Source organism: Protobothrops mucrosquamatus, unplaced genomic scaffold, assembly GCF_001527695.2.
Source record: "Protobothrops mucrosquamatus isolate PMUCROS unplaced genomic scaffold, P.Mucros_1.0 scaffold53, whole genome shotgun sequence".
Lineage (NCBI taxonomy): Eukaryota > Metazoa > Chordata > Lepidosauria > Squamata > Viperidae > Protobothrops > Protobothrops mucrosquamatus.
In genome coordinates, this window is record NW_015386434.1 from 1 (window position 1) to 72,089 (window position 72,089).

At 44.8% G+C, this 72,089-nt stretch overlaps 1 protein-coding gene across 1 annotated transcript; it reads right to left on the bottom strand.

The window, feature by feature from the left end:
- Nucleotides 1–8,406: 8,406 nt before the first annotated feature.
- RGMA (repulsive guidance molecule BMP co-receptor a) lies at nt 8,407–30,890 on the bottom strand (the record flags this gene model as incomplete). The annotated part of the gene is made up of 4 exons (XM_029283310.1): nt 8,407–9,120; nt 9,714–10,225; nt 15,802–15,839; nt 30,745–30,890. Coding segments are annotated over 4 exons (1,410 nt in total), but the record flags the coding sequence as incomplete, so codon positions are not given.
- Between the last annotated feature and the right edge of the window lie 41,199 nt (nt 30,891–72,089).

Consider the following 72,089-nt stretch of genomic DNA (forward strand, 5'->3'; position numbering starts at 1 on the left):
CACCTCAGCAGAAAATTACTTTCCTCCCAGCCAGTTCATCTCTAAAACAGGAGAATTGTAGATTTGCTGAGAGTGTGATCGAAAAGGGAGATTCTGCTTTGCAAGAAGGATGCCCCTCCAACTCAGAAATTGTCCTCCCTACAGCTTGGTGACCTGTGAATGAGGAAGACTCCTGTGGCTGCCATTTTGAGAGGGTGCTCACAGCAGACCCCTCCCCCATCAAAATGAGGCCCCTAGCCTCAAAGGTTTGCCTAAATCTGGGGCTCCCTCTCCTCTTCCTCTTTTCTGCTGCCAGACTAACGTGGACCTCTGTTTTTTTCTGTCTCCAAGTGCAAAAAACAGCTGAGGCCAGTCAAGAAGGCCCTGAAGCAGTTGGATAAGCCAGAAAATGGACTTACAGAACACGAGCAGCTGGAGCAAACTCGGAGTTGCCTGCTCAAGATAGGAGACCACATTGCTCAGTGTTTGAAACACCACACTGAACAGGAAGTTCTTAATGTATGGAGAAGGTAATCTGCCTGTCCACCAATCTCTCTCTCTCTCTTTCTGATGTTGCAGTCAGACTAGCACATCGGGTGTCTTTTTAAGTTTGGAGGTGTAGACGAAGGAGAGGCAGAACCTGGGGGATGGAGTTAAACGAGGAAGCAGCCTAGAAGCTCTACATAGCCACAAACAATCCAACTCCCCTTGAATTCCCGTGACCACTTGCAGTCTTTCGGTTGTCCCAAGCTCCTTGAGGGATTTGACACTTAAAGGTGTGACAATGCTGCCAATGAGATGCAGTCTCCAACTGTTGGATTGTGTTGAATTCCCCTATGTGGAAATACATTGAAGTGTTAAAAACAAAATACACATTTTAGTCCAAACTCCTAGAAAACTCATGATACAGGCATTTGCTGTAGTAAAGGGAGGTAGAGGACTGGATCATGTCATGCTTAGATCAAAATCTGCTGACTTTATCTCGGGATTCTTCACGACTCAAGTGTGCAGCAAGACATTTTTGGAAGCAGAGGGGATGTAAGAAGGGATTTGGGCCCCCCAGAATAAAACATCTCTCCATTACTGCTTCCAGGGCTTTTGGGGGGAATCTCTTTCCTCTGGCATGAAAAGTTCAGGCTTCTGGCCCAGCTTGTAAAAAGAGAAAATTAAAATATCCCTTTCACTTCTTTCCAGCAATCTCTGGATGTTTGCATCCAAGTTCACTGACTTTAACGCCAAGAAATTACATAAGGTATACAAGATGGCTAGTAAAAAACGCGCCCAGGAACTGGCGGTAAGGACAGGGTTGTGTGTGGTTGTGCGTATGTTTATGTTGTGTGATAAAATGGAAGAGGTACAAATATAAATAAAGAGAGGGAAGGAAAAAGAGCATCTTGTGCAAAAGAAAACCTCAGGAACTGGAGGAAGTTGTGATTGAGACTTGTAGGTGGGACTCTGCATTTTTTTTTCCCTATTCCTTTTTCTGTTTTTTGTTCCTGGCTTGGTCATTGCTCTCTTAAGAGCCAGAAGTTGGGTTGCAGAAGAGAGGAGAAGAAATTCTATTTTTAGGGTAGGTAGCCTTTCAATGTTCAGGATGATACGTAGGTTGGGGATCAAACTCCTGGTTAATAAAACCCATGTAATTGTTAATGTTTGCCTTTTGAGTTTCCCGTTGATGTTGTTGGTAGGAACAGAAGAAGAAGGAAGAGGCAGCGAGCAGCAAGCGGCCCCTTCGTCCAGAAGCTCCTGGGCCCAGTCGAGATGCTCAGATGACTCCTGTCCCCCATAGTCCTCATGCTCAGAGGCTGCAGCAGCCACCTCCTCACCCTCCCCAGATGCATGGACATCCACGGGAAAACTACAAGCAGTCAAGTAGGAGGCATTTCAGCAACACAGGTGAGAGGTTGTCAGGCCTGTCCCAGCTTGGGCATTTAGGAAAGAAAAACTCTTGACTCCATTTGTAGCAAAAGATACACTTTTACTAAAGGCAAGTGGTGACAGCGTAAGCAAAGCTAGATCTGAGGATTCCAGCATAAACCCAGTAATTTTCCCTTTCTCCCAAGCCCTTCCCCCTGGTCACCTTGCTAGTGTCCAATGTGGGTCAAATTAGGTGTTTTGGTAACAATTCCCAAAGTTTGGTGCTTCTTTTGGTGGGCATTCGTATTCCTTTCCCATGCTTGTGTCCTTGGATCATTCAACTGTTGTCTCTGGTTGGCATTTCTGGTTCCTGTCATCTTCCCTTCCTGCATCCTGCCATCTCCCCTCCCCATATTTTAGGGCAGGCTGCCATCAAAGCGATGCAGGGCTGAAGCAGTGTGATGGCGGATCTGACAGAGATCTTCTGGAACACCAGAGAGGCTCTTCCCTTCTCCCTGAGGTCCCATCTTGCTTCCTGAGATGGGGGAGGTGGCAATGCATGACCACTCTTGATCCCCTTGCTGGAACTACATGGGCCACCTGGTTCAAGGGCCTCCCAGTTTAACTCGTGATGGGCTGTTCCTTCTATTGATGCTATTATTATTATTGTGTTCCCTATTGTTCCTCCTCCTCCTCCTTTTTCTGATTCTCTTAAAAAGAGATAATAAAAATCAAATGAACGGTAGACAAAGGTGGAGTATAGATGATGAAGTCCAAGTGGATAAAATCCTTGGGCGTCTTGTGAAAAGAGTGCTACCTTCTTCCCCCTCCTTGTCATGCAGAACGGAGCGAATGGCAGAGGGACCACAGATTTAATTACAGCGGCAATGCCGTTCAAAGTTGGGGCAGACACTATTACCACCCATATGAGCAGCCCTGGTACAAGGAGCGCGAATATACGGATCGCCAGGTACGCCCAGAACAATATCGGAGCTCAGCAAACTACTGGCCAAGCTACATCTCTCATAAACGCCCGTATGAGCAGTACAACAGGGAACAAGATTACCGGGAACAGCGTGAATACAGGTGAGGTGATATGCAGGCCACTCGGCTGCACCGTTGGGCTTCTGCAGGAGTCATCATGCCAAAAGCGGTGGTGATTGTCAGCCAGATCACAGAGCAGAGATGGCAAAGACTAGTGCAGCGGTTCTCAACCTATGGGCCGCGACCCCATTTGGGGTCGATCGACCATTTCACGGGGGTCGCCAAGCAAGGCTGTCCGCCATTTTTTCCCCCCCTTTTCCGGCGGGTGCCTTACCTCCCTTGAGCTGGGCCAGCTGGTGGTCGGCCTGCTCCGTCTCTGCCGCTTGCCAGCTACGCCTCGGCCGGCGCAGGGGGCGGAACCACGCATGCGCGGCGCTCCCGGGCAGGGAAAGTCCTCGACTTATGACCGGTTGGGTAGTCCTCGACTTACGACTGGTTGGGGGTCGCGGCATTAAAAAGGTTGAGAACCACTGGACTAGTGGAACTGTACTGTTGTAGGATATAACAACAGAATCGCGAAAGCCTGATCTCCCTGCCCATCTTAAACCAACAAAAGCCAGATAGGCTTATTTTGAGTCCCTTATTACAAATGGGTTGAGGGGAATAGGTATGTTTAGCCTGTGGAAGAGAAAGTAACGAGTAGAAGTTCATTAAAAAGAGATCTAACCGAAAAATTTCCTGACAGCGAGAACACTTAATCAACTACCTTGTCTACTGGGGTTCTGGGTGCTCCATCAGTGGAGGTTTGCGCCTTTTCCAAGCCGATGTGGTATCACGACCCACAGTTATCCCAAAGCTGCTTTTTCATGAGGCCACCGGACTTTCCAGTTGGCCTTGTGAAAAAGCATCCTTGGGATAACTATGACCTGGATGACTGAGAATCTCCATAGACACATGATACGGTCATTTTGCCTCTTTCTTTGAGTTCAATGTTTGATTACTTCTTTCCCCTCCAGATACTACCATGATGCCAGGAGACGAAGAATCAATAAATTCCAGTCATGGACTTAAAGGACTAAATGCAGTAATTAATTTATATTTGAGAAAGGAATTTGCCACTGTTTAATGACATCCGATGTAAATTTGTTGTTTTTAAAGAATTATTCAGGTTTTTCTATTGTTAAGCTCCTGTTCTTTAAATTCTTGTACATTAAAAGATCAGTGAGTTTCCCATAAATTGGAATTTCTACCTCTCTGGTTTTGTTTTGTTTTTTCTATAGTTGCTCCCTGCGATTATTTAACTGATGGTTTTCTCAAATTGCGCCTTGTTTGAAGTTGTGTTGAGAGTATTGAGGGCTTTGTTACGTCAGCTTAAAATCGGTTCCAGATGGTGATGATAAAATCTTCCTCAGTCCTTTCTTCTTCCTCTTCTTCACCTCCTTTTTTCATATTGCTTGACATTTTCTGAATTTTTTTTTCCTTTTTGCTTCTGATGTCAAAAATTGATCTGTTCTCTGAAAAAAAGAGTCCAGTAGTTTAGAAAAGGTCTCAATGGAGGGATTTGAAATTAGGCCAAAACTTGTATGTGACCTAAGGTATCTTCCCCAACACAATCTATTCTAACCAAAAGCTAATGACACATTTTTTTATTTTTTATGGATCTTTGGTTGTCTGAAGTTGGTAATTATTTTGGCAGCAAGGTGAGCTGGCTTTGACAGTGAACTAGCTCACTCAACAAACACACACGTGATCCAGTTCGTGCCTTTTTTTTCATCCTAAAGATTGCATCAACAGAAATTCATGGCTGCGTTATTGGGAAGAAAAAGAAATTTATTTGTGTTTTTTTTAAATCAATAAATAATTTACAGTATTTACATCACAACACCCCATACAATTTCCACACACACATGCAATAAACTGGAAAGGGAGGCAGTGTGTTTGTTACGCGCTTTCCCCGTCGCTATTCAGATTTTCGTTTTGAGCCTGTTGGGTCACATTGGCAGACTTCACTCAGAAGCCAAAATGTGGCTGAACGTAATAAAAAAAATAAAGTGCTTTGTTAATAATTAGAGACTTAAGAAACAAGATTGCAATACCTGGGAAATGGTTTTAGAGCTCACCATAGAGAAACAAATGGAAGGGAATGAGGAAAAATTGGTTAAGAGAAACTTCCCAATTTGTACAATTTTACTGTTTTCAAGACTTTTGATTTAGGAAATGCTAAAAGAAAAAACCCTATCATTTTGATAGTGGCCAGTTAATTTGGATTAAAATCCCCCTCCTCTTGTAGTGACATCATTGGTTGGGGATTATAGGAGTTGTAGTTAGCATGGTTAGAAGCATCTGGGTTGGGGGAAGGCGATGAGGTAAACCACTTTTGAGAAAAAATTCACGTGAGGGGCAAGTTCTCACCTTCATTGCAAACATTAAGTCTCATAAATCTTGGGTTTCCATTGCTGAAGTGTATAAAGTCGTCCAAAGATTTCCATATATGGTTTATCCAGTTCCCTAAATGCTACTTGGGCAAAACATTAAAAAAAAATTGCCCTGCATTTCTTCTGTCACAGCTCGGAAGAAGCTGCGAGAGATAATGATGGAAATTTGGAGAAAAGTCTTGGAAAAACTGGACATCTAGTGTGCTAATGGATTGTGTTTCAGAACTGAATGGAAATGTGTGCCATGGGTTTATCCAAGCATGCATGAATTATGAAGGCAAGCTGATCTTCAGTCCCCACGGTCATTCATCCCTGTGATCTACCATCTATGACTTGCCTAAAATTCTATCTAAAAAGGGTCAGTGGTGATAAAGCTTGGCAACCAGGTGCTATGTGGACAGCATGCCCCCCCCTCCAATACCACCAAGCCCTGAAATTAAATGAAAATTATGGCAGCCAACCTGGGACATCCGTTGAACTAGTACCGTGTCAGATTTCCTATCTTTCTTCTCCAAATCTATCGGGATGTCCAATCTACGGTCAAAAAGGCCACGGTGGAAAACACCTCTTTGCACAGGCATTTGTTAGAAGTCCCAAATAATGCCAGAATGTCACCTGTGTTTTGATTTCATTACAGATGCAATTATATAGTGATGGATGTGTGTCATTCTAGCTTCTTTTGAACACCTACAGCAAGTTGGAGAAGGTCCGTCTAGATTACAAGTTTGCAATTACTCTCAAGAGCAATTACAGTTACAACTTTAGAAGGTGGAGGATGTAAGCATCTTGGAAGAGACAATACTGTGGGATGAACAATTAACACGACTTGATAGACATTCTGACCTACCATTTTAGCAAAACCCCAGCACTGCTTGCTCAAGGTACTTTTTAGCTAAATGTAATCACACAGAAACATCCATCTTGACTTGACTTTCTAGACATCTGACAATGTGGGAAGACAGCACCCTGTCTCTCTTACGACCCTCTCTGAGTGAACCCAATTTGGTTTTATCCAACTGATATAAACCAAAGGGAGAAGACAACCATGTCCACTAATGAACCAATCATGAAGAGAAGTAATAAAATTGTTCCTTTAAATATTTTAGGAAGGAAGCCGGAGAATCCCATCTCTTTGCTCACTCACGCTAGGCCAACACAACACTCTATGTATCACAACAAGCAAATATCTGCATCCAGTGGCTACACCGTTGTGTCTCTTTGTTGAATGAGTATTACCCACGGTGAAACTGGAATGAAAAGGACACAGCTCAACAATGAAAATTGGGCAAATGGACTTGGATTGTTCTTGGTACAAATAAGTGTTTGATTCCTCCAAGAAGTTCAAAAACAGAAGGGCCTAGGATGGCAAAATGACCATATGTGAGATTTAGTATGCATTCAACTTACTGTATGTACAAAAAAAGATAAAATATGAGTGGGCAGATGATCAGACAGATGTTCACGCTTGAAGTATAGAAAAACAAGGCTTTGTGTATATCTGGATATCCTGGTGTGGTGGTGGTCAGATAGGGCTCACAATTTAGGAGCAGGTTGAGCTCACTTTCAAAAGTTTCCCTAAAACTGGCATGTTGTCAATGTATACAGCAAACCAACCCACACAATACATCCCCTTCCCAAGGATGGGGGAACACCCACCGTGGTATATATTCAAAATAGAAAGGGGGTCAGGATAAGTTTTAGAATGGGAGACTTCTCATCTGGCACCTTGACCTCAACCCAACAGAACATTTCAGAGATTCCTTAGGTTTTGTACAATGAAAAATACGGGGAGTCAAACGTAAAGAGGGCCCATCTTGTAAACTGGTGTTTCCAAAATACTAAGACAGACCTTCCACCTCCGCCTTCATCCCTCAAATAAAAGAGTGGCGTTGTTTATGAGGCCTATCCGTCTTCTGGGAAACGCACAGCCCAATTTTTTTGGGCTTAAATTGGCTGGTCAATTTGGAGTGAGCTTTCTGAAGATAACACAAGACCCGAATGGTACAGTAATACCACCAACTCAGCTGGCAGCCTTCGCAGCAGGGGACTGACCGGAACAGCTCATGATGCCCACTGCAGAAGCAGGAATGAAGAAGTCACTGGGGAAGACGGTGCAACTGTGATCCGAAAACCCACACAGCTGAAAACAACGTCCCAGCTCTCCTATGGATTGACCTGGTTTGTTTTCCAAAATGAAAGACTTGAGCATTATGTAAACCAGAAGCTTTGCGCCTAGAGGTGGCACGGACTGGCGTAATACTGGCCCAGTTCCCTAGCTTATTTTCCTAAGTACCAGAACAGGAGTGGACAACGGGTCTGAAAACAGGGCAAGCACTGTGGTTCTCGAACCACACCCAAGAGTTGGAACACAATCTGCTCACGTTGCCCATGAAACTAAGTCAACCCCACCCACTCCTCCCCGTTTCATTCTCTGCTAAAGCAAAAGGAAGCCGTTTTCTATAAAGGAGACCAAAATGGAGCAGGCAGGAAGGAAATGAGTGTGTAGGGGTGGTGTCTGCCCAGAGGATGGACAAGGGCACAATCACAACCTTGCAGAGCGGTTCCCAGACACCATCTCTCTGGAAGCAGAGGGAAATACCACCGATACACCCCCACCCGCCCAACAGCAGCTGCCAGCAGCTGCCCAAGTCAGACTGGAGAGAGGTGTGCACCAGCGGGCTTCCATGCACGAGGATGCAACCACACAAACCCATGTTGCATGAGCAGGATGCCGTGGGACTCTGCCCATGCCTGCCCACTTAAGGACTCTTTGAACAATCTTCTGTTGTCTCCAAGCCACAATTTGCACAGTCCAGAAGCAACAGTTCTGGTTGCCTCTCCAAACACTATTATACAAATGTTGTTGTCAGGGAAAGGGGTGTTCAAGGAAAAGTGAGAAGCAAGAGCTCTCCATCATCTGTAGCAACTGGAGGAAGAAGAAAAGGGGCTGATGTGACCTCTAGTCCCCTGGCAACCCTTCCACATGGGGGAAGCCTTTGTTGACAGCAAGATGCAGTCACTCAATGCCTTGTTTTCCAGACATAGCTGGGTCAACACAACACAATCACTGGTTGCTTCAGTTTCACACTTGCCCCAGACCGTAATAGTGTTCCTCAGTTTCCCAACTCAACCAGGTGTGTCTACGGCCAGTCTACAAGAAAAGGGATGGACTTTGATTCAAGTACAGGAATGCCAAGAGCGAAAGAAACAGAGCCATGGAAAACTCGGAGGTGGCCGTATCTCCCGACTCCAAGTCTCGTGTCCTTTCAAACAGATGAAGCTTGTCCTTGTTCGAGTGGAGCATCTTGACATCTTCAAAAGCATAATAAGCAGCCAGGGTAAAGTTGACGTCACCTGTGGTCAAGAGGTCAAAGACACAGGACTGGAAATATAAGTCCTCAACTGGAAGTTTCTCTTTGCATTTGGCCGTGGCTGATTCGTACGTGAAGACCTCTGGTGAAGAAGGTGGGTTTGAACCTTTCCAGCGAGGGCGGTTTTCAGTAGCCTTTGGGGTGGAAGGGAAGGCATGGAAGTCCAGCTGTTGGTTGAGTGGACAACCCCGGAGGCAGAGATAGAGGCCCTGGTTGTCTCCGTCCTCCACAGCTTTCACGACCTCCTCTGGCATCCGGGCGGCAAAGGTGAGGTAACGACCGACTTGCCTCACTACGATGGTGGTGCCAATGTATTTGGCCTGGATCTCAATGTGTTGGCCGGAGACTTTCTCGGTGATCTTCAGGCTGTTGGCACCATGTTTGTCACCGCCATTCTTGGAGCCATCAGCAAAGGCTGCTGGGAGTTCATCCATCTCTGCCTGGTACACCTTTTGATCCACACACTCCTGGAAGCTCTTGAAAATGATAGTGAGCTGGAGGGATTGGAAGGCAAAAGGTTATTGACTTTGGCAAGATCGTTTAGATCTGTTCACAACTCATCCATATTTGTGGCATCAGACCTGGACGCTCAATTTCTCTCTTCTGCTAGTTGTCCTAAGATATTTTTAATGCTTAACTTAGGGATATGATCAATAATTTGATGATGCCATTGAACTGGGGGAGGCCAACTTTTCAGTTGACTGGAAATTTTGGGTACCCTTTAAAGGGCAATATATTTGACTCTTCGTTCTACTTTATTCTTACTTATGTTTTCAGTTATAAAAATATCCCTACCTAAGAAAGGCAGACCAAACGCAAGGTGAGTTCCAGCTAAGAATCGCCCCCCAAAATTCCTCTTTTACAAGCAGCACTTAGAACCCTCTTAATTCACAAAATCTGAACAAATATATTGCTAACTTCCGTAGCTACTGGAACAATTCTAAGGCTGCGCTAGTCCCCAAATAAATCTAGACAATAGTTATCTTTCAAACTGACTTCGGTGAGAAGTGAAGCAAAGCAGTTTTCCCAAAATGCCTACCAGGGGGCAGATTCCCCAAGCCAGGCTACGCTCCAGGGACATTCCTACCTTGGTGGTGGCCGTTGCCAGGGAGCCAGGCAAGACAGGAGTGTTGGTGACCTGCACATTCAGGTAGTTGTTGTCGATGAGCGGCCAGGCCCCTTGGATTTTGCACGTCTGGAAGCTGTCCGAAAACGTCCGCAGGTGGGGGTCTCCAAACAGCCCACAGTGGGTGTAGTTGGGGCGCAAGGAGTGTTTGTGGAAGCTACGCTCGTAATGGCAACTCTCGGGACTGTCCGAGCGCTCCTGGCTGTCGCCCCGGGGCAGCGGAGGGAGGCGAGGCTGGGAGGTGGGCCCATCTTTGGAGCAGTTGTGTTGGGTCATGAGATCGTCGATGCCATGGACTGCAGAATGGTAGAAGAGGTCTCCCCGGCAGGTGCGCGCCGTGTGGTGGGTGCAGAGGGCATAGGCGCGCAGGGCAGAGCAGAACTCAGGAGCGTCCTCCGGGGCCGGGGGCTGCGTCCCGGAGGTTGCGGCCAAAAATTCCGAGTTGCACTTCATGATCTTGCAGGGAGACATTGCTAAGAGAGAGAGAGAGAGAAAGAACACACCTTTTGGAAGTGTCGAGTGAGGCTTCCTATTCTAGTGTCCACCGGCCTTTTGGACACCAGGGACCGTGGAGAGAGGTTTGTCTGCGGACCGGAGGGGACATGGTTTCATGTACTGCCTGCATCCTGCGGATGGGGCTTTGCTTCTTTGCGCAGACAGGTTTCTGACCTGCCACAGCCTGGTGGCGGTCCATGGACCGGAGGTTGGGGACCCTAATCTACATATACATACACAGGTCTTTATCAATTTACAACAGTTCATTTAGTGACCATTCAAAGTTACAACAGCAGAGAAAAAAGGGGCTTATGACTGTTTTTCACACTTATGACCGTTGCAGCATCCCCAGGGTCCCATGAGCAAAATTCAGACGCTTGGCAACTGATTCAAATTTATGATGATTGCCATGTCCTGGGGTCACGTGAACCAATTTTGCGACCTTCAGACGAGCAAAGTCAACAGGGAAGCAACTTAATGACTGTTATTAATGACTGCAACGATTGGCTTAACAAATGTGGCAAAAAAGGTGGTAAAATGGAGCAAGATTCACTTCACAAATGTCTCTCGTTTAGCAAAATAAATTTTGGGCTCAGTTGTGGTCTTGAGGACTATCTGTGTTTCCCAAATTTTGATCCACCCAGAATCTAGATCCCATTCAACCATGTGAGCTGGTCTCCACTTCTGCCCCTTTGAAAGCTACTTTATTTTGGGAAAGGATGAAATGCAGCAGCGAATCACATGCATTTTGCAACCTGGGTGTCCTTCCAGATATGCAACTAAGAATTCCCAGAATTCTTCAACCAGCGGCCACTCCTGAGAACTCAGGAACAACAACAACAACAGCAACAACAACAATAATAATAATAGTTGGAAGGGACTTTGGAGGTCATCTAATCCAACTTCCTGCTCAGGCAGGAAACCCTATACCATTTCAGACAAATGGCTGTCCAGTCTCTTCTTAAAAACTTCCAGTGTTGGAGCATTCACAACTTCTGGAGGCAGGTTGTTCCACTGACTAATTGTTTAACTGTCAGGAAATTTCTCCTTAGTTCCAGGTTGCTTCTCCCCTTGATTAGTTTCCATCTGTTGCTTCCCTCTGGTGCTTTGAGGAATAGCTTCACTCCCTCCTCTTTGTGGCAACCCCTGTCACAAGTTGAAGTTGAAGACCAATGCATCATGAATGGAAAGACTGTTCTTCTCTCTGTAAGAAGGTACCCATAGACTGGGTTCATACAGTACATTTAACCGGTTACCTGGAATAACCAAGTTATTGAGTTCATGCAAAGCCCTCAGCATTAAACAAACCAATTTTCTTGGTCAAACACGTACCATTGCAGCCCAAAATGCTAGCTAGACCAAGCTCCAAGAAGAAAAATGGAAAGTCACTAAAATTGTTGGGTTTCCAAATGAACGCTGTGAAAAACTTTATCACAGAATTCCTGACTCGGCTGTTCTTTCTTTAATGAGCTTGCAGGTTTGATGGGAAAAAAAAATAAATGTCTGCTCAAACTAGGTAGGGGAGATGGTGGGAACGAGTAGGGAAGAGTCAGAGAGTGCACAAGGCCCATAGGGGGAGATATTGCTCTATGGATTGTACAGATTTCAGCTGAAGGAATGAATATATAATACGCTTTGCCATTTCACTCATCTCTCCATATAAGGCCAAATTTCCAAAGGCAGGTGTCATGCATAAACTCCGCAAACATACAAGGGAGTGTACCTCGGTTCTACATGAGCGGGAAAGAGATCAAAACAGAACGAAAACCAAGTCCTTTTCTCAAGGTTGCAGACAATGAAACCCTCATTCAGCCCAGGTTGCATCAGACTCTAGGCATGCAATTGTGTTGGGTCCACAATTCTTAGAATCCCCAGCTTAGGAAATCTGCTGTGGTCCTGCCAGACCATACCTAGAAGCCTTTTCATGTTGCCACAAGAGATGATTCTTGGAAGCCAAGAAGTTTTCGCTATTGTTTTCCTGCAACAAGTAATCATTTAGTCATCTAGTCATGAGGACCCAGATTGTTGAGAGCAATATGCTGACTCTGTAAACTGCTTAGAGAGGGCTGTAAAGCACTGTGAAGCGGTACGTTGTCTAAGTGCTATTGCTATCTGGAGCTGTGTTGTTCTTGAACGAGCTTAATAATTCCTGATAAACTTTCTCTCTGCACCGGCTGGTCCTCTGCTGAAGCGACCCAACTTGGGGGCAGCATAATTTAACAGAATAACAGAGCTGGAAGGGACCTTGGAGGTCTTCTAATCCAACCCCCTGTCCAAGTAAGAGACCCCCTACCATTTCAGACAAATGCTTGTCCAGTCTCTTCTTAAAAAACCTCCAGTGATGGAGCACCCACAACTTCTGGAGGCAAGCTGTTCCACTGATGAATTGTTCTCACTGTCTGGAAATTTCTCTTTACTTCTAGATTGGTTTTCTCCTTGATTACTTTCCATTCATTGCTTCTTTTTTTGCCTTCTGATGCTTTGGAAAATAGGTTGACCCCCTCTTCCTTTGGTCATCCCCTTATATATTGGTACACTGCTATCATGACACCCCTAGTCCTTCTCATCAGATTAGACAAAACAAGTTCCTACAAACCTTCTTCATAAACTTTAGCCTTTGGTCCCCTAATCTTCTTTTTTTATTTTCTCTGCACTCTTTCTAGAGTATCAACATTTTTTTTTTAATATTATGGCGACCAAAACTGGATGCAATATTCACTAACTTTTTGGATTCCGGGGATAACCATCTACTCATCAACCACAAATAATCTTATGGTGCTGCAGGTTTATCCTCTTGGAAACCCCACAGAAAGTTTTCAGCTAGGCTAGCTCAAAACAGTTCAAGGAATTAAAGCAAATATGTCAAATAATTCACAGTCATGGAACCAAATGCAGCTTATTTCACACAACACGTTTAACCAGGTCGGTTACAAAACCAAGCAGTTCCGTTTGTATCCACCACCTGCTAAGCTGCGTTTCCAGCTTTTGGGGTTGTTTTTTTTTTTGGGGGGGTGGTGTGAATCCAGCCCACTCAGTTTTGTGACTCGATGGGCTGGATGAACTCAGGGAATGCGCTGATGAGATAAGCATGTTGAGCACGTTGTGGGATTCTATCCTTAGAAACCATAATTGGACAAGGGCTCACGTTGAGAGCCAGGATCATCTCCCTTCCTTTCCTAACTTCCTGCCCCCACCCCCACCCCCGTTCAGTAGAGATTTGGACACAGAGCAAGGCTGAGCTTTTTCTGGCTGACGGCCTGCCTGTGCAGCTGTCGGATCACATTCTGTATCTTTTTTCCTAGCACAAACTGCTCTTCTGACTCAGGCATTTTGGCCGGAGAGCAGGAAGCAAAGATCACATTGCTTGCAGGAAAAATTGGGACAAGGATTCGGGAGGAAAGGAGCATGAAAGCCAAAGAGCCATGCAAGGGAATCTCTGATGACAGCTGGCTTGTCCCAAATTCGACAAGACGAATCTTAGGCTACAGAACCAAAAACCAGAAGTTAAGGCAAGCTGGGGAGCAGTTTAGAATTACGGCTGCAAGGAAGAGCATCTAGCTGTCCTTGGCCAAGCTTGAAAAAAACACCAAGCAGAATCAGATCAGACCTGGTTACGTCAAGTTAAATGGCTAATATTGCAATGTACAGGTAGCCCTTGATTTATAAGCATTCGTACAGTGACGAATATGTATGTATGTATGTGTGTGTGTGTGTGTGTGTGTGTGTGTGTGTGTATATATATATATATATATATATATATATATATATATATATATATATATATATATATATATATATATATATATGCAGGTCTTGGCGTATTCGGGTCTTTTCCCATGTAAGATTGAGATTATCTTGGTTATTGTTAGTGTTAACTCCAACACAGCCAACCAACCCACCTACAGCAACCAAGCCAGCACTCCACACCCACCCACCAATATTTATAGAGAGACAGCAGCTCCGATCACACTTTGTTCGCACAAGCACGAAGCCGAAGACCCCAGCCTGAAGATGACGAGTGGGACCTCGTCGAAACGTCGCCAAGATACTCTCAAATACAAAACAGGGGGAAAAACCAGAAAAAAACCATACATCTGACAGTAACAGCAATAGCAAAAGAAAAAGTGTGTATAAAAAAAGGGAAAAAAGAAAAAAAAAGACTCAAACTTCCAACATTAAATACATAAAAAAAAAAAATCCACCATGGCTGGATGCTGAAAAAATAAAATTAAAAAAAAAACCTCCCTTTACCTAATGGGTCTGCAAATAGTTATAAACTTTCTCATTCTTATTTAACAAGAAAAATATACTATGTAAACAGATGGGGAGGTCTCTATCTAATAAATGGACGCAACTTATAATATATATAAAAAGTAAAAGAAAAGGGAAGGTCAGGTTGGGTCTAATGGCATTGGGCAAAGAGATAAGCTGGATTTGAACCCAGTCCTATCCACACAAAAAAAAAAAACTGGGGGATGGGAAGAAGTGGAAGAGTGCAGCCTCCAATTTATTTGTTAAATTTATTTTCTCCACTGCAGCTTCCGACTGGAATCTTATCCCCAAAACATCCAATCGTCTGTCCCTCAACCGAGTGTGACTCTCTAAGGTTTCTCCCAAAAGGAAAGTTCTCTACTCAAGATAAATTTATGCAGGCAGTCCTTGACTTACCACCACAACTGAGCCCCAAAATTCTGTTGCTAACGGAGACGTCTGTGAAGTGAATTTTGCCCCATTTTGCGACCATTCTCACCACATTTGTTAAATAGGTAACATGGTTGTGAAGTGTATCCAGCTTCCCCCATTGACTTTGCTTGTCAGAAGGTCACAAAAGTGACCCCGGGACACTGCGACCGTCATAAGTATGAGCCAGTTGCCAAGCATCCGAATTCTGATCCCACGACCCTGGGGATGCTGCAACGGTCGTAAGTGTGACAAATGGTCATCGGTCCCTTTTTTTCAGTGCCGCTGTAAGTTCGGACAGTCACAAAAGCGATCTGTTGTAAAGTCAAGGATTGTCTGTAGTCCTGTCAAATTGTTAAGCGCCTCTACCTGCAACCTCACCAAATTGGGGAGTCTGCTAGCTTTGTGAGGGTTCAAGGGGTGCAAACGAGAGACATGGTGCCTCCTTGGAAGGACAGATCTCTTGTACAATCAGCTATAGCGATTTTCCACTTTTGAAATATCCCCCTTTTTAATGGAGAGGCCAAAAAAAAAAAATAGCTTTGGCATTTGTTCAACCCTTTGGGGGGTTTTTAATAAATCCAAAAGCTTTATCTGGAGCATCCCGTCCTGAGATCTTGCTGGAAAAAGCACCCTGCACTTCCCTCCCTAGCAACTGAGCCCCCCCTGCACCCCCCCCCCAAAAAAAACATAATCCTAGCCAAAAATATTTCTGACAACAGGCAGCCCTGGCAGAGCTCTGGAGGAACTCATTTGAACAGTAGCCAAGAAAACTCTGTTCAATTCTGCATAATCCATTTTCCATCGACTCAGAAATGCATTTGGGTCCCAGCCACGGATGACTTAGCATAGGAGCAGGCTGCTTTGTGTCTGCTGGTTGGAAAATTAACACAAAAAGGGGAAAAAAAGAAACTTCAGGAGGGTGGGGGGGGGGAGGCAAATCCTGCCCTGGGCCCAGACTTTCCCCAAATAACTGCCTCTTATTTGCAAGCAAAGCAGAAGTGTTTATATACAGGATGCAGTTTTGCACACACGCGCCAATTAAAAACAACACTGATACAGAACGCGATGTAGGGAAGGGGGAAGAAAAAAAAAACTTGAGCGTTGCAGTTCTTGTTCATTTCATTCTTTTAAAAGCAGCCAGATTCTAGTCCCTTTGGTTGATCCCACAATCTGCTCACATTGGCACCCAAATGCTGTATTTCAAAGCAGCTAATTCACAGGCAAAGGAGTCCGTTTAGTAAGCCCCTAAGTTCACAAGACACCTACACTCACAGCGGGGGAAAAAAAAACATATTGCACCTTTGTGGGTTTGGGGGTTTTTTTGCATCAATCACAGTCAGCCTACATTGGATGGACGATCTTTGCTGAGATCTGCAAGCTGGCTAAGCACATTTGTCTGGGGTGGCCAGGGGATAACCCGTCAGCAAAACCAGACGAAATGCTGCCGCCAAAAATGAGAAGAAGCCAAGAAACATTACACAAACATCCTCCGTGCACAATGCACAGGCAAGTCACAGAATTTATGTTTTCTTAGTGCAGAATATTCCTTGGGCCACAGAGTATCCATAACCTGCCTTTTACAAAGCTAAGAAATCCTGGACATATGCCACCACAGGTAGATGGGTGTCGTTGTGCAATCAATATTTATAGAGGGCGGGGCCTCAACCACACAATTGCTGCTGCCATCTTGGTGGTTTTTTTGACGCACCCATATCCAGACATTTCTGCATTCCACTAGCCCAGGGGTAGGCCACCTTGGCTCTTTTATGACTCGTGGACTTCAACTCCCAGAATTCCTGAGCCAGCATGGCTCAGCTTGGAAACTCTCCCTTTTCCCTCTCAGCATGGCTGGCTGAGGAATTCTGGGAGTTGAAGTCCACGAGTCATAAAAGAGCCAAGGTTGCCTACCCCTGCACTAGCCCCATTTCTGTTCTATTTTCAGGCGAGAAATTGTTGACACGCGGCATGCATACCCCCAAGTCTTTGACTATACACCCCAGTCTACACAGCAATGGAGGGCAAGAGTGAAGGAGGCTGGAAACAATTAGGTGCACCACTGAAGTTTGTGTGTTAAGTGTTCAATGCCCAAACAGCACAATTGCACCTAAGCTGTGGTTTTCCTATGCCCCCAAGCATCATGGCCACCACCAGCCTTCAGAGGTGGCTGAGTTCACCCCACAGGTTAAGTCCAGACAGAGAGGTGATTCTTTCTCTTATAACCAGCCCATCTCTTCAAGGCAGAAGATAATTTGTTTTTGCAGTAGGTTATGGCAACAGCGCAAATTAGTTTTGCAACACGTTGTACCAACCTTGACTGTGGCTTATGTCTGATAAACGTCATCAGCCAAACCACTAGGGAGTTTAAAAAAGCTCAAATCCACCCTTGGGTGTGTGTGTGTGTGTGTGTGTGTCATCACACCTGCATTTGAAATGTATTTATTTATTCAGTCAAAGACCAACAACATAAAATAGTAAAAAGAGAGATAAAAGGTAGCAATTACAATCAGGATCAACAGGGAGAAGAGGGTGCAATTATATATTAGCAACTGCAAAATAAATCGGATGTGGTATACTCTAAACACCCTTATTGCAATAATACCGTGTTTATTTACCTAACAATAATGCAACACGTATAATAAAACTAAACATTAAAATGTATGTCCTCTAAAAATTATCAGAAAATAACGAAGCAAAATATTGATTAAAAACAAGGGTGTTTAGTAGTTGTTTAGCCGGTTTTTCCTGATTATCATCGCAGCAGCACAAAATTCTACTATAGTATGAAGGGTGGCTGGATTTCAGTTCTGGAGAAGATGGTTCATGTAGAAATTGTGTGATCTGCCTAGATATCACCTGCCTTTTGAATAGGGGGTCAGAGAGCTGAAAAAAGGAAGGCCACCTCTCACCCGTTCTGGCCATTCTGAAGAGTCTCTGCTTTTTAGGAGCCATTCAGACTTTGACCTGGGAACAGCAGAAGAGGAATTGAACATCCCATCCCTCTGGCAGCACAAAAGAGTGGGGGGTGGGTGGGTGGGAGGGCAGAGGTCCTGTAAATCCAGAAAACTAAGGGAGAATTGCAAATGGAGGCAAAGACCCCTGAAACAGCAGCTCTGAAAAACTGGAGACAATGGAAACTGACCAGCTGGGGTCTCTAGCAAAGAGAAAAAGGAAGAAGAGGAAAGAAACAAATAGATCCATAAATTTTCCCACCCTGCACAAAGGAATTGGATCAAGTTTCAGTGGCGAGGCTAGGAGAAGAGATGTGAATGGAGGACAATAGACCCAGCATTCCTAAAATGAGGTTTTATGCATATGACAACTTGGGCCACCAAATGAGAAGAGACCCTGATGTTGGGAAAGATGGAAAGCAAAAGGAGAAGGGGATGGCAGAAGATGAGATGGTGAGATGGTGTCATCAATGCCCTGAATATAAGTTTGGGCAGATTCTGGCAGATAGTAAAAGATGGAGAGAGAGGACTGGTGTGTTGTGTTCCATGGGGTTATGGAGGGTTGGGCATGACTTGGCAACTGAACCACAACAAATAACAGCAACAAAAATCATGGAGGTGGTAAGATGCCAGGTTGAGTTGGGATTCTGGGCTGGAAGAGACGGAGTGACTGAACCAAGCAATCTCTCACAACTTCTTCTGGTATGGACAGGACATCTAGTGGACTCCCACAACCAGATCCAAAATGCAGAGAGAATGCAAAGACGCCCTCCACATGTGTCAGAGGCAATGCATTAACAGTGTGACCCATCCAAGTCTCAACACCGGTGTTCAGAAACAAAGGGTCAAGTTCACACACTATACAAAACACGGGTCAGTAAAGCACAACTTTTATATTTACGTATACGGAGACACCCAAATTTGCTGTTTTATAGCTTAACACCATGCCTGGCTCACCCAACGAACTAAGACAAGGCTGGGCACAATATGTTGAACCACAAATGATCCAAACTGATGGCAGCCTAGCCTAGGACGTTGTGTGAATCCAGTCAAGCTCTATGAATATATCTAGGAGTGTTTGTTTGTTCATTTGGGATTGGTTTAATTTAAAAGTGAAATGGAAAGAGTTCAACGTTCCAGGAAATCAGCCACGTCTTCCCAGTGAATTGCAGCATTTTGATATTCAAAGGCACTTGGCCATTTGTGCCTCACAACTAATCCCCAGGGAGGTGTCTTTCCTTCTGGGGGGTGAATCTCTTAAATCCAATTAAAGCCACTTAAATTTATGGCAGCCCCCCCCCCAATCCCTTGACAGGGAATCTGTATGTTGTTTTAAGGTTGGATGAAGAAAACAATCAACTGTGTTGATTTGAGCAAGACACCCTGCTCCTGGTGTGACAAACAAAGCGCAGACCCCTTTGGAAATGCGGCAGGAGGGGAACCATGAAGAAATGTGAATTACACCAGTTAAGTATTGCAGGCGTGGAATACAAACAGGATTCTGTATTAATAAACCGATGACAGAAGGCAAGGGGGGGGGTGTGAAACTGCATACATGGGTCCAAGCACCAGAGGGACACCTCAATTCTCCATCCAATTTTCAGGCCCAGAAATTGGATTGGACCACTTTCTCAAATTTCTCCAGGAGAAAGAAAAAAAAATCCTTCAACCCACTTCTCGGTGACCTTCAGTGTTAGGAGTTTCCTCCTGAGGACACCCCCCCCCCACCTGCCATCCAGGACACAATTTGACAATCCACACAGCAGAACTGGGCAGAAAGGAATTGCTCGGAGAAATGGGAGGAGCGGGCATTTGCAAGAAGGCAAGCCGCCCGGGTCTTTGGAGAAGGGCTGCAAAACAAGCAACAGGATAAATGCGGCCTCTCTACCGTAGACCCAGACAAGGCTCTCCCTCAGGGACCCACACGTAAGTCATTTCTCTCCCCCCCACAAGGCTCTACTCACCCCACACCAATGCCCGAGGGCTAGAAGAAGAATGGAAAGCAGATGAAATCGAAAGACAGACATTCCGGGAAGTTTAAGAAAGGTTCTAAATGCCTGGCGAATCATTCTTTTTCTGATGGGGGAAAAAGAAAACCAAACCCAGATGGATTTGGACTGTTCCGACTTCGTGGTTTTTTCTGAGCAGCTTTTGACCCCCCCACTCCCCCCATAAGGAAGCGTCGTGCAGACCCAGACATTCAGCAGGACAGAATTCATAAACCTGGCTCAGCTTTTGCCATAGACTTCGGCCATTTCCATCATTTCGTTCATTTTAATCATGTCGTTCCTGGGTGGCCGCAAAAACAAGGGAGGGCCTGAGGATCCACCAGCTGCTGCGCACGCCCCTGCAGGTAGTCCTCGACTTACGACAGTTCATTTAGTGACCGCTCAAACTTACAACGGCACTGAAAAAAGGGATTTTTTTTCCTTTCGCACTTACAACCGTTGCAACATTCCCCCCCCCATGGTCACGTGATCAAAATTCAGTCGTTGGCGACTGGATCATATTTATGATAGTTGCAGTGTCCCGGGTGGGTCACGTGATCCCCCTTTTGAGACCGTCTGGCAAGCAAATTCAAAGGGGAAGCCAGATTCACTTAACAACTGTGCTACTAATTTAACAACTGTGATGATTCCCTTAACGACCGTGACAAAAAGGTCATTAAGTGCAAAGCTCACTTAACAAACGCATAACAACAGAAACTTTGAACTCAATTCAGGTCGTAAATCGAGGACTACCTGTCTATAGAAAATCACGTCCTCCTAACATGCCTAACATGCAGACAGCCCAGGTTCGAATCTCAGAAGGGTATGTCTGGTTGAAAAGAACTAAAAAGTTCGAAATGGCTATTCCAGTTCTCCCTTAATTCTTTGTTAGCAATCCAAATTTTGAAAAATATATATATATATTTTCATCGTGAACACGGTGATTTTCCTTTGAAAGGCTCCCAGCAAGCCGTTTATTGGCACAGGCAAACTCAAAACAGGTAAATCTTTTTTTTAATCTGGGGGGGCTGCATACGATTTATTAAAATGAATTTTCAAAAACTTTGGGCTCTTTTTTAGGGGAGGGGCATTAAAATCCCTCTCCAAGGTGACCGTTTTGCAGCACGATCTGAGGGGAGGCACAGGGAAGGGGGGGGGCTGGAAAACAGAGACTGCCTATGCCCCCCCCTACTCCCCCAAGCTGCATGCTATTCCCTTCGGGGCTAAACAAAACCTTATTTCTCACACAGGTGTGCACAGGCTCCACCAAGCACTTGCATATCAATCAGGACGCCCAGGTGAGCCAGCCCTGTTCCAGGTATTCTCACAGGACTCTGCATGCTGCAATTTTTATTTTTATTTTTTTTTAAATTACTGGCACGGAAAGTTTCCTGGTTGGAACTCAAGCGTTGCTCGGATCGTGCAACACTACAACTTCTTCCTTGCTGGGCCTCTCGCATACGCAAGCCCAAAGGCCTACAGCGAAGAGCCCTGGGCGCATATCTCTAAATACAACTTGAACACACAACGGGGTTGCCTGCCAAAATCTCCTTGCATCTCAGGCGCTGGTGTCAATTCCAGAAAAGGGTGTGGAAATCAACAGCCGAAAAACAGGCCACTTTCAATCCGTGGGTTTCATAAACAGTGGAACGCACGTTTTGAGAAACGGGAGAGAGAAAGGATGGATGGTGATATTTATTTATTTATGGACGGCTGGATCCATTTTGGATTTCTCCAGCTACTTCCAAGGAGCTGTGAACATGAAGATTCCCCTCTCCCCTTGGCTGTGGTCCCATAGCCGTCTTTGTTTCATGTCAGTGCAAGGACAGCTATTCTTCTTAATCAGCTGTGCCAACTACCTTCATCGCATGACTCCAATCTCTGAAAACATCCTTCACACAATGACTAACCTTCTTGCTCGGTCTTTCAGAGCATCCACAGTCTGGTTCCTGCATCAGCTTGTCTTGGGGCATTTGCACAATTGAATAAACCACAAAGTTAAGTTGCCAAGTTCCCCACCATCACCACTTTTGGGGGGGGGAGGGGGAAAGCTAATCCAGGTTAAAAAAAAAAAACACCTACAAATTACGGTACACCTTCAAATGCAACCATTAGCTCTTTAACAGGCTAATTAAGCCTGCCCACAGAAGTCTTACAAAAGTGACTGTTTCTTCTAAATTATTTCTCTGCTCCTAGCTTCACACATTTTGTAGGGAGCACTTAGTTTAGTGCACGCTGGCTGAGGAATTCTGGGAGTTGAAATCCACAAGTCATAGAAGGGCCAGGTTTGAAGACCCCTAACTTAGTTGCTCAGCCACCCCTTTGGCCGGTAAAGGCATCTATATTAAAGCCTTCTGACAGAGGGGTGTCCAACTTCTCTTTGAAAACATCCATTAAAGAGAGTCCAGTGACTCCCCAAATTGTGGGCTGCTCCTCCTCAATCAGGAAGGGTTTTTTTTCTTCTTCTAATCTTCAGTTGGAATTGATCTGCCTGCAAATTAAATCCATTATTCCATGTCCCTTATTGTAAAATGGAACTGATGGATCTTAACTGAATTGCTACCATGATGCTAGCTCCAAATTTTATATTTCTGAGGCCTAAATATGCCCAGTCTTTTCCATCTCCCCTGACAAACCAGGTTTAAAATTAAGACCTTTCCCCTGTCCTTCTCTGAATCCATTCCTATTGATCAGAATAATTCTTCAAAAATCAAAGAAACTACAGGAGAGTCCTTGACTTAAAAACCATTCATTGAACAATCATTTGAGGTTACAAAGGCACTGAAAAAAGTGACCTGAGAATGGTCCTCACACTTACAACCATGGACACGTCATCAAAATTGGGATGTTTTTGCAACAGGCATTTATTTACAACAGGTGGTAACGTCCTGGGGTTGCTATATGATTTTCCCAGCCAGCTTCTGATAAGTAGAGTCAATGGGAGAAGACAGATTCATTTAATGACCATGAGATCCAATTAACTACAGTGATTCGTTCATGGCAAAAAATGTTGTAAAATTGGGCACAACTGAAATAACAACTGACTTACTTAGAAATGGAAATTTCTATGTCATTTCACATGAGTGGCTGTCCAGTCTCATCTTTAAACAGAGCGTCCACAAGTTCTGAAAGCCAGCCATTCCACTGATTGTTTTAACTGTCAGGAAATTTCTCCTTAGTTCTAGATTGGTTCTCTCCTTGATTAGTTTCCATCCACTGCTTCTTATCCTCCCCCCTGGTGCTTTGGAGAATAGGCTGACCCCCCTCTTCTTTGTGGCAGCCCCTCAAATATTGGAACACTGATATTATGTCACCCCTAGTCCTTTTCTCTAGACCAGATGGCTTTCCTGTTCACTGCCAGCCCAGCAAACTTGGATGTCATTCTGAATTTGCCATCTCCTTGAAACTGGTCTGGAACTTACCTACTTCTGTGGTAAAACACACATACACAAACACACACACACACACACACACACCACCCTTGTAATATGTGTGAGTGACTAAGAATCACTCAAGTATCCAGGATGATTACGCCAGGTGATTAAAAGAGAAACAAAGGCAGGAGAGCTGTGTTGTGGGATTGCCCTCCTAATTACAAAATTTGACAATTGCAGGTTGCAGAGCCCTTGAAAAACATTTTACAAGCAATTTCCAACCATCCTAAAAGGAAACGGGACCGCTGCATTTATTATAGAAATGGGCACAATAAGTTTGGTTGCTGGGCAACTAACCCCAACGGAGTGGTCAATTTCCCTTCCCAGCCCTAATTTTGCAACCCTTCCAATTACTCTGGTTTCTAAAGCTTCTCCTCCCAAAAACCTGCCCACGCACATCAGATCTGCCGGGCAGATTCTCTTCCAGGTCTCGAAAGCCACTTGGTCTTTCTAGCCAGTAATACCAGTCTGGATCACTCCAGTCCGCCCCAGCAACTCACTTGCGTTCCTCAAACTCTGGAGCATCCACGTTCTTCCCAGCTCAACCAACTCGAATCTGCAGCTGTCCCAAAACCTTGACTCTGCATGTTTGCTATGGAAAATAGAGCACTCCTGATATTTATCTCAACTCTGAAGGGAGTTGTTTTGCTTTCTTTGGAGAAAAAGATCTCCGATAAACAACAACTGTACTTCAAAAGCAGGAGGGCAGAAGATTAGGGGTGTCGACCTACAGAGAAAAGGGGCGGGGCTCTGAGGATATACCCATGCTGCCACCTTGACTATAGGTAGCGCTTCGCTTGACTTACGGACAGGAACATCGGCCTTCGCCCAACACTAAGCGATGATGAGGCTATTAAGCGACTTGTGTCCAATTTTGCAATCTGTTTTGCTGTGCTCGTGAAAAGAATCCATTTGGGGTGCTTGGCAGATTAGCTGGATTCATTCAACAACCGTGTCGCCAACTTAACGTGTCACCAACTTAACAATTGCAGCGATTGACTCAAAAACTGGGGCAAGCAAGGTTGTCAAATGGGCAAAACTCATTTAAGCACTGCCTTGCTGAGCAGACGGGGGGCTCAGCTGTGGCCGCTAACTCGAGGACTAGGTGTATTTTGAGCTTCTTTTCCACAGTTTTTATTTATTTTCTCAGAAAGAGCATAGAATGTTTTTGAAATGTTTCCTCTTAACGTGTCCCTCGTTCCTCCCCATTCCCAAAGGCCAGGCCTACCGTCTTTCAGAGCATCAGACTAGGAAGGGCTTAAGTTAACACTTCTCTGCTACCAGCTGTTGACATCTCCCCTTCCGCAGCATTTACTCAGAAGATAACTGGAGTTAAAACAGCTCCCCCCATCCTTTGTCTGCCAAGTCATTGGTACAGCGGGGACCATCGTAAAAAAAGCCACTTCAGAAAGCATAGGGCTAAAAGCCTGTTATCTCCTTCTCCAGGGGTGGTTTGGTTCTTGAAGCTGTCTCAAAGCTGCTTTTTCAGAAGGAACCTGGACTGCTTTTCCCTCCAGGCAGAAGATGTTTCGCTTCTCATCCAAGAAGCTTCATCGGTTCTGGCAGGATGGTGAGGGCGATGTGATGAGGGACGGTGGGATCACCTCCACCATTCGGCTGGAACCGATGAAGCTTCTTGGGTGACAAGCAAAATGTCTTTTTCTTCTCCTTCTTCTTCCTCAAGGACAACACGATCCAGTTGCCTTTGGAGAAAAACCTTTGAAAAAGCTCTGACCTGGATGACTGAGAATCTCCACAGATTCTTAAAGCTGTATCTTTTTATCAATTTATCCGATAATCTTCTTCGTTGCCCACCAGCAGACAGGGATTAACCTCACATCTTGGGCATATTAGTACAGATGGCTAAACTGGAGTTGGAGGCAGAGACTCTCCAAGTAACTTTCTGATACATCATCATCATCATCATCATCATCATCATTATTATTATTGGAGAACAATCCATGGAAAAACCTGACAGACAGACAGAAAGCTCTGAACTTTCCTGACATAAAAATTCAGACTTTCAAGGCCATATTTTGAAGTTTCTCCACAGCCCCTTTATGGGGATCCCACCTTATAGATCTCCTTACCTCGGAACAATTGCAATAGCAATTCTACACAATATGTATGTCTGAGCCCAGGAGAAAATGTGACAATTTGTAGTTGGGAACCCAATATAGGCTGTTCTTTCCAAAAGGCATGATAAATATTTAAGCCTAACGGGGGCATAATATTGACAGTCAAACAAAATATGAGAAATATTTTCAACACCTGGGGTACCCCATAGGCAGGTTCTCTCAAAATATGGCAAGTGATGGAAGCGCCCATATTTGACCAATAATAAATCCCATATTTGACCAATAATTCATACCCTGTCTAGCCTTGAAACCACACCTGGAAAACATGAGAAACTTGCTAACCCCATTAAAAGTAGCGTTCTGCTCCTGGCCCCCAGATCTTTTTTTTTTTTTTTTTTTCAGATTTCCTGTGGACTCTGTAGGCTAAAACCTGCATAACCTGAAAACCCCAGTTACCCAAATGTTTGAGGGCAGTCCTCAAAGCCTTCATACCCCCAAGATCACTCTAGTTTCCACCCAGTGTGACTGAAGGGGGAAGCATGATTAAAATACATGGGGAATAAACCGCATTTACAGGATTGTCTATGGAGATTCTCAGCCATCCAGGTCATGGTTATCCCAAAGGTGCTTTTCCCAAAGGCAACTGGACCTTCTTGGTTTTTTTTTTCCCCTCGAAAATCTTTTGCTTCTCATCCAAGAAGCTTCTTTCCTGTAAGAAATCATTCTTACAGGAATTATTTCAACTGAATGTCAACTAGAAGTCGTGTCTTGACTTTTAATTTGTCTGTCCTGGCTCAAAACACTCTTGAACCTTTGTAGATTACTCAAAGAAAAGTTTGGATAGACAAAAAAACTCTCCCTCCCTCTTTCTCTCTCCCTCCCTCCCTCCCTCTCTCTCTCTCCATACCAATCAAGAATTTGCATAAAATCAAAGAACAAATGGTGCAATGCAATCTAGAGCCTATTTCTTTGTAAATCACTACCATTATATTCCTACAAAGGAAACACAATGTGGCGGGAGGGGGGGGGTTAAAGAAAAAAGAAAAAAAAGCAATGCTTACAGCAGTGTTGCTAAGAGACAAGGGGGGGTCAATTAGTATAGGGTGACTTCAGCCCTGCAGCTCCTTAGAGACCCACTGATTTATCAGACCATAATAAGCCTTTGCAAATTCTCATATCTTTCTCGCACAAGGCAGAGTATTAGTTGCCACAAGATGTGTTGAAGGCTGCAAAACTTCCCGAGACTTTAAAAAGAGATTAAATAACTTTATAAAAAGCAAAGAAGAGTTCTAGGAACACAAGAGTAGTTGAAAAGAATCTTCAGAGGTCCTAGTTATCTGAAACTAATAAGGAGGGTCATGAACCCCAGGGAAAATACTATACCAGGAAGGGTAGACTGGCCGGTCATAAGAAGGAAACAAAGGCACAAATTTATCCATTGCCAGAAAGATCCTTTTAGTTAACTCTCTCCAAAAGAGATTACAACCAAGATGAATTCAGGAGAATTCGAGCCCAACAAAGGAAGGTTTACATAATGTCAGCTTCAGTAGGCCTTAGTCCATCCCCTCCCTCCGTTCCCCATTTAAAAAAAAACCTATCAAGCCAAAAGAATACTTTGTAAGTTCCCCACCCTCACCCTACCTCTTTCATTATTCATATTTGGGCTGCTGAGGCTGAGAATAAGGAAATGGGTGCACAAACACACTCCAGATCAAAAATCAAGTTCCTTCTTGCAAGGTGATTTGGAGCATGACGTGTTTCACCAGAAAAGAATTTTGTACCAATAAAGGAGAATATTTGTAGCTCAGAGTAGAAATGAAGGGTCCTTGCTGCTCTCCGAGCTTGGTGGGTTTCTTACAGATGTACCCAAACTAGGTAACATCATTTGCTCTTTAGAAGGCCAGATCCTGAAGTTGAAACTCAAGTACTTTGGCCACCTAATGAGAAAGAAGGACTCACTGGAGAAGAGCCTGATGCTGGGAAAGATGGAGGGCAATAGAAGAAGGGGACGACAGAGAATGAGTTGGCTGGATGGAGTCACTGAAGCATGAGCTTAAATGGACTCCAGAAGATGTTAGGGGACAGGAAGGCCTGGAGGAACGTTGTCCATGGGGTCACGATGGGTCGGACACGACTTCGCAACTAACAACAACAAATCACCACTAGCACTGAAGATTTTAAACTTCTGCCAAAAAAACCAAAAAAAAAACAAAAACCAACCAAGCTCAGAGAGCACCAAGGGCCCCTCAAAATGTTTTGGATTTGCTTGGACCCTATAGCGACTTCCCATTGATAGAGATGGGAAGTTTAAGGACCTCCCCCCAGACTATGGCTATTTTACAAAGGATTATTGGCCCTGTGACCCATTTCATGAGAATTACTGCAAAGTGTGAAAGTTAAGAAAACATGGCGATGGTTATAGTTCCTGGCACAGTCAGACAGATGCTCAGACTGGATTTGGCATTTTAATCCACCTATCAGAGTCCTTCCCAAAGACTTGGGATAAGAGGGGAGAATGTCGTTGTCATGGTTATTATTATTTAAGATTTCATCTTCAATTCAACTCACAGTCTGGGACTGGTAAAAACTTAACAGTTCAAGTCCTAACCAAGGGCCTAAGAGGTGTTAAGGTAGCGTCTGAGTATATAGGCAGTTCCAAGTAAGGTATTTTTGTTTTTTGTTTTTTTGCAAAGTCAGGATATTCAGGTCTAATATGTTCAAAATTTCCATGTATTTAGGCAGCCCTTTGGGTATTGCTCCAACGGGTCCTATTATCATTGGCACAATTATTTCTTCCTCCACAGTGGCTCAACTTCAATTTGCAAATCACAATATGTCCTTATTTTTTTTTTTCCTAGGCAATTTGTGCATCACCTGGTGTTGTAATATCGATGAACCAGACTTTTTTTTTTTCATTTCTGCAATAGTGATGCCAGGTGTGTCGTGGACCAGATACCTGTCTGTTTGGCTCCGAAAGTCCCACAGGATCTTGACCTGTTCCTTTTCAAGAGCTTTTGTCAACTTGGTGTTCCCAGGGATGATGATTACCATTATGATTTTGTCTGCACACTCGGGCGAGGCGTACACAGGTGTTAATAAGGTGGATGGTCTTTGTTTCTAATAATAATAAAAAAAATGCTCCCCTGCCAGCCATCAATTCACACCTCCGCAAAGGGGAGGTGTTTTTTTTTTTAAAGTCACCCCGCAGCCTGTATCAACAGACAAATTGCACCTCGTGCATTACCCCTTTTTTCTCCTGCTCGTCCCCCTCCTCTCCACCGCCTGGGGTAAACGGCAGGGAGGGTGGGGGGGGGGGAAAGCCAGCCCAGCGGCCACGAAATTGGAGATTTTTGGAAGGAACAACTCCGCCAGTGTGAAGTTACGCCTCCCCTCCCCCAACGAAAACAAGCATGCAGGAATTTGCAGAGCAGGATCTGCCAGAAACGCTGTGAAAAAGCAGTGGGGGAATTCATTGGAAACAGATGGCGTTTCTCAGCTGCGATGCTGGAAAATTCACTCCTTTCCCGACTTCGTAAAAACAAACCGAGGGCCGGGGGGGGGGGGTTGGGGAAGAGGAGGAGGAGGAGAAAGTGAAGAAGAAAGAAGAGAAGAAGAAGAGAAGAAAAAGAAAAAGGAAGAAGAGGGAGGGATGGAGGGAGGTTTTTTTCCCTGAAAACCAAGGATCCGTCTGCAACTCAGCAAAGGAAAACTCGCAAACCAACAAGAACGAGGCAACTGGGGAGGGGGAGAGAGAATGGGAGGAAGGGGGAATCAAGAAAGGAGATCCAAACCTTCTCAGCGCCTGTATTTCCCCCTCCCCGCAACAGCTGCCCTCCTTCTTTGGGCTTGGAAATATGAAATAGATCAACATCTGGCGACGCAACCAAGCACGGAACAAGCGCTATAAGAGCAGGTTACAGCCGGGAAAATCCATCGGCCGGGCATAGTCCTCCCCAACTTTTTTTTCCCACCCCTCTCCCCCCACCTCCCAAAAAGGGGGTGCTCAAATATTCATTCCTTTGTTTCCCTCCCGTCCTCGCTCGCCTTCCCCCCCCCAAAAAAAAACAAAACTGCGAAGAACAATAAGGCAGCCTAAAACGAAGGAGGGAGCAAGTGAATTCTGCTGTCAGTAACTGGGCGCCATCTTCCTCCTCCACGCCCCCCCCCAAATAAAACCGTAACTTCTTTCCAAGATGCAAAGCCTGGATAAATGAAAACGAGAGCGACGGGGGAGGCGCGTGCAGTGATTTCCAGAGCCTTCTGCTTCCTTTGCAAACTCTTAAAACCCATCTGGGAACGCTAAGCCGGGACCTCGAGACGAAGAGGGCAGCCTAGAAAGAAACGGGCAGGCTGCAACTTCTGAAAAAGGGTCAAAAGGGGCTGGTGGTAAACCAGTCCCACTGCCACATTTTCAACGGTGAGGGGGGGGGGGCGATGGACCTTTTTCGGGGGACGGGACCTCAGGGCCTTAAGGAAGAGATCTGAACGCAGGAGCAGATTCCCAGACGATCTTTTCAGATAGAGATCCAGCTCATGTAGGGATTCAGAGGTCCAAAACTAGCGTTCCGAATTACACCCCCCCCTCCCGGGCAGAGAAACCCTAAACTCCGCATTCAAATGCTAAATAAACTGCAGTGAACGGTGCAAAGGCGATTTGAGCAGCCCCCCACCCCACCCCACTCCGAAACGGGTCCACCTCGGAGTAAGCTGGCGTTAGGACTTTCCCGCAGCCGAGGGAGAAGAGAGACCGCCACAAAACCAACCCCGTTGCTTTGCTTGCCCCCAAATTTGTGAAAGGCGGGACGTGGGGGCTGGAAACAGAAACACACACACACACACACGCCGCGCTCCGTTCGCTCCCAGCCTAGACTTCCAACTATCCAGAGCAATTTTGGCAACTCTGCTCTTCAAAAAAAAAAAAAAGTTGACTTCTGCGGGTACCTCTCTTTCTTTCTCTTGCAAGGGACTCCGTCTTAGGCGAGAGACAAAGGCCGAGCGAAGAAATACTACACGGGACGCATTTGTTGTTGTTGTTGTTGTTGTTGTTGTTGTTATTGTTTTAAGCAACCGGCCCGGGAAGGGAGAATCCGGCTGGGTTGAAGCGCCCCGGCTCCCTCTCCGATGCTTTCCAAGGGCTGTGGAGGACCAGGCTTCGGGGCCAGCAGCCCCTCGGAGCAGGCTTTGGGTTTTCTTTTGGTTTTGGTTTGTTTTGCAAAGAGCCCTTTCCCCAGGAAACGTTTTCAAGACAGCCCCCCACCCCCCAAAAAAACCCCAGACCAACAAAGGGGACGGAGGGGAGGGGTGTCCGTCGGGAGAGGCGCGCGTCTTGCTTACCTGCGGGGAAGATGGAGAGCCAGCAGAGGAACTGGATCGGTCCAAGGGCTTTGGCGCTTGCCCCTTTCCCCATAACCATCCATCCAGCTTCGGCTCTAACCACTAGCCTCTCCCTGCAAGAAGAGCGGTTGCCAAGGAGAAGGAGAGACGGGGCGGAGAGGAGGGAGACGGGAGCAGGGAGCAGGGGCGGCGGGAGGAAGAGGAGGAGGAGGAGGAGAAGAAGGAGAAAGAAGAGGCACGGAAGGAGAGGAGGAGAAGAAGAAGAAGAAAGGGAATCAGCAGAAGCGCAACAGAGAGAAAACGGAGCAGCAGTCAAGACGACAAAGGGGGGAAAGAAAAGGCGAACTGGAGCGCAGCGAACTTCGACGGCAGCCGCAGCAACTCAGCCTTGCAGGAATGACTCCCCCCCCCCGCCCCGTCTCTCTTCCCTGCAAACAGCCCCAGCCGTCAATCACCCCGCCGGCCTTCCAATCAGCTGCCGTGCAAGCGGAAAGGGGTCCCGCCTCGCCTGGGCAGGGCGGAGACCGGGTGGCAGCCAATCGCGCCAAAGGCAGGGAAGCCAGGCTGCAGCTGGATGCCAGGCGGCGCGCCAGCCCGGAGAGCCGCTCCGGAGGAGGGCGAGCGAAGGAGGGAGGCTGCCTGCGCCGCCGGAGCCAGACCTTGGCCGCTCCTCCGCCTCTCCTGAGCGGCTTTCCAGCGGCCCTGGCCGGCCAAAGTGAATGCAAGGGGAGGGGGACCTGGTGGGGCCGGGGTCCTGTCTCCCCCTCTGCCCTTGCAGGGGTTTCCCAGGGGTTTCTGCCACCTTCTGCCCTTTATTATTCAGAAGGCCGTTCCTGATCCTGGAGGTTCCATTCGTCCTTCCAACACAAGGAGCAGGAGAAGCTGGAGAGGGACTTTGAGGTTCCGTAAATGGGGACAAGGATCAAAAATATATATATGGTTGCAAATAACATAAAAGACAGACGAATGACTCCTGGGAATATCCATAATACAAAATAAAAATGCGAACACCAGGAGTGTATAAGACAATTCAAAGTTTAGTAAAAAACCTTTAAAAACTTTTAAAAGCATACAATCATAGGGGCCAAGCTTTCGTCGGATCCTTCCGACATCCTCAGGGCACATCCTCAGGGCACAAAGTCGGTTTATTTATAACTGCTTTTCCCATTGATTGACTTTGTGCCCTGAGGATGTCGGAAGGATCCGACGAAAGCTTGGCCCCTATGAAGTATATATATATACTTCTAATAACATTAAAACTAAAACCGTGACTCCTGGGTGTGATCATCTTCAAAAAGCAAACTGTGAGCACCAGGAGTATATCAAACTAAAAAAGTTTAATAACACAAAACATAAAACATAAATACACCAAGCTTTCGTCGGACTCCTTCCGACATCGTCAGGGTTACGTGCCAGTCCAGGGGAGAGCCCTTTTTATAAGCCACCCATCATCTGCGCCCGGCTCCTGGACCTCGCCTGGGACCCGTGACGAGGTCCTGCCCACCCACCCACCCACTCACCCATCTCCTCTTCTTGGGCAACTTCTGAAGTTCCAATTTTGTGCTCGCACAAAGCATTTACCCAAGGCAGCTAGTCCTCAATTTACAACAGTTCATTTAGTGACCCTTCAAAGTTAAAACAGCACTGGGGGGGAAAAAGGACTGCTGACTGTTTTTTCATCCTTTTTTTCACATTGTTGCAAGCATTCCCCCACCCCCAGGGTCACGTGATCGAAATTCAGAGGCTTGGCAACCGACTCGTAGTTATGACGTTTGCCGTGTCCCCTTTTCAGACCTTCTGACAAACAAAAGTCACTTAAGAACCATCTTACTAACTCAACAGATGAGGGCAATGATTCCCTTAAGCGCTGTGGCGAGAAAAAATGGTAAAATGGAGCAAAACTGACTGAACAAATGTCTCATTTAGCAACAGAAATGTTGGGCTCAACAGTAGTCGTAAATCAAACTTGTAGCTGCACCAAGTATGAAGTTAGCTGAGTTTTAACTTTGCTTAGGGTTTTGTCCTGCCTGGTGAGGATGGTACTGTGTGTGCTATAGAGGTGTGACTTAGGATGCTGTGGAAATTCATCCCCTGTGGTTAGTTTTATTATTTTATTTTTATTATTTAAATTTATATACCGCCCTATCTCCCTTACGGGACTCAGGGCGGTGAACAGGCGATAATAAAAATCACAATAAATATTAAATAAAAAGCCTGCTCTAAAATACCCATATAAAAGCCCCCCCCCCCACCAGTTTATTGTGCAGCGCCAGAAAAGACATGTGAACTCAGTAAGGGGGTTTAAGGGTGAAAACTTCTATCTTGCGATAGAAATCCAGATAAAATGGGGAGAAATTCTCATGGGCGAACCGTTGTACTGTTACACTATTTCCTAGTGAGGTGTGTGCGTGAATGGCCTGTCTGGCGTTGGGCCATTCCCTCTCCTGACACCCTCCACCCTCCTGCAGAACCTGCAGGAAAGTTTCAGGAGTGGAACTGATGTCTCTTTCATCGGTTAAGGGGGGGGAAAAACTGCCCTTGAAAAATCTTTGTAGCTTTTCTCCTTCCCTTGAAGAAGTTTAGGAAAAGTTGCTGTCCTGCAGTTTTGGGTTTCCCTGTTTTTTCTTTCATTTATATTTGAGTGTTTTCTGGTACTTCTTGTTAGGTTTTGCAGGCTGCCCAAAGTCATGGTAGGTGGAGGGGGTGGGAGTGGGGGGAGGGCTAGATAAAGCCGCTAAACAGACAAATAAAGGAATAAAACCGAACTGCAAAAGAAGCTTCTTGGACGAGAAACGAAATGTTTTCAAACGAAACAGGACGAGAAAGTTGAGTTGCCTTTTGGAAAAGCACCTTTGGGACAGGCGGTGACCTGGATGGTGGAGAATCTCCATGGACCTTTAAATAAATAAAAGGGTCTAGGCAATTCCTGGCCTGGCTATCCCACCCCCCCTCTCCCCAAATCCAGTTCAGAGCAAACATTGGCATGCCTGCTCTGCTCTAGTTTCTCAAAGGGGTCCAGCCACAGGCAAAAAGAATTTTTTTCCCCTCGCATCTCATTCTGCGAGATGTTCTCTTGAACCTGCCAGCAGTTTTGGTGGGGGTGGGGTGGGGAATTGGAGAAGGAGAGATGAGTGGGATTGACCTCCCCCAGCCAGGCAGTGGCCCATGCCAGAAGGCCCCCACATGTGCCGGGAAGAAGCAATGGCCCCGCGTCTCTACGGGGCTGAGCGAGACTTTGCAGCCGAACAAAGACCGCCTTGTATGCACAACCCTTGTGTGCACAACTTGGCAGATGGTGCCTTTCGCTCTCGCCTCCCGCAGGAGACTCTTCGTCACAAGGCTGAGATGTAAACTTCACACTTGTGGGTTTCTTCCAAAAGCGGTCACAGGGAAGGGGAGGTGGGGGGGGGATGGGGAACCATCCACTGTTGATTTGGATCTCAGTGGGGAGCACCCCCACCTTTTACTCGGTCAGAGATTGATTTCCAATCAGGGTCCCCCCCTCCCTCTTTGCCCCCCCCATTGCATACATTTTCCGCTGCATCCTCGATCTGCATTGGGGGATCAAGAGGGTAGCCTCCGAAACTCTTTTGCGTGAACACGTCAAGTCTGGGGGTCACCCTTACCCGTGGGGAAAAAAATCATAATCAGAATAGAGCTAGAAGGGACCTTGGAGGTCTTATAGTCCAACCCCCTGCTCAAGCAGAAGATCCTAAGCCATTTCAGACAAATGACTGTCCAGTATCTTCTTAACAACCTCCAGTGATGGAGCATCCATAAGTTCCGAAGGCAAGCCGTTCCACTGGTGGAACAGAAGTTGCCTCCAGAAGTTGTGGCTAAGACAAGTAAGTTTGCTAATTCAGTCCCTTTACAAAAGAACTACAAACTACAAAGTAGCAATAGCACTTAGACTTCACAGTGCTTTACATCCCTCTCTAAGCGGTTTACACAGTCAGCCTATTGCCCCCCAACAATCTGGGTCCTCCTTTTACCGACCTCGGAAGGAAGGAAGGCTGAGTCAATCTTGAGTCGGTGGGAATCGAACTGCCAAACTGCTGGCAGCCGGCAGGCAGCAGAAGTAGCCTGCAGTACTGCATTCTAACCACTGTGCTACCAGGGCTCACAGCTCACAGATGCTGATTTAAGGGTGTGTCTCAAATACAGCTGAACATTTGCACTGCTATTAACGCCTGCCTAAAGAACTGTCATGAATGCTGGTTTCATTTATTAATTATCTGGACATTTTAGGCCCCTGACATAAACATAACCAAACTCCAACTCTGGTTAACAAAACACGCTTTCTACGTTCTCTTAGTATGCAAGGCCTACATCATCAAACATCCGATGGTTTAGGGCAGGGGTCCACAACCCCCCAGTCCGTGAACCGGCACCGGGCCACAGCATGCCAGAAACTGGGCCGTGCAAAAAGGTAAGTGTCAGGTCCAACGCCATTCTTTTGATTCAACTCAATGGATTCAAGAGTCTTATTTTCCTGAGGGGCTGACTGGGGGGCAGGTCTGACACCAAGCCCCATCCGTGGGATGCAGGTAGCACGAGAAACCACATGCCCTCCAGCCTGTGGGAAAACCTCTCTCCACATAACTGGTCCCTGGTGCCCAAAAGGTTGGGAGCCACTGGTTTTAGAGGGAGAGACTTGAGTCACTCGGCATGCAAAAACGAGGAATGGATTCCTACAAGCCACTTAACCGCCCAGCTCCATTTAATCCTGGCCTAGCATGTTATAAGCTACAGTCTAGCAGGCCACTCAGCTAAAAAAGAGAGATTGATTGCCCCGTTGTCATCACGATCTTGCAGACACCCCTGTCAATCAAGAGGCTGTGTCCTTGCAAGGGAAGTTTAATTAGATGGAAAGACGATTGATCCGACGTGATTCGGTATGCGGTGCATGAGATCCAAATTTTATCTGAATGTTCACTTGACTGCATTGTTTTTCTGGGGAAAAGTAGAAGAAGGAAGGTGTGGCGGATATATCCGCCACCTTGAATTTATTTGTAAAAAAAATAAATAAAGGTGGGGAATAAATAGATAAATAAATAAATATGAACAATGCGCCGCAGATGGCCAGATAGGAGATTTAAGTCCAGATCACTTAATAAGGGCCTTCCAGATATTTGGGGGGGATGGTGGCCCCCCAAATCCCAGCTAACGCAGCCTTTGTGATCTCTCCCAGTTATGGCAGGACCTTACATAAAATCCCAGTGAGAATGCTATTTTGAAATGCTGGGGCTTTTAGTTTCAAGTCATCCACAGGGCGTGGTCTGGAGAACGTCTGCCGCATGCAACCTTCTTATTCCCGATCTTATTTTGTAATTTAAGAAGAAGAAGAAAGAAAAAAAAAAGCAAAATAGGTATTTTTAAAAAAATTCCAAATAAGTTTTTTTAAATAAAATAAGTTATTTTTTAAAAGTGGTGTCCCTAAACCCTCTTCGAAGCACGATGCAGGATTTTCTTCTCCCTGGCCTCAAAACCGCAAGCAAAGTATATAACGTGGGGTCTCTGCCTTCAATTTAAGTCCATAATGAACCGCATGGACCACAGTAGATGGCGCTGTTCTCCCTGGAGCGGGGGGGGGGGGGGAGATGGAAGGGTTTTTTTTGGCTGAATGGGGAAAATTGACTATTTAGAATAAATATCTCCTTAAACCCATAAGGAACAGTTGCTGGGATTGGGTATGTCTAGTTTAACGAAGAGAAGGACGAGGGGGGGACATGATAGCAGCCTTCCAATATCTCAGGGGCTGCCCCAAAGAAGAGGGAGTCAAGCTATTCTCCAAGGCGCCTGAAGGCAGGACGAGAAGCAACAGATGGAAGCTAACCAAAGAGAGAAGCAACCTAGAACTAAGGAGAAACTTCCTGACAGTTAGAACAATTAACCAGTGGAACAACCTGCCTCCAGAAGTGGTGAATGCTCCAACACTGGAAGTTTTTAAGAAGAGACTGGACGGCTATTTGTCTGAAATGGTGTAGGGTTTCCTGCCTGAGCAGGGGGTTGGACTAGATGACCTCCAAGGTCCCTTCCAACTTTATTATTATTATTATTATTATTATTATTATTATTATTATTATTATTATTATTATTATTATTATTATTATTATCGTTAAGTGCAAGGACCAGTTATAAATCACTTTTTTCCCCCAGTGCCCTTATAACTTCAAACAGTTGCTAAGCGAGTGGTCATAATTCAAGGACTACCTATATCAGATACAAAGGAAGCTTCAGAGGGCTGTCATCACAATCCTGGTCAGCTCCGAGAATGCATTATTATAGACATTGGATACAGGTTCTGGATTCCACATTTTTGGTTTACTCAGCTCTCTTTTTATTTCTTTTATAAAACGATTCTGTCTTCTTCCTAACCTTTCTTTTTCCAGAGGACATCCTGAATTCCTGCCCTGGGCAGCAGATTGGACTAGAAGAACTTCAAGGTCCTAATAGTGAGAATAATTAACCAGTGGAACGGCTTGCTTCCAGAAGTTGTGGGTGCTCCATCACTGGAGGTTTTTAAGAAGAGACTGGACAGCTATTTGTCTGAGATGGTGTAGGGTCTCCTGCTTGAGCAGGGGGTTGGACTAAAACAGCGGCCCCAAACATTTTGGGCACCAGGGACCGGTTCGGTGGAGAGACGGTTTTCCACAGACCGGAAAGGGGGTGGGTTTGCATGCTGCCTGCAGCCCACAGATGGGGCTTTGCTGGTTTGTGCAGCCTGGTTACTGACAGGCCACAGATCGGTGCCGGTCCACCAACCAGGGGTTGGGGACCCCTGGACCAGAAGACCTCCAAGGTCCCTTCCAACTCTGTTATTCTGTTATTATTCTGTCCCTTCCAGCCCTATGAGTCTATGATTCCATCTTGCAAACCAATCTCCCCCCATTTGCCAAGAATTCTGGGAGTCCTAGTTCTAGCACATCTGGAAGGCACTTTTGCATTGCCTCTTGGGGTGCAAGATGGAGGAACAGGCGAAGCTGCATTTTTTCTTCTCCTTTCTGACCCGTTGCCATCTTACTCCGGGATTACTCGCTGGGTTTGTCAGCTAACAATTCTCTGGAAAACTCTGCTCTCCCCATCTGTTTTCCATCCTTGTACGGTTTGAGCAGCTGGTTCGCTGCCCATCCTGTGATTTGAACTTTGCACTGCATTTTCTTTTTTTTAACTCTTCCAATTTGTAAAAACACAGCAGGAAAAGGGTTTTGGGCGATGCTTTTATTTCCCCTCTGCATGTGATTTGTTCTATACAATAGATATTACATAAAACAAATGAAATGCAGAGAGGGAAAAAGCAAAGGAATTTCATTTTAATCTGTTCTTAATCTTGTATTTATTGGGGATGTGTTTTATTTAAAGCCACTCCTCGGTGCTGCGTTCCTGAAGGACAACATTTAGCTGGGTTGATGAACTTAGTGGGTGAATTCACACAACAGCTAAATGTGGCTGGTGCTGATTGTGATAACAGCTTTTGTGTGTGTTTACCTGTGCTTTTGTGTACAAAAGCAGGTTAATTCATGAGCGAGGTTAAGAATGTCACATGAATAAACGATTAGAAAATAGTGGATAATAGAAAATAAATGAAAATTATGTGGTAAATGTAGAGTAAGAGCCAATGTAAATCTATACTTGTATCTGTTGTAAAAGAAAGTTGGAAGTCCTTTCTTTATATTTTTCTTTTTGCACTTTTGGCTTGGCTATATATATATATATATATGGTCTCTGTCTGTCTGTCTGTCTGTCTGTCTGTCTGTCTGTCTGTCTGTCTCTCTCTCTCTCTCTCTCTCTGTGTGTGTGTGTGTGTGTGTGTGTGTATCTAATCTCCCTCCATGCCTCTTTCTCAATGGTAGGAATAATGGACTGCTATGTGGGTCTCCTCAGGGTGCCGTCAGCCAGACAGTGCCGGCTGGTGACCCCCAGGGGGAGGGCCTTCTCGGTGGGAGCCCCCACCCTCTGGAACGATCTACCCCCAGAGATCCGGGTGATCCCGGATCTCCCCTCCTTCCGCCGCGCCCTAAAGACATGGCTTTTTCAACAAGCGGGTCTGGCCTAGGGAATTTTAGTGGNATGATTGGCCTTCTAAAATATTTTCTTTTAATTCGGTTTTTAATATAGATATTATTGTATGATTGTATTGTGGTTTTTATGAGGCTGTTAGCCGCCCTGAGTCCTATGAGGAGAAGGGCGGGGTACAAATTAAATTATTATTATTATTATTATTATTATTATTATTATTATTATTATTATTATTATTATTATTATTATTGGCTGGCTTGAGAACACTAGGGTTGGTACAATACACTAAACCAAGGTTGGATTCACATGACAAACTATATCCGAACAGAGGTTTTGGCCCAATATCATGGGCTAATTTACATGCTTCAAACAGCACATGGCAGTCAGCCCATTTTAGTCTAGTCTAAGGTGTTGTGAGAAATCAGCCCTGGTGTCTGAAACTGTCATTTCCAAGGAGAGTGTGTCAGAGAGAGATTCCACACTAGATCCTCGGTAACAAGAATCCCAGACTGGCCATTGAGCGATTTATTTTCTCAGAGGAATCAAAGGAAGACCAAGATTTGATCCAGGAAGGAGAGGACACCTTAATTTGGACCCGCACTGAAGCTAATTGCAACCTGTCACCTTTAGCTGCCTTCACACTTTCCTAGTGTGGTTTATATACAGCTTTGACTTAATCCGAGTTATGGCCAATCTCCTCGCCCATCACGGCTAGTGGCTTACAACCCTTGCAGATCTACTCAGAAGTAAACCAGGATTGACGGGGGGCGGGGGCGAGTGTCTTCCTTAAAGGCACTCGGAGTGGTAGCCTTACTGCTTGCTGTGTGCAAACTGTGTAACAGTTTGTGTAACAGCATCCTGAATCCAGGAAAGAGGTTGGCCCCAGCATGCCTCAGACACAAACCTCACTCACAAATAAGCTTCTGCAAACTTAGCTGGTGCAGTCAGGAATCCGGCTGCGCCCCCCCCCCCAATTACTCCATGGTAAATCTGCACAGGCTGGGGTTACAGCCGGTAGAATTAAACACCCCCACACCCCCCACACACAGACACACACGCAGAGCCCTTTGCACAGTTGGATAGCATCCCCTCTGGAAGAACCACACAGAGAGTTGGCTGCCACTTACTCTCGGGTAAAGATGCGGATCCAGATGTGCAGTTTTTTTTTTTAAAGCGGGGGTAGGGAGTGGGGGGGGGGAGAGATCAAGCGCCGGAAAGGAGAAAAAAAAATGGCTTTATTTTAAGGGGGTTAAAAAAAAAAAAAAAGTTACCCGAATTTTAGTGGCACGCAAACCAGGGATGGGTGGCTGAGTGGGTGACAAATCCCCCACGGGTCCCTCGTCTAAATTGGGTTAGCAAAGAGATGCGGGGAGGGGGCGGCGGTGTCAATGGCAGGATGGTTAACCCCCCCTCCCTGGGGGGGGGAAAGGAAAATTGAATTAAATAAAGTCTGCCAGTCCTACCCAATAAATGATGGGGAGGGGTCGCGGTTATTCACTAAGGCGTGGGGGCAAAGCTACCCTCCTCCCAGCCCTGCCTCTCCCGACCCCCCTCCGCGCCCCGCTATTTCCCCGGCACCCCTTTTGGGGGAGGGAGGGAGGGAGGGGGGCAAGCTTACCTTAGCGGCTTCATGAGCCTTTCCACCTGGCGGGGAGGGAAGGTGAGGCTAAGCGGGGCAGCCGCGGACCGTCCTTCGATGCAAAGACACGCGGGGGGGGGGACACGGAGGGAGGGAGGGAGGGAGGGAGGGGTGGGGAAGAGAGGAGGAAGGGGTGGGGGGCAGGGAGCAGAATTGTCCGCAATGGAGTCACCCCCTCCCGGCAGAGTTAAGGGCTGGCGGCGCCCCTCCTCTCCCACCCCCGCGCCCCTCCTCTCCCACCCCCGCGCCCCCCACCCTCTTCAGCAGCTGGAGGGCTCCGCGCCGACCCTGCTCGCCGTCTTGGGCTCCGGCTGCATCTCAGCGAAAGATCCCGGAGGAAAACCGCCTGGGGAACGATGGAGCGCTTTCCTCCCCAGGCGATGCCAGCCTTGCCTCCGCCTTTCGGGGGTGGGGGGGGGGAACGGGGTGGGCTGGAGAAGCAGCGCCTGCCTAAGAAGAGAAGGGGGGGCGCAGAGGGAGGGCGAGCCCCAATAACTGCAGCTGGGGAGATGCCAGGGGGCAAGGAAGGGTGGGAATAGGTTTTTTTTTCCTCTGGGGGGGGGGCTAGTTTTCATTCTCACCTTTCAGGGATGAACAGCGATAGCGTTTAGACTTATATACCGCTTCACAGGGCTCTGCAGGCCCCCCCCCCTCCTCTGAGCGGTCTGCAGTGTCAACCTGTTTGGCCCCCAACGATCTGGGTCCTCGCTTTGCCGACCTGGGAAGGATGGAAGGCTGAGTCAGCCAGAATCGAACTGGCGGCAGTTAGGAGTGCAGAGTTAGCCTGTGGTACTGCATTGTGTCACGCAGGGCTCCTGAAGAAGCAGAGGCGTTTTTTTTTTTTTTACTGAGGACTAGGAACGCACCCTTCCTGCGACACCAAGTCATAGATCCGTGTGGCTTGGTGCCTTTATTGCCTCTGTAAATCACCCTTGGGAGGTAATCAATCAATCAGAATAGATCTGGAAGGGACCTTGGAGGTCTTCCAGTCCAACCCCCTGCTCAAGCAGGAGACCCATTTCAGACAAGTGGTTGTCCAATCTCTTCTTAAAAACCTCCAGCGATGGGGCACCCAGAACTTCTGAAGGCAAGCTGTTCCACTGATTAATTATCCTTACTATTAGGAGCAGCTTGCCCACAGAAATCGTGGGTGCTCCATCACTGGAGGTTTTTAAGAAGAGGCTAGACAGTCACTTGTCTGAGATGGTATAGGTTCTCCTGCTTGAGCAGGGGGCTGGACTAGAAGACCTCCAAGGTACCTTCCTGCTCTATTCTATTCTATTCTATTCTATTCTATTCTATTCTATTCTATTCTATTCTATTCTATTCCATTCCATATTCTATTCTATTCTATTCTATTCTATTCTATTCTATTCTATTCTATTCTATTCTATTCTATTCTATTCTATTCTCCTTAATTCAAGGTTGCTTAATCTGCATCCATTTATTGCACAGCAAATAATGCTTTTTCAATGAAAGGTGCTGATGGGAGCTAAATTTTATCTATCTATCATCTACAGTATCAAGTATAATCTATGTTTATATCTATCTATCTGCCTGCCTGCCTGCCTGCCTGCCTGCCTATCTATCTATCTATCTATCTATCTATCTATCTATCTATCTATCTATCTATCTATCTATCTATCTATCTATCTATCTATCTATCTATCTATCTATCTATCTATCTATCTATCTATCATCTATTATTTTTATAATACATCAAAGTAAAAAAAAACAACACCAAACTTTTTTCCCCTTCTGTCTTCAGGATGTAAGAAGAACCAGCTTGGATCAGATCAAAGGCATCGCTGAAGCTTCCTCCTTCCACAATTGGTCGCCAGATGCCCTGGACGGGAGCAGAAGCAGAAGGAGTGTGATAGCATCCTTCCACAACCTTTACTTCACATTGGGAGAAGCCATTGCAGGTAGTCCTTGACTCACAACCATTCATTTAGTGACCGTTCAAAATTACAATGGCGTTGAAAAAAGTGACTACCGGTCCTTGCCCTCAACCACTATCGCAGCATTCCCACCCACCCCAATCAAAATTTGGGGTTCTTGGCAACTGGCCCGTCTTTACGACCGTTGCAGTGTCCCAGGGTCACGTGATTTGAAATCTTCAGACAAGCAAAGTCAATGGAGGAAACTGGATTTGCTTAACCATTGCATGATTTGCTTAACGACTGCGGTGATTTGCTTAACAGTCGTGGCAAAAAAAAGGTTCTAAAATCGGGCGTGACTCACTTAAGAACCACCTTGCTTAACAACATGTATTCTGGTCCCAATTGTCATAAGTCAAGGATTACCTGCACAGTGACCGATAGCCATAAGCATTTCCACCAGCCGAGAATTTGGAAGAGAGGGTGTGGAGAAAATCAGTGGGAAAACTGACAAAACCTCATCTGAAGTAGCAGCGTTTCTCTTTTCTCAATCTTCTAGTGTACACTTAATTTCAAATATTATTAGAGGAGAAGTTCCACCGATTAAAAACACGCCGGGGTGAAATGGATTGACTAATAGGCTACTATATGTCACAGGAATGCTTTCCTGGCCTTGAACCACACTTGGCTTTGTGTTGGGCGATGGGTAAGCTGAGTCACAACAGTTTGCAAACCACAGTTTATGGCAGCACCGGCAACCATGTTGTTAAATCAACAAGGATTAAAGGTGGGATGGACGGACTGAGGGACTGAAGATTGAGGTGGCTTCTTCGATCAGAGAAGAACCAAAGAGTTCTTGAGCTGCGTGCGAGAGCTTCAGGAAGTTGCAATGCAAAACAACCATGGCATTTTGTATTTTGTGCACCCCGAATCGGGTTGGCTGCCAGAATCCCAGAGGAATAGCACGGGGGTATGGGTGAATCCGGGACGGAGGAAGTAATTAATCTGGGCCATTGGCCTGATGAGGCCATGACACCCTTTGCACAATGATGTAAGGCAGTGGTTCTCAACCTTTTTAATGCCGCGACCCCAACAGGTCGTAAGTCGAGGACTAAACCGGTCGTAAGTCGAGGACTAAACCGGTCGTACGTCGAGGACTAAACCGGTCGTAAGTTGAGGACTTTCCCTGCCCGGGAGCGCCGCACATGCGTGGTTCCGCCCCCTGCGCTGGCCGAGGCGTAGCTGGCAAGCGGCAGAGACGGAGCAGGCCGACCACCAGCTGGCCCAGCCCAAGGGAGGTAAGGCACCCGCCGGAAAAGGGGGAAAAAAATGGCGGACAAAAAAAATGGCGGACAGCCTTGCTTGGCGACCCCCATGAAATGGTCGATCGACCCCAAATGGGGTCCCGACCCACAGGTTGAGAACCACTGATGTAAGGACACATCTGACTCATATTGGCTTCTAGCAAATGCCTTCACATGGAGCTGAAAACAATGGGTTTAGCGTGATCGGTGCTTCCAGGCCATATGAGTTACGCCACCAGATGCTCTCATGCATCTAGTCTCATTGCCTTGCCCTTGTTTCATGTTTGAGAGCAGAGAATTGATCTGGGACCTTGAGCAAACTTGCACACTCCCCTCTCATCTTGGAGAAAATAAACAAGCCATCCAGGATACCCCTGAGCATGGGCAAAGTGGCTCTCTCGTAACAAATAGACCTCTATTGTGAACACAGTTAATTAAGGTGGAAACAGGACCCTCCAGACTTAGGGGGGAAGATTGCTTGAAAATACGGATAGTTTGCCCCAGAGATCAGCCAGTGTCCCAGTTTTGTTGAAATGACCCCTTCTGGTTTCTCCTGCGCTGATCATTAAGGGGGGGGGAGAGGGGCAGATCTGGGCTGGAATTTGTTGTTTGCAAAAGGTGTTTGTACAAGGCTGTTGCTAAGTTGAAATGGAGGAAGGAGAAATTGGGAAGTAAAGGTGTGTGTGTGTCAATTGTAACAGGTCGCTTCCTTGCCAGAGCTGTTAACAACCAATTTCTTTCTAACAACACATGATTTACTTTAAGCCTGTACTGATATTCTGAGTGCATATATGCAAACAAACATAAAAGCCTGCAATCTTATCCATAGGCACTTTAATATACACTTGGCAAACATCTGCACCATGAACCATCTGTGAACATCCTCTTTGTAGAGATGGGAAGGCAATACAAACAAATTCACGGGTTATAGCCTGGGAGCTGATACAGGCCTGGGCAAGTGGGATTTCTTTCTTTCTTTCTTTCTTTCTTTCTTTCTTTCTTTCTTTCTTTCTTTCTTTCTTTCTTTCTTTCTTTCTTTCTTTCTTTCTTTCTTTCTTTTTTTCTTTCTTTCTTTCCTTCTTTCTTTCTTTCCTTCTTTCCTTTCCTTCTTCTTTCTTTCTTTCCTTCCTTCTTTCTTTCTTTCCTTCTTTCTTTCTTTCTTTCTTTTTCTTTCTTTCTTTCTTTCTTTTTCTTTCTTTTTTTCTTTTCTTTCTTTCCTTCCTTCCTTCCTTCCTTCCTTCCTTCTTTCTTTCTTTCCTTTCTTTCTTCTTTCTTTCTTTCTTTCTTTCTTTCTTTCCTTCTTTCCTTTCTTTCTTTCTTTCTTTCTTTCCTTTCTTTCTTTCTTTCTTTCTTTCCTTCCTTCCTTCCTTCTTTCTTTCTTTCCTTTCTTTCTTCTTTCTTTCTTTCTTTCTTTCTTTCTTTCCTTCCTTTCTTTCTTTCTTTCTTTCTTTCTTTCTTTCCTTCCTTCCTTCCTTCCTTCCTTCCTTCCTTCTTTCTTTGTTTTCTTTCTTTCCCTTCCTTCCTTCCTTCCTTTTTTCCTTCCTTCCTTCTTTCCTTCCTCTTCCTCTTCCTCTTCCTCTTCCTAAGAGTACTGATTTTATTTTTGAAGGGACTCGGTAAAACATATGTGAGCTGAGCTAAAGAGAGAAAAATGGAGTGAGAGAGCAGTTACTTTTACATTGTCTTGGGCAAAAGGGAAGGAGTTTCGAAAAGGTTAATTTAACAGGAACAAGGAAGATAGATTGAAGATGCCCAGGGGGGGCTTCTGTCATTCTTTCTGCTCTCCTAGTGAACAAATGTCTGAGATGTTTAATCAACTCAAAGACAGAAGGCAACAGGCAACAGCTCTTGAGAGGGAACCATTTGGTGGCATGAAGGTTCTGAAGTCCCAGATGTCCTTTAGCACAAGGGTCCCCAACCCCCGGTCTGTGGACCAGTATGGGACCGTGGCATGCCAGCAACCGGTCCACACAAACAAGCAAAGCCCCATCCGTGGGATGCAGGCAGCACACAAAGCCACACACCCTCCGGTCCGTGGAAAAACCTCTCTCCGTGGAACCGGTCCCTGGTGCCCGAAAGATTGGGGACCTCTGCTTTAGCCTCAAGGTCCCTTCTAAATGTTGAACCAATTTAGTCTTAAGCCCTTCAGATTTTCTCCTGGGCTTTCTTCATTCTACTAGCAGTTCCAGATCCAGTTGACTCTGCTGGCTGGCACTCTCCTGGTGCTGGTCATTGCTCTGTGCCACCATTGAATGCTGGGCTCCTGGGTTCTCTGCTGGTCAAGAGTTGCCCTTTTTAATATTTGCATAATGGATTCAAAGGTGGTCCATTAGTCAATGACCTTGCCTCCACCTGGGAAGCTCAGGTCTCCTCCAAACTCTTGCATCCGCCAGTGGGCACCCTTTTGGCTTCTGCCCAGGTTGGGTGTAGCATGCACTCTTTGCATTCCCATCCCTGCCCCAGGGCACAGGTAGTCCTCAGCTTAGGACCATAACTGAGCCCAAAATTTATGTTGCTAAGTCAGGCAATTGCTGAGTGAATTGTGTCCAGTTAAGTGACTCATTCCAGTTGTTAAGTTAGTAACACAATTGTTAGGTGAATCTGGCTTCCCCGTTGACTGTGTTTGTCAGACGGTCGCAAAAGGGGATCACGTGACCCCGGGAGGCTGCAACCGTCATAAGGATGAGTCAGTTGCCAAGTGTCTTAATTTTGATCACGTGACCCTGGGGATAACTGCGACGATCATAAGTGTGAAAAATGATCGTAAGTCCCTCTTTTCGGTGCCGTTTTAACTTCGAACGATCAGTAAATGAACGGATGTAAATCAAGGACAACCTGTATTGAAAATCTTCCTTTTCCTTTAAGCTGCAACACAGGATTGTTGACACTTTGCTTTCCTGACGCTCAGCTAGCGGTTCTTCCTATTTGTAAAAAAATAAAATTAAATTAAACCTGGTTGGTGTCAAGGCAAGTATTCACGATCAGTGTGGTGTCCTGGATTCCAGCACTGCCTGTTGCATGGTTAAATGGGCCAAAAATTGCAATATAAAGCAGTTCCTCCCATCTTTCAGCTTCCCCAGTTCAATTCCTCCAGTTCCAGAGGTATAATAATAATAATAATAATAATAATAATAATAATAATAATAATAATAATAATAATAATAATAATAATAATAATAATAGTAAAGTTGGAAGGGACCTTGAAGGTCATCTAGTCCAACCCCCTGCTCAGGCAGGAAACCCTATACCATTTCAGACAAATGGCTGTCCAGTCTCTTCTTAAAAACTTCCAGTGTTGGAGCATTCACCACTTCTGGAGGCAGGTTGTTCCACTGGTTAATTGTTCTAACTGTCAGGAAGTTTCTCCTTAGTTCTAGGTTGCTTCTCTCCTTGATCAGTTTCCATCCGTTGCTTCTTGTCCAGCCTTCAGGCGCTTTGGAGAACAGCTTGACTCCCTCTTCTTTATGGCAGCCCCTGAGATATTGGAAGACTGCTATCATGTCCCCCCTCGTCCTTCTCTTCATTAAACTAGACATACCCAATTCCAGCAACCGTTCCTTATATGTTTTAGCCTCCAGTCTCCTAATCATCTTTGTTGCTCTTCTCTGTACTCTTTCTAAAGTCTCAACATCTTTTTGACATCATGGTGACCAAAACTGGATGCAGTATTCCAAGTGTGGCCTTACCACGGCATTGTAAAGTGGTATTAACACTTCACGTGATCTTGATTCTATCCCTCTGTTAATGCAGCCCAGCACTGTGTTGGCCTTTTTGGCAGCTGCAGCACACGGCTGGCTCCTATTTAGGTGATTGTCCACTAGGACTCCGAGGTCCCTCTCACAGTTACTACTATAGGCTAGCTATCGGTGAGAATTCAAAGAACATAGAATGATAGGGCTTGGGGGGGGACCTCGGAGGTCTTCTAGTCCAACCCCCTGTTCAAATTCTGGGAATTGCAGCTTCTGGAAGTCTCTGAATTAAGATTGGGCGCCACAACCGTTAACTCTTTGGACTGGCACAATGGCTTCATTTATGACTAGTGCTTTTAGTCTTTTCCATCTTCCCGACAGACTCATGTTGAAGTGTTTAGATGCTTTGGGAAACATTTACTTTGGGAAGCAGAACAGAACATTCCTGAGGATATCCAAGGTGAAATGAATGTCTGGTCTTTTGTGATAAAAGAGAGAACAAGGAGACACCCAGTGATGTCCCACTTCAGCACCCATTTTACAAGCACATAAACAATTCTGTTTATTACCACTGTTTATTGCTTGACTCTCTCAGGCTTGCCAGGCCACAGGCAAAGTTTCAACTCTGTTTATATTTCACCCAGTTTTCTTCCAGCCTTCCGTGCTTCCTGACGGAGCACTGAGCACCTTCTTAGGATGGAAATAAAACTCATCTTTTCTGCGGCTTCTTTTTGTCACAAAGCCTCAAATCCCTCAGTTCAGAAGTTTAAAATCTAAAAAGGGTTGCAAAGAAGAAGAAGAAGAAAAATTGGGTCGAGCAAATAAAGATTGCCTGACTTCCAAGAAAATAAAAACCTGAAAAGCCAGCCCTTGGCTATTCCTTGGACAATTTATTTCTGGATTTCTTCTGCAAAGGAGAAGGGAATTTTGGTGGAATTCTAGAATATGGAGTTCTTTTCTTGCACTAGTGTAGCCGGCCACACTGAATCACAAAATAGCGAGGCACGTTTTAGCCTAGTGTTGTGCAAACTCCATTCACTGCAGTTAGTGAATTGTTCGGTGTCTGGTGGCTACACAATATCTCCATTTCTATCTTATTTGTGAGCATAATTCAGGACTGGATAAGGGGTTTTTGACCCAACCCAGCTGAGTTCTTCTCAAAGCCATGATGGAAGTCACCTCCCCATCCTCCTCCCTTTCTCTCTTTTGTTCTTTCTCTTGTGAAAAAAAAAATGTAAATTTCCTTTTGGGAGAAATGAAAAGATATCTTCAGTTTTGTAGCGGGCTTTTGCTAAATCTAAATTCACCTTGCTACTTTGAAAATGCAAAACACGTCACGTAGACTCCGCTTTACTTCCAAAATTATATTCCTCAAATGTAAAGATGTAATTTAATCAAGCAGCTGGTTGAACGTACTTTAGAATGCTTTCATTTCATCATAATGGAGATAAAAGCTGCAGAATCCTAAGAAATTTGCATCTCTACATTTTATCAGCCGGCAAGTTGCCAGAAAGTAAAAGAATTGAAAGCAAAAGAAACTAATTTTTTTAAAAAAACATGATCATAAAGTAGAAAATGAGAACGTGGTCATAAAACAGAATGATATATTCTGACTTTAGATTGCTGCACACGTTCCTATTTTTTAAAAAAGAAAAAGAACTGAGGACAACAGGAAAAAACAAGATTCATAGCAAATCAGTTTTGCTTTAGACATTGCCTACTCAGTCTAAGTTTGCAATGACTGCTATTATTAGGAGTTTCTGCTTCTTCTGATATTTATTTTTTAGCCTCTTGATAAAGACTTCTTGGTCTGAAAAATAGAACATTTGTCAATTTCTCTCTCTTTCACAGGTCTGTCTCTTTTTTTTTAGGAACTGCTGAGCTCTGGCGCAAAGCTAAAAACGGTTCCTATTTTGTTATTTAGAAAACATTTGGGGTGGAAAAAAAATAGAGCAATCTGTGAGTGCTTTTGATTTGCATTCATAATTCTAAAAGCAAATACCTAATTGGAGTTTATAAAAGAAATATTCTTTCCAAAAATGTTGATTGTTTTCCTTTCTTTCTTAGATTTTTTTTTACCCTGCCTTTTCTCTAGGACTTCAAGAAGACACTCCCAGCATCCCCTCCTCCATTTTTCTTCAGAACAAGAACCCTGTGAGGTAGGCTGGAATGTAAGAAGCATAGTGGCTGGTGGACAAGAACCTGGAACTTCTTAGTTGTAGTCTAGCCTCTGAATCTCTATAGCATGGTTTTGCCTGCAGAGATTATAACATCACTGGTTATAGATCATCCCTTTAGAGCTATCTGCCATTTTTGGGCAGCTATCTGCCATTTTTGGCAAAATCAAAGGATATTAGTTATCTTTTCTCTTTTCTGAAATTTTAGATGAGAAGAACCTTGGGACTGGGACATGTTTCATTTGATGGCTTGTTTTTCTGGTGATGGTGAAAGAAAGAAAGAGAAAGAAAGAAAGAAAGAAAGAAAGAAAGAAAGAAAGAAAGAAAGAAAGAAAGAAAGAAAGAAAGAAAGAAAGAAAGAAAGAAATCAGAATCATAGGGAAGGGAGGATGGAAGGAAGGAAGGAAGGAAGGAAGGAAGGAAGGAAGGAAGGAAGGAAGGAAGGAGGAAGAAAATCCATAGTACTGAAACTAATTTGAACAAAATAAATATGAATTCCACGGTAATTAGATTAAGATTCTATATTGATGTTTCTGCTTTTATACATTATGTAAATCAAATAGATTCAAATGACTTTCCCCTCGTTTTGCATCATTTACTCCACAATTTGTAATACACTGCATAATTCATACTGCTTCCCCATCCTCAGCTTAATCCAGATGAATATTCAAAGAGGCGATCCTGAGAGCTGCATCCTGTACAGAAGAGATAACCATGTTATCCCCACAAACAGAGCTGTAAAGAGTGACTGATTTTATTTTGAGCATAATTAAACCTCAGTGGGGCTTCAACCGTTCCTTACCCAGTTAGCCTTGCTTTTCCTCTAGATCAGCTTATTGATGGATCTTCAATTCAGAGTAACTTTTCACAGTCATGATGATAGACCAGGGGTCTTCAAACTTGGCCCTTTTATGACTTGTGGACTTCAACTCCCAGAATTCCTCAGCCAGGCACATGTGCCTGGCTGAGGAATTCTGGGAGTTGAAGTCCACAAGTTATAAAAGGGCCAAGTTTGAAAACCCCTGTGATAGACTCTAGCCAGTGAAAATGCCTGTAGCGATTGGGATCCAATCCATTAAAAAAAAAACATTAACAAGAAGAAGACACTGAACAGTGACCCAGATGAAACAGCAGGTCACTCCAAAGCTAAACATCTCAGCCTGAGCAAAGCCAGTGAGGCATAAATCTCAAGCTGAAAAAGGAAAGATAAAAAGGATCAGAAAACCCAGGAAGAAAGGAAAAATGTATGGACAAGAGCTTTTGAGAACAAGTTTCAACCTGGTGCCTGAAAATACTGACCATCAGGGCACTGTAGACCTCATCTGGAAGAGCAACAGAGGAGTCAGGAGCCACCAAGAAAAAGGCCCTGCAGAGCTGGGGGGTGGGTGGAATTAAATGGGTCATCAGCTTAGAGTCCTTACATTGCCACAAACCATCCCAGTCCAACTCCTCTTGGCTTCTGTTGTCCCTTAACTGGCACCAATTTAGTACTGAACTTTTAATTGACTAGATTCCTGTGTGTAGGCTTTAGCAATAAATCTTTTGAACTGCAACTTAACAGATGGTCCAAATCCTTTGCGCCTGACAAGGTGTGAGGATCATAGACCTTCCCTGTGTTGTGTAGATTCTAATGTCTGTGACAAACTCCCTTGCAACCTGGAGATTCCATCATGCTGGTTCACTGGTTTGCGTGCTCAGCGTTAAAGTAAGAAAGGCGTGTGATGCTACTCCAGTTATCTGCAAATGGCACAGCTACCATCTATTGCCTTCTGCTCCACGCTCCTCGCAGGACCAACAAATGGATTTTAATGTAGGAAATTACTGGGATCAAGCCAGGTTGGCTCGCTTTGTTAAGAGCCTCCCCCACCCCACCCCTCCACCCCGACTTCTGCCAAATGGAGCGGCTGAAGTTGGCAAATGAAGCGTGAAATGAAAATACCAGGCTGATGCCCAGGAAGAATTAGGGGGAAATGACTCTGAATCAGCCCCGTTGCCTAATCTACACTCAAACCTGCTGAGACTAAAATCCTGAACAATGGACCAAGGAACCATCATGAATTCCAGAGCTCTTGAACCTAACAAAAACCAGGGATTTAATCCTGCAGATCCCATCCTTTTTTTCCCCCTTGCTTTTTCTGTGTTCTCTTTTATTCTTTCAATTGCTTTCAGTCAAAAGCAAAACCATCTCTCTCTCTCTCTCTCTCTCTCTCTCTCTCTCTCTCTCTCTCTCTCTCTCTCTCTGCGGAGGGCTTAGAAGCTGCAGGTAACTTCTGAGAAGAAAAAAGACCTCAGTTTGTTGAAGAACCCAGCAATTTTGTGAAGCTTTCAGCAAATTATGTCCTGGGGTGAAATTGCAGCAGTGGAAATGAAAAGGAGACCACGGGTCTAAAGGAGTTTATTTGGGACTTTCGCTTGCTTGTGTGGGAATATTCAGCATCGTCCCCAAAGTAATTGGGAGAGAGAACGGAATCCACAAAGAGAGAGCTACTCGCTTTGAAGGCTGCTCAAAGGCTGCTTTTGAACGGTTGCTCGAAAAACTGGAGGGAGATAGCAAGCAGGGTGCCACGGGGACCAATCCTTGAAAAAGAAAATGTACACTTCAACACGGTCAAACTGGAAATTGGAAATGCTTAGCCTCTTGGAAATAAAAGACCGAAATTCCACATAGTGCTCCTTTTCATGGACCTGAATGGATGGTACCTAGTAGAAGATCAAGAACTGTCAGAGATGACAAAAGCTAGCATCTTCAGAGGATAAGGTATTCTCTTGAACCCCATATTTAATACGTGGAACTTGACAACTGGACTAAGGAGACGGTTACAAGTCAAGGACTACATGTATTGCCTTCCCCAAGAGCTGATAGAGCACGGTGATGCTTTAAGAGAGGAGAGGTTGTCTGACTTGGTGATGGCAGCCTAGCAGCAATATAGCATCCTTATTTACTTGGTCTAACCTGGCTGGGGGCAGGGCTGACAAGATATGGAGACATTTCACCGATTAAAAACACCAGCCTTCTTTACGTTGCAGCCTTCCTGTCCCATGTTTGGAGCCTCCAGAAGATACACACCCCAAATTGGGTAGCCAAAATTTTGAGGGGAGGGGGAATCACAGTTTTCAGAAGCTGTAGGTTACCGCTGAAATTACTTAGTAATGAAAGTTCCAATCCAGTTGTCTGTGGAGGTTCTCCGTCATCCAGGGTCCTGGTTGTCCCAAAGGTGCTTTTTCAAGAGGCAACTGGACTTTCTTATTTTTCTTTGAAGATGTTTCCTTTCTCATCCAAGAAGCTCCTTCAGCTCTTTCAACTCTAAACCAGGATTTCCAAATGCAGCAGCTAAGCTTTGCGCCGTGCACTATACCCAACCTCAATGTGCCTTGGTGGGATGCATGTGAACCATGCAATGCATTTGGTTTTAAGGTTTGATTTTAACATTCTTTGTTTTAACCAAGATGTCACTGTAAGCTGTTCAGAGTTACTCTATGGTAAACAATCAATCAATCAAGAAAGAAAGAAAGAAACCCAGCCACCTATGGAGAGAAGACAACATCCTCAGCCACCCTGGGGTGGGGGTGGGTGGTGGGAGAACATGTTTTGGCATGGCAAGAGGACCCCAGGGCATGTTTATGGAAGAGCTGTTTTTGCAGCCCACATTAATTTCCACGTGTTTGATTAGTGGCCAGACAGCTCCTCTTCTTTTGCACCTGGGGCTGCCCCAGGACTCTTCCAACAAAACGGGAGAAGAACAAAAGCCAATCCCTTCGTTAGCTTTTGCTCCAGCAGTCTTTGTCTGCTCCTGAAAAGAAAAGAAGGGAGGGGAGGGGAGGGGAGGGGAGGGGAGGGGAAGGGCTTCAAAATAAGGCTATCCAGAAGAAAGGATGAAATGACAGGAAAAGAAGCAAAGAATGTGGGATGTGACAAATCACTGAGAAAAGACAACAGGTATTCTGATGGGTTGGCTTTGGGACCTCGGTTTACAACACCCAAACCTTTCATAAGCTAAAGAGAGTTTGGGGGCCTGGCGCCATTCAAGAGAAGAGCAGAATGTTTTTGAAGCTCTTTTAAAATACTCCTTTATTTTCACTTGAATAAAAAGGGCCCTTCTTAGGCCATGGAAGGTTTGCAGAGAATGGGTCTCCGTCTCTCCACCCACCATACCTCCTCCACATGGATTTCCTTGCTGACTCCAGCAACATATTGGAGATTCATCGTTATTCTTTGATGGTTTGTTAGAACGTTGGTTGAGAAGTGCAATTAAGAAACATCTTCTACTAAAGAACAGGCCTTTGATTAGCAAGCATTGCATCTTTCTGGGTTCTGAAGATTAGGCTCATGCCTGTTAAGGTTTCAGTGCAATTTGCGAGTCTAGCTTTTTTTTTTTTTTTTAAAAAAAACCTCTAACATTCATATGTTAGAATAAGTACAAGAATAATATTAAAGATTGGTCTTCTTCTTCTTCTTCTTCTTCTTCTTCTTCTTCTTCTTCTTCTTCTTCTTCTTCTTCTTCTTCTTCTTCTTCTTCTTCTTCTTCTTCTTCTTCTTCTTCTTCTTCTTCTTCTTCTTCTTCTTCTTCTCCTCCTCCTCCTCCTCCTCCTCCTCCTCCTCCTCCTTCTCCTTCTCCTTCTCCTTCTCCTTCTTCTTTTTTAACTAAACCTATCTCCCACATCAAGCACTCCGAATAGCTTCTATGCATGGGTAAGCCTGACTTTAATCAATGCAATGGTTTGATCAATTGATCTACTAAAAGATAATCATTGTTAATGGTTAATTAAACCTGTTAATAGGTTGACCTGTGAAACCACCCCATGTTTTAATCAGAACAGAGCGGGAGAGAGCCTTGGAGACATGTTCTAGTCCAACCCCCTGCTCAAGCAGGGGATCCTATGTCATTTCAGACAAATGGCTGTCCAGTCTCTTCTTAAAAGCCTCCAGTGATGGAGCACCACAACGTCTGAAGACATGTTCCACTGGTTAATTGTCCTCACTGTTAGGAAGTTTCTCCTTAATTCCAGGTTGCCTCTCTCCTCCATTAGTTTCCATCCATTATCCATGCGATAAAAATTCAGACATTTGGCAACTGACTTTTATTTATGATGGTGATAGTGTCCTGGGGGTTATGTGATCCTCTTTTGCAATCTTCAGACTAGTGAAGTCAATGGAGAAGCCAGATTCACTTATCCACTGGGCGATCCACTTAACAACTGCTGTGATTCACTTAACAAACGTGGCAAGCGAGGTCATAAAATGGGGCAAAACTCACTCAACAAATGTCTCACTTAGCAATTGTGTTTGTAAGCCAAGGATGACTTGTCTCTCCTTCTTCCTCCATCCTTCCATGTCCGCCCATTTGAATTTGTCAAATCAGGTCAAGGGCGTTGAAATCTCGGCTCCATGAATCACCCCATTGTTGCCAACGAATGAATTTATTTTTCTATTTCTGGCCTCTAAAGATAATCACTTCATAGGAGGCCAATGAAATCAAATTGCGAGTAATTATTGCCTTTTCTGGTGGAAAGGAAGCCTTCCCCTTTGCACTTGTCAGGTGAATGACTCTGAGGCTCTGACATTACATGTGGAAATTAGACCTGGAATTTCATTGTTGTGCAGTCTGGTGGAAACCGAATTAGGGTTGAAAATGAGCAGATACAGCCTTGCCCGGAATGCAGTATGTCATGTAATTGTGCAATTACCTAACATGCTGTCCTACCAGCCGTATCTCAGAAGGCATCAGTAGGAGAAAAGAAGCAGTCAGGAAATCTGGAGAATCCTCCTCCGGATCTATCTCTAAGAAAGAAGGTTTGCTGACACGACAGAAACCTGCAAGGGAGAAGGGGGGGTGTCTCTTCTAGTTGCTTTGCTCTTGTGCTTTCTGGTGAGGAAATGTCCCCGCTGCCTCTGTTTCCAGCTAGGTTGTGGTAGGTAGCACTCCATCATTGGGTTGGTCTTCTTGTCCAATCTTCTGCTCAAGCAGGAGAACCCTATGCCATCCCAGTCAACTGGATGTCCAATCTCTTATTGAAAACCTCCAGTGATGGAGCACCCACAACTTCTGGAGGCAAGCCGTTCCCCTGGTTAACTCTTCTCACTGTCAGGAAAGTTCTCCGCAGCTCCAGGTTGGACCTCTCTTTAATGGGCTTTCACCTGTTAATCCTTGTCCTGCCCTCAGGTGCTTTGGAGAACAGGGCAACCACACACACCCCTTTTCTCTGTGACAGCCCATCCAAACTTTCAAACTTGCTTTTCCACTTCCTGGAGTTTTCCAAGATTGCAGCAGCAAACAATGATATGGCATAATATGGAACAATAGTAATAACAATAACAATAATAAAATCAGCCTTTCTGCTGATTTTCAGTGAGAAGGACAGCCAGTAGCATCTGTCTGTCTGCTGGTCTGTCTTTCGGCTGGTCTGCCTGGATCTATCTATCTATCTATCTATCTATCTATCTATCTATCTATCTATCTATCTATCTATCTATCTATCTATCTATCTATTATTCCTCCACCACCCTTTTCTTTCTTTCTTTCTTTCTTTCTTTCTTTCTTTCTTTCTTTCTTTCTTTCTTTCTTTCTTTCTTTCTTTCTTTCTTTCTTTCTTTCTTTCTTCTTGTTCTATTCTCCCATATTTATTGGAATACAACTACTCATAACAATCTTTTAAAAAGTAAAATATTGGCATGAAGATCCAAGCCACATCCTTTCCACTCCTTATTCAAATGCCTTTGACATTGTATCACATGGTTTTCTTATGTGTTTTACACTGCCCTTTCTTCAAGAGCGGATGGAGGCAATGTGTATCCAGTGGTTCTCCCTATTTTACTAAACAACACCTCATGTGAAGTAGGATGGAGGAAGAGAGGGCAGTTGGCCTCAAATCATCCAGGCAGCTTCCATGCTTGAAGGAGGACTAGAACCAGGGTGTCCCTGCTCTTAATCGAGCACCTTCACCACTACTCCACACTGCCTCTCCTGATTCCATAACTGCAGCCCATTTTGTATGTTCTGATTTCTCTGAATGACAGTCTATCTTCTGATGTAATAGTATGTGGGAATAATAATAATAATGATAATGATAATGATAATGATAATAATAATAATGATGATAATGATGATGATAATAATAATAATAATAATAATAATAATAATAATAATAATAATAAGGTTGGAAGGGATCTTGAAGGTCATCTAGTCCAACCCCCTGCTCAGGCAGGAATCCCTATACCATTTCGGACAAATGGCTGTCCAGTTTCATCTTAAAAACTTCCAGTGTTGGAGCATTCACCGCTTCTGGAGGCAGGTTGTTCCACTGGTTAATTGTTCTAACTGTCAGGAAGTTTCTCCTTAGTTCTAGGTTGCTTCTCTCCTTGGTTAGTTTCCACCCGTTGCTTCTTGTCCTGCCTTCAGGTGCTTTGGAGAATAGCTTGACTCCCTCTTCTTTGGGGCAGCCCCTGAGATATTGGAACACTGCTATCATGTCCCCCCTCATCCTTCTCTTCATTAGACTAGACATACCCAATGGAATGGTCTTGGGGGAGCTTGGGATAGAGATGCTGCCTAGGGAATGGTCAGATAAGAGGGGACATAGCCCACAGCTGCATAACAGGTGGAGAAAAAGACTCAGAAGGGACCTTCTCTAACATCTCAGACTGTGAAAGAGACGGTGAGAGATTTGTACTTTCAGACTTGCATGATTCTGTAGCCTTACAATAAAGTATCATTAGCTCATCCGGTCTTGTTTCCTGTCTGGACTACCGGGAAGGCTGACATCCAGATAGTCTTGAGGTGTTCTGCCTTTTAGGACAGATTCATTTGCTTATGCATATCCTGTGTTTATACCTGTGCATAAACATGCACTCCTCACACTGCACCGAAGGTCACTTGAAGTAAATTAGGGCAGTAGCAAGTAAATATCATTATGTGAAAAAACAAACCCATCATCACCTTAATTGTCATATGGAAATTCCATATTTAGGGATAGTCTACCTTTGAGCACCAGCTTGAGGAGGAACAACAAAAGAAAAACACAGTCTTCCTTTCCCTGGAGCTGATTCATCTTTAGCAATGAGTTGAGAGCATTGTTTGCTTTTCTCTCTGCAAAAAAAAAAAAAAAGTTGGGCAATGATTACTTTTATTTGATTTTATTTATTCATGCAATTTGTACGGCTGCCCATGCAGCCCCGGTTGGGGTTACAGTATATGAGCAGTGAACCATTTTGTTTGCTAACAGTTTTATTACGCTTTACAAAGCATACATATTAAAAAAAACCCAACATAAACGGAGAATCAAGAGAAAAGATAAAGCGTAAAAGAGAGAGAATAGGGTTAGAAGTGCAAATGGGTTCAAAAAGAAAAGAAAAGGAAGGGAAACAAAAATATATATCAAGAATGACTTCTGAGTTCTTCTTCCAAGGATATAAGGAACACTTATACGTATAAAGAATGGCTGCTGGGATTGGGTATGTCTAGTTTAAGGAAAAGAAGAAATAGGGGTGACATGATCGCAGTGCTCCATTATTTGAGGGGCTGCCCCAAAGAAGAGGGAGTCAAGCTATTCTCCAAAGCGCCTGAAGGCAGGACAAGAAGCAACGGACGGAAACTAATCAAGGAGAGAAGCAACCTAGAACTAAGGAGAAACTTCCTGACAGTGAGAACAATTAATCAGGGGGAAAACATGCCTCCAGAAGTTGTGGGTGCTCCATCATTGGAGATTTATAAGAAGAGATTGGACAATCAATCTCAATCCAATGATATAGGGTTTCCTGCCTGAGCAGGGCGTTGGACTAGAAGACCTCCAAGGTCCCTACTAACTCCTTCTATTATTCTGTTACTTACAATTGACTTTTAGTTTAAGACTCCAATATAATGTCCATTTTCCCTTAAAAAGGAAAAGGGGGAGGGAATCTTGTTTTTTTTTCCTTTTTAACTTTTCGCAGTCCTCAAATCCATATGTCAAAATTTAATTTTTCTCCATCTCCTTCAAAAAGTCCAGCTGTGACTCATTTTGTCATCATTTGGGGTAACATTTAAAGTCTCTTCCCTACTATGACACTTTATATCAATTACAACAATAGACCACAGCCAAAGGTGCCTTCCTCTAAACAGTTTTGCACTGATGACTTTGGAGCACCATCATCTTTTTTTAAAAAAAATAATTCGAAAGCAAATAAATGTTTAGAATGAGGGTGGCATATGGACCTGGCTGTTCCACAGATAGTCTCCTTAAGGGTGACTCTCACGTTTTTAATTCTTTTTTTTTCCCCTCTTTCTGATTTTGTGACAACACATGCAGCAGAAACGTATTGCGAGCTGAAAGGCAGTCAAAATAACTCTTGATTAAATGAAAATTGCATTGGGCGTGTGCAGAAATGACAAGCTTGTCAGACCATTCCTGGAACTGTCATTTGTGTGTTAGCCCGAAGTGGAAGCCATAGTTTGTTCACTTATCCGGACTGGCTGCCCTTTGATATCAGAGCTTGTCTTAGTAACAATCTACAGCAAATTAATCTGATTGTGCTGATGGTCGCTTGGTATTGGGGACTCCTGAGATTAAAGGGGGTTTGTTTATGGTCAAAAGTTAGGAAGATCCCCAAAACCTGACATACAAATGATATAAGTGGCTGTGTTTGTTAAGTGAGCAGAAGATTCTGGATTGGACCACTCTAAATTAAATCCTCCTGAGTCATATTCTGTGGTTTTAGGGTTAGGGTTTTGCCTAACCAAATACATAGCTAGTTATGACTCTCAGAATATCAAACCAGCATGAATGGAATAGCAAAATAAATTATTAAACTAGAGTGAAGAATTACAACATTTGTTTGTATTTGTTGGGATGAAGATTGAAGATCCTTTCCTTTCCTTTTGCTTTCTTTTTTCTTTCTTTCTTTCCCTTTTTCCCTTCCCTTTTCCTGTATTAAAAAAAATAAAGAAAAAGCAGACGCAATGGTTAAACTATTTTGAAAAAAGAGACCCAAAGAAATTAAGGTAAATCCAAACCAGTTTGCTTATAGTTTGTTCTGTTGGACAGTATGAGGGGCATCTGCAGATGCAGTTTAAAAAGATGGCAGCTGTGACACTTCTAAAAAAAGAATCTCTGGGTTGTCCCCCATCCCTCTTGTTTTTTATGACCACACCCTGCGGACATTCATCAACGCTGTGTCTTGTGGCTTCTTGTGCACACCCTCAAAGATTTCTGGATTTAAAAACTTCTCCAGTTTGTCCCTGAATTATTAATAATAATAAAAGACAGAACTTGCTGTACTTAGAATGCTGTCTAGGCCTTGATGTAATTGCAGCGAAAGCTTCTCAGCCATACAATATAACTATTATCTGCCTTTGCTTCTTCCCCTCCCCTTCATAATTCACCTTCCTTTTGATTGTTCTGTCATTGGAAGACTTTAGATTATGGACCATTCATTCTCCGAATATTGCTATTATAGTTTATTAATAGGTTTGTGGGAAAAATTTATAGCTGCATACTCAGAGAGATTAGCAACTGGAGTGCAGCCGTCCTGCTGATGGGCAATTAATTTAGGCCGTGCAGCTGACAAGTGGGAAATATTCTGAGTCCCGTCTCCCTCCCTCAATTTTTCAGAGACTTCTTGACTCAAATAATATTCTGTTGTCAGTCAGGCAGTAGTGGGTCTCCAGAGGATGCTCCTAATGGAGTGGATTCTTGTGAAAAAGAGTCAGAGTGGCTGAGAAGGTCAGCTTAGACATCCCTTATGTCCACTTTGGAAATTGCCCTGAAGGTACATTTGGCTTAGCATACCACGTAAAGGTTGCGTTTGCATATCACATGGAACTACCAACTAGCCAACTCTACTACAGCGTATAGTACGTGATGTGAAACCCCAATCTGTGTGGTCAGCTAATGGCGTAGTCTGTAGGCATTGTTGGAGAACTGAACTGATTGATATGTGGTTCTTGAGCTGAAGAAAGTCTGCACCTCTGGGCACAGAAGCTAAAACAGCGGCATCCCTGTTCAGCACAGCATGGCCAATTGCATGCATAATTGGTCCCCACAGATAACATTCAAGGGATTGAACAATGTCACAAATTGGGTCCGTTCAATGCCCAGTTTAAGCCTAGGGGGTGAATGCAATCATTACATGGAACTAGGTGTGATTGGGGTTTGAGAGAAGAGGATATTTGTAATTCCAGGTTGAATTGTGGGGTCCTTGGTGCTCCCTTGGAGCTTGCTGGTTTTCTTGCAGATGTTTCATTACCAAACTAAGGAATATCATTAGTGCTGTTCGCCAAGCTCAGAGAGCACCAAGGACACCACATGGTCAGCATTGGATTATTCATAACCCCAGGAGAGTAGGAACTCCAAAGTTGATCCCTCTGAGGTTAAATCACTTTATCCAAGGATAACAATGATCTCAGATATATTATGATCTCATAATTCTGAAGACCAGTAGATTGGGGAAGACAATAGAGCATGTGCCTAAACTATCAACTTCTGTAGTGGAGTTCAGCTTCATGCACCTTGGAAATGATTTTTAAGAAAGGATGGAAAATGCCTTTCCAGACACATCGTCATGTCGGTGATATGGGCACTGCCGCTTTCAGCTGCCAAGGTAAACCCCCACCAGCACCTTCCTCCTGCTTCCAGAAAGATTGCTTATGCCTCTTGAGTGTAACTGTGGAGGAGTGCTACTGGCTTGCCAGTAAACACAGGTGCAATAGCACACAGCTTTTGTGTTGACAGGACTAGCTTAACTCGTTCTGCACCCACCTCACACCCTGTTTGCTTCCTTGGGTGTTGGGTGGTGGCCATGGAGATCGTTGTCTCTCATGCAGCCTCCCCAACCGGGTGCCCTCTGGATGGGCATTCTCCATTGGACCCTCAGGCAGGTTGGGAGGAATTACCTGCGTGGGCTGAGTTCTAGGCAGCCTTCCTTATTGCACCGGAAATTGTGGGTGTTTTCTTTCCCCAACAAGCTGAGCCAAGGCAAAGATGCAGGGCGTGGCGGGGATATTTCGACCCGAGATGCATGGTGCAACCTGTCAACACAGCTCATTGTTTTACCTGCCACCACCTGGATTGGAAGAGCTTCCATGGTTCATCAACTCGCCCAGAGGGAGGGTGGGAGCCAGCAGAAGAATGGAAGAGGCGAAGAGGATGAAAAACAGTTCTCTTGAAGTCTCTTTGTCACTTCCAATGGGTGCCCAGTGGCATCACTTGACTTCTGCATTACAGGTAGCCCTGACTTTCGACCACGTGGATAGGTTTTCTCCATGATCAAAATACTATATCTAATAATAATATTATAAAACAATTTAAAAAAAAACCCAAAAAGGGTTTGAATCCAGATTCCCCAGAGGGTGTGTGTGTGTCTCTCCGAATATATTGATTGATTGGTTATATTAACAAGCACCTAGATAGATTTTCTCCACATCCAAAATACTGTCATGTCTGATAATAAAATAATAAAACAATTTTTAAAAACTGAAAAGATCTGAATTTGGATTTCCCCTTTCTCTTCTGGACGCCAGGCTCTGGGGAAATCAAAGAAAAACACTCCTAATTAATTCATTCTTCAAGAATTGGGAAGGAAACTCATCACTGCATCTTTGGGCAAAGTCAGGCGATCCTGGCTTCTTTTGTATGCCCTTCCATGAGAACTGGCCTTTTCTCCTGGCAAGCTCCCCCCCCCTCTTGTTTGGGTTTCAAAGAAGGCAGTCTATCTCCTCCTCTGGGACCTCCCCAACCCAATTCATCCTCCGTGAATGTCCCAATTATGCCACCTCGCCTGGGTGTCAGAATGGAACGGTTCCCGTGATAGAGACCTTTGTGCGCCTGGCTGGGTGATGCTGCCATTTCTCACTTCTTTGGGGTCCTCGGCCAGTTCTTTTTCGATCCTCCCCTTCAGCCTTCTCGGTCCCCATTGAAATGTCAGACGGAGCCTTCCTTCGTCAGCCAGCTGAAAAACTGCCTCCCCGGTGGGAAGAGATTGGCCTTCTAACCTGAGGGAATAAATTGCACGCTCTTCTTCTTCTTGGCATCTTCCTTTGTTTCCCCTTTCCAAACCTCTTTTCTTTCTGCAAGAAGGAACAAATTTCTTTTCACCTGCCCGGGAGCGAAGCAGACGGCCGGCGTTTCCCACCAAAAGTGAAGTTGGTGCCCAGAAGAACACATTTCAACTGCTCTGCTTTGAGTCTTGGGAGGGTTTCTTTTTTTTTTGCATGCCAAATGAGCTTCCCTGATCAAGGAAAACTCACTTGTGTTCTGCTGAATGACAGGCTGGGAACAAAGAGGCCGTCATGGTAAGTTGTTGTTGAATTCCCCCATTAATACAGGGCCCGAGTCCCCCTTGCAGTTCCTTCGGTGAAAAGGGCTTCTGTTTTCCTGCCTTATGTCTTGGGAATTCCGCTCTGCGAGGCTTTCGAGCATTCGTCCTGGTGGGAACTGCCAGAGGTTGCTGCAACTGGAGGCTTGCTGTGATGCTGGATGTCAGTTGGGAGATTCAACAGGCCAACTAAAATCCTCCAAATTTCAAACAGTGTTGCAGATTAAAGTAGCACTTCCATTTGAAGTGCCAAAGCATCAGTGGATGCAAGAAGCTGGACCAGATGGAGGCATCACCTAAAACTGAATCATTGCAATAGTTCAGAGGGAAATGATGTTCTTCTCATAGTCCTATTGCATCTCTCTTCTACCACTGATGATGTTACCTAGTCTGGGTAATGACGTATCTGCCAGAAATCAACCAACCTCAGAGAGCACCAAGGACCCCTCATTTCAACCCCGAGCTACAAATATTTTCCTTTATTGTTACATCTCTGCCTTTCTCGCCAGCTGTGGGAGATGACCAGGTTGAGCTTGAGGGCAGAGTCAAATGTATCAGCAGTTGCAGTCTCTATGCCCCTCTTGAAGTCTGTTGACTCTTACCTGACACCAATTGGCCTTAACCATTGGTAGATCAGTTGCTTGTGTTTAGGTAGCATGAAATCAACTGTTGGTACTTCTGAACTCTATCCTGGTTCCTGATTTCCTGCACCTGACCCCTGCCTCCCTATCAGCTCCTGCTCCCCTTTTTAAGGAAGCCCCATCAAATGAGTTCCTTCCTGGACTTTCATTGGGATTGTTGCATAACGGCTGTTGGGCGTGGCTATTATCAAGATTGTCTTGCTTCAGCTCTCCTTGATATAAGAGGGAGGGAAAGAGGAACACAGTGGGCGAGGCTTTCAAGAGTCTGTTATTATGGCCTCTTATATCTATAAAGTAGAGCACTAATATTTCTTGTAGTGTCTGTTTCCTGAGCTGACCTACTTCAAAGGGCTGGCAACTTCCTTGAGGATCCCACATCAATGAAAGGAGGGAGAAACAATTAACCAAAATGCACCAGGAAGGAGGAGTGCAAAGAGTGCCAGAAGCAGAAAGGCATGGCCCTCTCCACTTCCGGTTTTCAGCACCACCCACTAGCCAGGTCTAGGTATTCACAATTGCCCAAGGTAGGTGACTCTCTCTCTCAAAAAAAAAAAGGTTTAGGAAAATTAAAAACAAATCTCCAAGAGATGAGAAATTGGCCCTCCTTCAGAGGATGTGAGATTCCAGCTCTGATGACGTTTGGCCTTCAGACATGCTGCCATGAGATGATGGGTTTGGGAGTCTGCTGCACTTGGTGGTTTGAAGACTGCCCATTTCAGGATAGTAGATATCTGATAGAAAGCCCAGTGACATCTTGGGTGTTTTGGCATTGGGAAAATGATGCAAATTATGGAATTTGTGTAGTTTATGCAATGACCTCATTGTTACAGGTGATCTTGACGTACAACTATTCATTAGGTGACTGTTCGGAAGTAATAATAATCATAATAATAAAGTTGGAAGAGACCTTGGAGTCATCTAGTCCAATCCCCTGCTCAGGCAGGAAACCCTATACCTTTGCAGACAAATGGCTGTCCAGTCTCTTCTTAAAAACTTCCAGTGTTGAAGCATTCACAGCTTCTGGAGGCAGGTTGTTCCACTGGTTAATTGTTCTCACTGTCAGGAAGTTTCTCCTTAGTTCCAGGTTGCTTCTCTCCTTGGTTAGTTTCCATCCGTTGCTTCTTGTCCTGCCTTCAGGCGCTTTGGAGAATAGCTTGACTCCCTCTTCTTTGGGGCAGCCCCTGAGATACTGGAAGACTGCTATCATGTCCCCCCTTGTCCTTCTCTTCATTAAACTAGACATACCCAATTCCAGCAACCGTTCCTTATATGTTTTAGCCTCCAGTCCCCTAATCATCTTTGTTGCTCTTCTCTGCACTCTTTCTAGAGTCTCAACATCTTTTTTACATCGTGGTGACCAAAACTGGATGCAGTATTCCAAGTGTGGCCTTACCAAGGCCTTGTAAAGTGGTATTAATAGTGACATGAGTTTTTTTCACACTTACGGTCATTGCAGCATCCCCAGGGTCACGTGATCAACATTCAGCCACTTGGCAACCGACTCATATTTATGGCGGTCGCTGTGTCCCAGGGTCACGTGATCCCCTTTTGCAACTTTCTGACCAGAGAAGTCAATGGGGGAAGCCAGATTCACTTAACCACATTAACTAACTTAACAACTGTGGTGATTCACTTAACAACTGGGGCAAGAAAGGTTATAAAATGAGGCATTAAAAAGGTCTCACGTAAAAACAGAAATTTTGGGCTAACCACGGTTGTCGTAACTCGGGGACTTCTTGTAATGGGATATCTTTCGATCCACTTTAAAGACTCAGGGTTCCAGGCCTCCGCCTCCCTCACCCACAGGTCACTTTCTTTCCAGAGATCTATGAAAGTGCAAAAGTTTGTTTTGGGGTAGGGAGGGAATTAATAAGATGTGAAATGTGTCACCTTGATGCAGTTTTTTTCCTGGGCATATTAAATGTCACAGGGATGTGGGAAATCAGAATTTCCACCGTGACATTCCTCAGGTGCTTCTGGGTCCTTTGTAGGGGATGCTAAGCTTTCGGGTATGTTTGCTGCATTGGTTGGGGCACTGTTCAACATCTAATAGTAATGCAATTTTCGTTTAGAATTGCAGAGTTGGCATATTTATATGGTTACAAAAAACCACCCCATCTTTGCTTGTCATTTGTCTCGCGGAATCAGATACTCAAATAACCAGGGAAATTGATTTATTGTTATTTTTTTTGAGGCCAGCATTGCCCTTCTTTTTCATCTCAAGATGAGTGGAGGTGGAGACCCCACCATTTTAAAAAAGACACACCCCAATTAGCAATGCTCAAAATAATTTTTCTGCAATACTTTTTCTATCTGTTCACATTTTACTTGATGATACTAGATGACTTTTAACTCTGGGTATGGTAGAGCTCATGACCTTATAGTGGTTCCTATGGTTGGGGGTTTCTTCTCCCTTAGAGCCAGAAGGAAAAGTCTATTCACACCGGTCCCATTGTGGACATTCAGAAGCATTCAAGAAGCCCACACATAAAAGGAAGGCAACATTCTTCACCCTCCTATAGTTCTGCTTTCCCCTCCCATCTGTCTTCAGGGAAACAGACACTTATTCTGTCTCCCTTAAATGCATCCAATTGCTTTTTAAAGCATTTGGAAGTCTGTGCTTGTCAATCCATCTTGTGACAGGGAGTTTCATATCTCAAAAGCCTCTCCCATCACCAGCCCACCCCTCTGTCAAGCTAACCATTTCCTTTTCCCCTTTGAGTCTATTATTAAACACGTGCATAGGGCTGATGGTCTTTTTTGCCATATTATCCCACTTTAGAGCAGCCTTACCCAGTTGCTTCACTGCACTCAAGTCAGCTTTCACTGCAAAGTAAAAGCAATTTTTATCTGCCTCAATATCTTAAATTTAATGTGGTCTTTCCGCCCACCCTCAAACGGGTTGATTGATTATGTGCCTGTTAGTATTTACGCTGTCGATTATTAAACATGACAGGTCTTCCTTGACTTACGACGGCAGCTGGGTCCAAAATTTCTGTGGCTAGGTGAGACAATTGTTACATGGATTTTGTCCCATTTTGCCCTGGTTCTAGTCCTCCTTCAATCATGGAAGCTGCCTGGATGATTTGAGGCCAACTGCCCTCTCTTCCTCCATCCTACTTCACATGAGGTGTTGCTTAGTAAAATAGGAAGAGGGAGAACCACTGGATACACATTGCCTCCATCCGCTCTTGAAGGAAGGGCAGTGTGAAACACATAAGAAAACCATGTGGTACAATGTCAAAGGCATTTGAATAGGGAGTGGAAAGGATATGGCTTGGATCTTCATCCCAATATTTTACTTTTTAAAAGATTATTATTAGTATTCCAATAAATATGGAAACAAAATCAAGATAGTGTTTGAGAATAGAACAGGAAGAAGAAGAAAGAAAGAAAGAAAGAAAGAAAGAAAGAAAGAAAGAAGGAAGGAAGGAAGGAGGAGGAGGAGGAGGAGGAGGAGGAGGAGAAGAAGAAGAAGAAGAAGAAGAAGAAGAAGAAGAAGAAGAAGAAGAAGAAGAAGAAGAAGAAGAAGAAGAAGGAAGAAGGAACAAGGAACAAGGAAGAAGGAACAAGGAAGAAGAAGAGAAAAAGAAAGAAAAAAGAAGAAAGAAGAAGAACTAGAAGAAGAAGAAAGAAGAAAGAAGAAAGAAGAAAGAAGGAGGAAGAAGAAGAGAAAAAGAAAGAAAAAAGAAAAAAGAAGAACTAGAAGAAGAAGAAGAAGAAGAAAGAAAGAAAGAAAGAAAGAAAGAAAGAAAGAAAGAAAGAAAGAAGAAAGAAGAAAGAAAGAAGAAGCCTTTGCTTTTCAGATGCCCCACATTTATGCACCGAGCACGTTCCTTCTGGTAAGGCAGGCGTCAGAGGCTGCAAGAACTCTGCTCCACAGAGCATCTTTGAAAACAAATGTTGGCAAAGAGCCGTGAAAAAAAAGGCTGCGTAAATAACCCTGGAAGGCTTCTTTTTCACTGTTGAGCAGGCGATGACTAATTAGGGGGGGGGAAAACCCCTCTGTCTGGGCAGTGCTGGACAACTCAGTAAAAAGCATCATCTCAACGTGGCTGGCATTTAGAAGACAGAGTGAGGTTGGGGGGAGGGAGAGAGAATTCCACCTAGAGGGTTGTTAGGAAGGAGCACCGATAGTAAAACCGTCCGTATTGTAATACCTTTTTAATAAATCTATAATGTGAGATTTGGGAGAATCAGAACCTGTGGTTTTCCAGGAAAGGGAGTGTATCCACGTGGCATATGTATAGACTGGACTGAGATATACACTACTTAAAACCGAAGGAGAAGGAATATCTCAGAGCGAAATGGAATAGCCCTTAGACTTATATACCGCTTCACGGTGCTTTACAGCCCTCTCTCAGCGGTTTACAGAGTCAGCCTCTTGCCCCCCACAATCTGGGTCCTCATTTTACCGACCTCGGAAGGATGGAAGGCTGAGTCAAAGTTGAGCCAGTCAGGATCAAATTCCTGGCTGTGGGCAGAGTTAGCCTGCAATGTTGCATTCTATCCAGTGGGAAGGAAAGAAGGAAGGAAGGAAGGAAGGAAGGAAGGAAGGAAGGAAGGAAGGAAGGAAGGAAGGAAGGAAGGAAGGGCAATAGCACTTAGACTTATATACGGTGCTTTACAGCCCTCTCTCAGTGGTTTACAGAGTCAGCCTCTTGCCCCCAACAATCTGGATCCTCATTTTGCCAACCTCGGAAGGATGGAAGGCTGAGTCAACGTTGAGCTGGTGACATTTGAACTGCCGGCAGCGGGCAGTCAGCAATAGTAGCTTGCAGTACTGTATTCTAACCACTGCGCCACCGCGGCTCATGCTGGTTCCCTCAGCTAAGAAACAGAGATTAGCATTGCCCCCTAGAGACAGACATGAGTAGACAGGGGAAAGTTGCTGGGAAAGTTGCTTCTAACTCTCTGAAGTACAAGGTCCTTTTGAGGGGGGCAAATTGTGGTCTGTGAAACCCCCAGCGAACCGTCTATCAAAGCCACCACCCCCCATCTTGCTTCCTTCCTCCAACAAACCCCAAAGAGGGAATTGCCATCTCCAGAGTATTTTCCACCACCCCCTGCATTTCCAGAGAAAACACATTTCTTAACTCAGATTGCAAAGATTGTAATCACCCCCATCCCCCTGGCTTTAGATTTTCTCTTCTCTTCTTTATTTTTTAATTTATTAGGGTCGGGTGATAAAAGGCATAAGTAGGATTCATTTGTGGTGGGTTTTGTAGATTGCTTTTCTCTTTTATGTTGGCCTCCGGCCTCCATTGTGTGTGTTTGTGTGTGTGTGTGTGTGTGTGTGTGTTTTAAAGGAATCTAGAATTACAAAATTAAGCCGCAAAGCAGTGGCTTGTCCCCCCAGGAAACATTCGTCAGCTTAGTCAAGTTTTTTTTTAACACCAAGAATGGGATTCTGCCTCTTTGCTGCCTTTCCAATAAAAAAGTAAACAAAACTTGGTGGTGCAGCCAGACAGTAATAAGGCATCCATATTTGGACTTGTGGTAAAGAAGAAGAGGGGTCCAGCTGAATATTCTGCTCCTGGATCTCAGAGAGAACACCAAGTATCAGGACACTAAACTGATGCTTTGTGTAAATAATTCCCTGGGTCAGAATAACAGAGTTGGAAGGGACCTTGGAGATCTTCTAGTCCACCCCCTGCTCAAGCAAGAGACCCTATACCATGTCAGACAAATGGCTGTCCAATCTCTTCTTGAAAGCCTCCAGTGATGGAGGACCCACAACTTCTGAAGGCAAGCCGTTCCACTGGTTAACTGTCCTCACTGTTAGGAAGTTTCTCCTTAATTCCAGGTTGTTTCTCTCCTTGGTTAGTTTCCATCTGTTGTTTTTTGTCTTAGGAAAGGCTAACAAATCACAGTGCTGGAAGGGACCTTGGAGGTCTTCCAGTCCACCCCCTGCTCAAGCAGGAGACCCTATACCAGGGGTAGGCAACCTTGGCTCTTTTATGACTCGTGGACTTCAACTCCCAGAATTCCTGAGCCAGCATGGCTCGTTGGCATGGCTGGCTCAGGAATTCTGGGAGTTGAAGTCCACGAGTCATAAAAGAGCCAAGGTTGCCTACCCCTGCCCTATACGATGTCAGACACATGGCTGTCCAAATCTCTTCTTGAACGCCTCCAGTGATGGAGAACAAACTGTTCCACTGAAGATGCTCCCTCCAAACCATCTCTTTTTCCCCCTCAAAACAAATGACTTCACTGAAAATGACAAAAACTGAACTGAAATTCGTCGACTTGCCTTCAGAAGTTGCATTAATTGTGGGATTTTAACTTCTGTTACTGGCTTACAGTAATTAATGCAGATAAAAGGATGGAGTACTATTTGAGTTATAATGACAAAATAATTAGAAAATAATTATAATAAAGGGTCTGTATACTTTCATTTATTTCTGAGATGATAAACGCAATTCGTTTCTGGCAATGTAGTTCATATTTGCTTTTAGGGGCTGGGGGAATAGAGCTGTGTAAGCCCCTAGATAAGCAGGTTGGACTTAAAGAAAGTCCAATTTTTGGGACTTATTTTTTCTTACTTAAGTGACAAAGTTCAGGTGTCACATTTCTCTCCACCACCACCATCCCTCCATCAACTTAGGCAGTTGAGGGCAGAGGAGAGAAAGGAAGAAGAAAATTATGAGTGACCCCTAGATGGCAGGGAGGGGTTAATTTTCTGATTCACTGTGCAGTGCTGCCATCTACTGACTGTCTGGAATTTTGCAGCCTCAATTTAGTAACCCACTGCGGTGGCAGAGCTTGATCGATCTCCCTCGTTGGCTTTAGGACGTGATTAGGATCAGCTGCACAATTAGAGGAGCCACCCGAACGTGTTGCCTTTCATTATCAGCTTGGTTCTCCAGGCGTGTTCACATCTCGTTTGAGTTAGACCTTTTCAGATCCTGCAAAGCTGACCCCACACCCTCCATCATCCTTGCGCTAAATCAGTGGTTCTCAACCTTTTTAATGCCGCAACCCCAACCGGTCGTAAGTCGAGGACTAAACCGGTCATAAGTTGAGGACTAAACCGGTCGTAAATCGAGGACTACCCAACCGGCCGTAAGTCGAGGACTTTCCCTGCCGGGAGCACCACGCATGCGTGGTTCCACCCCCTGTGCCAGCCGAGGCGTAGCTGGCAAGCGGCAGAGACGGAGCAGGCCGACCACCAGCTGGCCCAGCCCAAGGGAGGTAAGGCACCCGCCGGAAAAGGGAAAAAAAATGGCGGACAAAAAAAATGGCAGACAGCCTTGCTTGGCGACCCCCGTGAAATGGTCAATCGACCCCAAATGGGGCCACTGCACTAAATATTTGCAAATTCATTTCAACACAAATGACCTACAACACACACACACACACACACACACGCCAGGGCCTTTGTCTCCTGCAATCAGATTTTGGCTCAGGGTTGAGAAAGCCAGTTTTGGAGAACCAGCTGTGAGTCAAAAAGGACAGCTTCTTTAGAGTGGAGAACCAAAGCAAGTCATCACCACGGAGTTTAGGGAGAGGCATGGCCAAGTAAAGCCATTCCCCCCCCCCAAAAAAAAACCCTTGAATGGTGAGGCTGCCAGGAGGCAGAGGGGTGGGACAGGCGAACACCCACCTGGGAGTCATTGTGGACTTTTCACCACATGTGCTGAGTAATATCCCGCTGTTCCGCCCATGGACAGTATGGAATTTGCATTTTCTTCATCCATCAGGGGAGGAGGAGACACGTTAAAAAATAAAACAAAAACTCAACTTGGCAGGGTCCACCATTGCTGTTATCCCCTACTTCCAGTTCTCGTGATGAAAACAGGCAAGGAGCCAAGCCTGTGTACCCACCTGCTGCTTCTTTCTTTCTCCTTTTGGCTTCCACCCCATGGCTGCCCCCACACAGCTGGGGCCCTGCTTCGTGGATTCAGCATTTTCATCTGTCCAGAATGCATTTTTTTTTTTTGCAAAGGTTGTTCTTTTGGCCCAGCCTGTAAAAAAATCCTGAATGATATTTTTGCTCTCGTGTGTCATTGAGTTGAGTCAGAATTCTCTGTCTGACACTCGGAGATGGTGCCCCTTTCGTTTCCTTCTCTTGATAGTCTCAGGTCACAAGTCTACATGAGCATCTCTGTGGCTTGACTTCTGCACATCTTGTAGAATCTAACGGAATAACAGAGTTGGAAGGGACCTTGGAGGTCTTCTAGTCCAACCCCCTGCTCAGGCAAGAAGCCCTATATCCTTTCAGACACATGGTTATCCAGTCTCTTCTTTAAAACTTCCAGTGTTGGAGCATTCACAGCTTCTGGAGGCAAGTCGTTCCACTGGTTGATTGTTCTAACTGTTATGAAATTTGTCCTTCATTCTAGATTGCTTCTCTCCTTGATTAGTTTCCATCCATCGTTTCTTGTCTTGCCTTCAGGTGGTCTGGTAAATAAGTTGCCCCCCTCTTCTTTGTGGCAGCCCCTCAAATATTGGAACATTGCTATCATGTCCCCCATTAGTCCTTCTTTTCACTAGACTAGGCAAACCCAATTTCTGCAACCATTCTTTATATGTTTTAATAATAATAATAATAATAATAATAATAATAATAATAATAATATTAATAATAATAATAAAGTTGGAAGGGACCTTGTAGGTCATCGAGTCCAACCCCCTGCCCAGACAGGAACCCTACACCATTTCAGACAAACGGCTGTCCAGTCTCTTCTTAAAAACTTCCAGTGTTGGAGCATTCACCACTCCAGCCCTTTGTTGCTTTTTT